General features: G+C 33.9%; 2 pseudogenes; both read left to right on the forward strand.

Moving 5' to 3' along the window:
- The first annotated feature begins 20,056 nt into the window (after positions 1-20,056).
- Positions 20,057-50,827, forward strand: LOC149546912 (UDP-galactose/UDP-glucose transporter 4-like; annotated as a pseudogene).
- Positions 50,828-55,173: 4,346 nt separating this feature from the next.
- Positions 55,174-56,002, forward strand: LOC149546913 (F-box protein At2g02240-like; annotated as a pseudogene).
- Positions 56,003-72,089: the final 16,087 nt, after the last annotated feature.

Raw genomic sequence — 72,089 nt, forward strand, 5'->3', positions numbered from 1 at the left:
TACTTGCTACTCATGTTTGTTTTACATTTGAGATGACGTGAGGGTCAGATGTTATACTTTGATTTCAGTATAATAGAATGTTAGACTAGTATGTTGTTCAGTTGATCATATTGCATGATGATGCCATTTTGAGATGACAATGTATTTTATGATGATATCTAGTTATCTGATATTTGGACATATATCTCATCTTGTTATGTGATGGATTTAATGCTATGGTTATTTACTTCATTCTTGCTTCATTATGCTATATGCGAACATGAGTAATGTAAAGAGATTATTTCTTTATAATTGAATAAATGGTTCAATTAGGTGATTTAATGCATTTACTACTTTGGCTATGTTATTATATTCAATTACACTTGATCACTTGTTTTAGTGTGCATGATTTATATCCTTGGCAGTGGCATATGGAGTTAGTGATTCAACTATTCATATTTTACCAATGTCGTCCCTATATGGTCAATGTATCCATATTTTAATTGCTAATTAATCTTTTTGGTGATTATTAAATTTGAACTCATTTGTATTATGTGATTAGAGCAGTGAGCGTGTCTGTGCATTTGGAGGTTTGCATTGTTGTGAAAGTTGTTAAGGAAATTTCTATGTTTTTGGGTTTTTAGGCATTATTTAATTGATTTTGAATTTCTAGCAGCTTTTCCATAGATGAATTCCTATTCCTAGGAATAGCCTTTTTTCGTTTGGATCAATTCAAGGTTTAACTAGGTTGGCTAGTTATTTGCCCTAATTGATTATTCACTAGAAAAGTGAATAAGTATTGAAAAAGAAATTTAATTCCTCACTTCTCACTTTTAAATTAGAAAGTTTGAGAGTAAAATCCAAAATACTCTTCATGAAGATTTATTATTTTGTTCATTGTGGGAGCTACAGGTGTGGGATCGTCATGAGGTTGATCTTGTTGGGTCTAGCTCGGGGAGACCTTGGATTGCTGTAGTTTTTGGCTACTTTTGTAGGATTTTTGTTTTATGGTTCAAATTCCTATTTTTCCCTTTTGGCTATGAGGGAGGGCACTTTTGTTTTATTTTTTTTGCTTTGTTTTAGCTCCTATTTTTGGTAGTCATTTGTTAGGAGGCCAAGAACTCCATTTTTGTTTACTAGTTTAGCCGAGTTGGCCGAGTATGAACACTTTCCCTATTTTTGGAATGAGGCTTTGGGGTTTCACACCCTTACATGGGCCATTTTTGTATACTATGCCTAAGCCCAAATTTTATTGGATTTTAAAGGCTTTTATGCCCAAAGACTAAATGGGTTTTGATTTCAAAGTTTTCCAATTTTTGAGATTTTTACCTCGTTTTGTGTGTTGCCCTATTTTCTTGGCATGAGTTTGGTCATGGACTTGGATCATCTATTTGGATGTTAAATTATTTTTGCACTTCTATGTTTGCATTGGGATGTGTGTCACATCCATACTCCTGACTTTGTGTTCAGTTGAGTGATTTTATACCTTGGTATATCATTTCTCTTGGACCCTTATTATTTTGTGGATAATAGAATTCATGTAGAATCCATACTCCTAGATTGAGGTTGGTTGAGTGAGTTCATGATGTTTGGTCTCTTTGCATCATTAGGATTTGTGTAGAATCCATACTCCTAGATTGAGGCCAGTTGAGTAAGTTCATGATGTATGGTTTATTATCTTTGGGATTCATCTAGAATCCATCCTCCTGAGTCTATTTTCAGTTGAGTGATTTTCTACATTATGTTCTCATGTAGTCCTTGTGTTATGATCTTTGTGATGGTGGTGCACCACACATGAGTATTTGCACATATATTTTTTGAGTGACTTGTGAGTCTTGATCTTCCATGGTACTTTTGGAAGTTATGATCATTGGGGTTGGGTTAGGAATATGCATGCCTATAGGTACTCATTATTAGATGAGCATGGGTAGGATATGATAGCATATAGAGGGGGCTTCTATCTCATAGCCTAGAAACCTTGTCCCATAGGGTTGGTGGAGGAAGTTTTAATTAAGTGATAACTAAAGAAAACATTGGGTGGTAATAAAACTTAAGATAATAAAATGTGTGTGCAAGGCCCTCTATTGAGGAGTTGAAACGCATGATCTAAGCTTGGGCTTGTCGATGCTAAGTGACTCTCCATGATGTTAGCCCCTATTTAGTAGCCCATTGAGTGTCTGACCAAGACCTATAGTTTATCCATTGTCTATGTTATTGGTTTCAATCATCATATTGTTTGGTGTGAGTGTTAGCTATGGACATTTTATTTATGTGTGTTTGTGGTTGTATCATTATCTCCATCATCATGATGGGTGTGGACCTAGGGGTTCTACGTGGTTGGGAGGTGTAGCTATCTTTACCACTGCTAGAGACTAGTGTACAAAGATGGTCTTTTTTCCTAGTGTGATCATTGTTGGATGTTTTCACTTGATACTTTGAATTTTGGTGTATACTTTCTTGTGATTTATGCTTTCATTGGAATGCTTGGATATCATATTTAGATGATGCTAGTTTATTTGATGCATTCCTATATTATGATGTTTAGCTTATGATTAGATGATGTGAATTGCTTTGTTGGTGTATCTATTGCTATTGGTTTAGCATGTTCAATTTCCTATTCATATGATGTTTAGCATATGATAAATGATGCGGTTGATTTATTGGATTATCTTATGCTTTACTTATAGCATGTTAGATTTCCTTATTCTTATGTTGTAGCACATTTTAGTAGTGACGTCCTCATAAGATAGCTCTAACAATCTTGTTGGTGATTTGGGATGTTACGTGTGGGGGATGGCTAGGACCCATGATGGTCTCATGATGCTATTAATAGTTGGGAGGAACCGTGTACTTAGTTTGGTTATTTAGTTCATTGTGATGCTATTTCAATACACTGTGATGTTTCTTTTAGTATGTTCTTTTACTGCTATAGTTTAGAAGGATAGATGTTCCTCTTTCTTGTTTCACGACATATTATTGTTTGTGCACTTGAGTGTTTGTTCCTCAATCTATGTGGATTCGGTACTCCCCGGTGTGGAGGAAATTTATCTCCTATCTTTTTACCTTTATGTTTTTTTTCTTACTAATTTGTAACCTCATGCAAAATTGTATTTTCTCACATGAGAATGAAAATGTTCACGTGTTGTGTTGGGTTTCCTTGCACAAGTTATGGAAAATCCTCGCACAACACCCCACACCAATTTGGGTATTTTGGTTGTTGGGCCAAGCATGTCCTTGCACATGATGGGGTTTCCACACATGGCTCAGTGTACTTTCTCATGTGAAGAGGTACTTACTCGTGCAAGAATATTAGTTCTTATTCTCTCACGTGAAAAATAGGGGGTCTCTCCGCTATTTTTTTGAAAATGCAATTTGGAATTTTGAGTATGATTTAGGAATGCTAGTGGTTCCATGATTTGACAGATCAAAGATTTTGTGTTCTGATGTCATCTTGGGTTTTCGTTCTTTAGTTTGGTCATGCCAATTAGATTGTAGCATTTGGAGATCTATTGGTTGTTGGGATTGTTAGAGAAGTCTTCCATTTCAATCTTGGTGATCCCTATATGATGTTGTCATGTGCATTCATACTTGAAAGAAAAATCTTGGCTTGTATTGAATCCTTGTTCCAAGGATCTCTAGGCAAGGCATTACACCAACTTAATCCCATTTGTAAGAGCCTCATACTCTACTATGTTGTTTGTGCAAGGAAAAAACAATTTGTTTGAAGACCTTATCAATCTTGCAATTGTGGCAATAACTGATAATGCAAGGGAGATGGGTATGAATTTATTGAATAATGCTCATAATAGCATGATTGATAACTTCAGATCAATCAAGTGGCTCTATCATGAGTTGGAGGAGTTTAGGGAGAAGATTGGACATATGGAGAAAAATAAGAAAGAGCTAGGTCAGGATTATCATAAGGACTAGGAGGATATAGATTCAACTTGGCTGAGTGGAGAATTCAAAACTTGAAAAAGTACAACCACAACCTAGCAAATCAAATGATTTCCATTCTCAACTCGCTCAATGAAAACATTCTATCCCTGACTAGTGTGTTACAAGCTAGAGGTATGCTAGATGTGGATGATGACAAGGATAAAGGAAGAGCTAGAACAGATGAGGATGTGGCAACTAATATTACTTTCACTAGTATGGATCTGATTGTGTAGAAGACCCATGAGCAAATGGCAGAGGAGACTCACGAAGCCTACGAAGCTACTCAGACTATGCAGGAGCTTGAGAGGAAGAAAAAAGAGTAATTTTCTTTTTTTGTCCTTTGTTGATTGATGATTGCTATTTTTTGTTAGTTTTTTCTTGTTCTGGCTTTCTAACTGAATGTTTTACTAGCCTTTTCGTTGGCCTTTGTTTTTGGCTGGGCTTTTTACCTATTATCAGCCGTGAGACCTATCTTTTTTGGTTGGGCTTTAATTGCTTATTATTAGCCATAGTTATGAATTTACTTTTGGGTTCCAAGGTCCCTGTAAAATCTGTTTATCTAATCAAAAACAATTTGTAGGACTTAGGAATAGTGTAGCCATGAGGTATAACAAATAAAATTCCAGCACCAATACCATTATAAATATAGGATCCATCAAAGAACATTTTCCAAGTCCTCTTAGTGATGTACATATTAGATGAATATGGGATATCTATTTGTAGAGGAGCATTATCTTGAAGTGGAAATTCAGAAAGTTGGTCAGCAATAGCCTGACCTCTTATAGATTTGCATTCAACATACTACATTTCAAATAAAGAGAGAATCATTATCCATTTAGCAAGCCAACTTGTGAGAGCATCTTTACTTAAGAGGTACTTGAGAGGATTAATCTTAGAAACCTATGGGTAGTGTGTGCAAGCATGTAATGTCAAAGTTTTTAAGATGCAAATATTATAGCAAGGAAAGCCTTCTAAATATTGTTATAATTAACCTTATAAAAAACCAGAGTTTTGTTGATGTAGTAAATAGCCAATTCTTTTCCATTTTCATCATGTTGTGCTAATAATGGCCCTAGAGAAGTAGTTGTAGCTAATATGTACAATATGAGAGGTTTTCTTAGGATAGGAGGCTTGACCAAATATTCTTTGATCTAACTAAAGATCTTTTCACATTATTTATTTCATACACTTGTAGACCCCTTATGTAAGTTCTTGTTGAAAGGTTGTGATCTATTACCTAGTTGAGAAATGAACCACCTTATAGATTGAATGTGTCCTTGAAGACTCCATAATTGACTAATGTTATAGGGAGGTGACATTTCCATAATTTCTTGTACAATTTTGGGATCAACCTCAATCCCCTTGGCATATATGATATAGCCTGACAACTTAGCAGAAGTAACACCAAAGGAACATTTCTTTGGATTTAACCTAAGTTGAAATCATTCCATACAATCCAAAATAAAGCTCAAGTCATTCAAGTGAGTATTTTTTTTCTTTGATTTAGTCACCTACATACTCCTCCATGTTTTTATGCCTCATGTCATAGAAAATAGTCATCATAGCTCTTTGATATGTAGCACCATCATTTTTTAGCCCAAATGGAATGACATTCTAGAAGAAAGTATCCCATACACAGGTGAAAAAATTCATTTCTTGATCTTTGGGAGCTATATTGATTTGGTTATAATCTGAGAATCCATCCATTAAAGACTATGTCTCATAACCTATAGTCATGCCCACAATCATATCAATGTTTGGGAGTGGAACATCATCCCTAGGACAAGATTTGTTCAAGTCTAAAAAATCAATGCATACTCAAATTGATTTATCATGTTTGGAGATAGGTACAATATTGGATATCCAATCTACATAATCTATAGCTATGATAAATTTAGCACTTAAGAGCTTATCTACTTTAGATTTCACCAAAAGGGCAAGGGGAGGATGCATCTTAGTTTTTTTGTTTGACATGATTGACACTAGGATCTATAGAGAGATGATGCAAAATAATTTTAGTGTCAAGGTCAGGCATGTCTACATAAGTCCAAGTGAAATTGATCTTTCTCTCATTGAAAAAATGAGAAAAATGCTTTTTCTCTTTAATTGAGATGGACTCAGCTAGGTGTATGATTTTTGGATCCTCATCTATGCCAAGATTAATAGACTGTGTAGGCTCAATCAACACTAATGATCTATCTTGAAAGTAGATAGGAAAGCTACCAAGTACCTCATCTTCAAGCACCTCAAGGATTTTTCACCCTTAGATATGTCTTTATTTTTATTATTTTTAGGCTCTAATACTGCCATAAAGTGGTTTTTGTCATCAAAGTACCTCTCTTTTTTTATGACTAAGGTACTTGATATCTATTTCTATCATGTTGATAACCATCTCACCAGGGAAGGGACTACCAGTCCAATAGTATTAAGGTAGTAAGTGATCTCATAGTCATCTTGAAAGGATAGTAGCTAAGGTTGTTTATTTTCCAAATACCAACCAGTGAGAATAGGGTACATGAAGGGAAATAAGGTTTGTGATTCCAAGTTATTGATGTGGAAGGAGTTGTCTTTGGTGACAAGAGAGTCATAATCTATAAGGAATTCTCCAAAGATAACTAAATTAGGTTGATCCCTAGCAAAGTCAACATGATCCACTATGGCAAGTTGTAAGATTGACTTGTCAAACCCTTCAAATAACTTGTTAACTATGTTAGTTTGGTTAGCATAGGCATGTGTAACATCAACCCCCAATTCATGAGATAAAACTAAGAGAGAATCCCATTTGTATTCATTTGAATCCATAATTTGATCATGTTTTATAAGGAGAGAAATATTCCTTCTAATTCTTTCTCTATTAGGATATTTTATACCATTCATCAAACTCTAGCTATCTACAAGTGGAGGTATCACCATTATGATCATTGTCTAGTCTAGTCTCTACCCAAAGAATAGAGATAGAAGGTACAAAGTCTTCATCTTCAAGAGTAGTAGCAAAAAATGGTCAAATTTTATCTTTGGAGCCACTACTAGTAGGGGGTTATTGATCATATCTAGGTAAATAGTCATCAATAACATAACCTAAGCTAGTGGCATCTTTGCTTCTGCATCTATTAGTATTGCTCATAAGTTCAACAATAGCATTTTTTCTATCCATAAAAGACCCATATCTTATGTATCCCATCTTTCTAAGGAACTCATAGCCCTTTCCATATCATTTAGGTGAAATAGGACTTGTGAGAATGACCTCATCATACATCTCTTCTTCCCTATAAATCCAATCCCTAATAGCTCAGTCTTCTTTCTGATCCTCTAGTAGAACCAAGGATTGGACAAAAATGCCATAAATAGTCATAATTGAGGATGAGGGTTTCAATTTCTTAGAAGGTTTTCCATAGGAGTGAGGGGAAACTAGAAGTATAGAAATAGTGTCAAGTGTGTATTCCCCCATCCCAATGATCATTATTTTTGGCCTCTTTCTACTATCATCTCTATTATTTAGAACCAAGGATTCCATAGTAGTAAGCATATTGATTGACATGGAATTGTTCATAAGAATAGAAATCTCTATGCTATTGAAAGGGAACTTGATACACTAATGATATGTTGATGGAACAACTTGCATGTCATGTATCCAAGGTTTTCTTAGGAAAATTTTGTACCTAAGCAATATGTCAATAACTTGGAACACAATATCTTTTTCAATAGGACCAAATCAAATGGGTAGAACATGTAGACCTTTGGAGGAGGGTTTAACTTTGTCATAAGCCTTGATAGTAATATTTCATTTAGGGTCAATAAAAAAATCAAAGAGTCCCAACTATTGGATAACATTAGAAGAAATAATATTCAACCTTGTGCCATTTTCTATCGGCACATGTTTGACTCAATATAGTATATTTGGACCTAAATATGAAGTGCAAGGTTACATGGATAGCTAAGTGCTTTTTCATCTTCTTTAGAAAATGTTAGCTAATGTGGAGTGAAGATATGATTAACTATAGCATAGAACTTATCTCTATTAATGTTAGTAGGGATACTAGCTATACACAATGCTTTCTCTAGGATCTCCTTGTGCAAAGGGGACAACTCTAGAAACTAAAAAATAGAAATATGTGTAGGGGTAGGCTGTAATTAATCCAAAAGGTCATAAGTGGGATTGGCAATGGTAAATGTTTTCTTGGACAAGGAAGAATCTATTTTCTTGGAAGAAACTTGTTTGGAAGGATTAACAACATTAAGGACAACCATGGGTTGAATTCTAGTAACAACATTTAGTCTTTCACCTTGAGAAGAGGATGTTGCAACCCTAAGCATGACCATAGATTTTTGTTCACTAGAGTTTTGCATTTGTGAGGAATCAAGAGCTCTTAAGATAACCTTAGGTCTTTCATCATCAGTTTCATAGTTAGGCTCCTCATCATACTTAGGTCTCATTATGTAAATTCTGTCATCTACTAGTTGATGCATGCTATTGACAATGTCCACATTTGTGTAAATATAGTAGATCTAAGAATCATTTTTTTTCTTGTTCACATTTGAATTTTTTCCTTACTCATCCTATGTGACTTGATCTCTGAAATCTTTGTGATAAGAATTCTTAACCAGCCCATTATGCTAACTTTTTGTTCTTCAATAAGATCTTGTATGTGTTAGCATGAATGTTGATGAAGATCTAAGGGAGAGATTGTCAACATTTTTGGATGACTATTTTTTATATGTTCATGAGCTAGTATGTTGCATTTATGATTGTGTTTGTCATTGATGAAAAAATAGTTATCTTTCCATGAAGACTGGTAGAGTGGAGGTGAAAGATTTCTTTCATGTATTTGGAGGATTGGAGATCAGCTTATGCACACTTAAGGATATATTCTAAAGTAAGCATACACATGGAAATATGACCTCTATATAGAGTTAATGAAGGATTTTCATTAGACTATTTCCAGATAATGTTTAATATAAGAACTTACTAGTAATTTGATTTTATCTCCTAATAGAAATTGAATATGGCTGAGTGAGCTTAGATGGAGGTTAAAGAAAGGTTAGAGATGCCTTGGTTAAGAGGGCATAATCAAAATATCATCAAGTGTAAAGTGATGAAAACTATGAGCCAAAATTTTGCATGTAATCTCTGACAAAGTGTAAAATTGTGAAGAAACGTGTATTCTAATATCTTAAAGTGGTCCTATATTATTATTGTAAATTAGGAAATCCCTTGGGCCTACTCAATAACTTTATTTAGCAAATAGTATAAAGGGAAGAAATTTTCCTTGGATAGAATGTAATGGTATGCATTCTTATCTTTGTAATATGTATTATGCATGCTTGATATGAGAATTTGTGAAGAGCAGTAAAAATTTTGGTGCAATTGAGGCACAATGAACTTAAAAGGAATTTCTATTTGGAAAGACAAATTTTTGGTTGGATAGTTGTTATCTCCTACTTGTATTATTCAACAAGAATAGTACCAAGGCTATTTGGATAGTGGGTTCATTGGTCATCTTGTTAACTCCTAACAGGGATTCAAAGTCTCATAATGGGGACTCACATGTATTCATTTTATTTCATTGACTTCTAACAGGGTCTATCCTTTCACAAGGAAATTTTATATTAGTACATCATCTTGTGGGCATCATTCCCACTAGGGTTTTCCCTCCAATCAAGGGTTTCCCTAGTTAAAATATCTCGTGTTATTGTGCATGGTTATCTTTCTATAGTTGTTGCATCTATTGTTTACATGTTTTAGAATTGATAAAGCTATTGAGAATTTTTTTAAGAGTATAACTAATTCACCTCCATCCCACGCCCCCTCCTAGTTATCTTGGAGGACTTTACTTTCTAAAATGATGATGTCCTTGAGTTTGAGTAAGTTGTTAGTATTGTGACCTTTGTTCATGTTGCATGGACCCACAAAAGTGGGTTACACATTTTTTCCTAAATAGACGCTGAACTATGATTATTATTATTTTAAATCACTTTTAGATGCAAATTTTCACTTAATGGTTAAGAATTTGAAGATGAGGTAAATTAAAATATTCTAGTATTTTGTGTAGATTATAAATATATTTTTTATTTTATTTTATTTTATTGATTTGGTTCAATTATTTTTGCTCCCATGAAAACTGATATGTTGTTCAAAACTTGGCTTTTAAATAGTGACTCTATTTTTGAGAAGCATAACATTTTTCTATAATAGATAACAATTTGACTCTTTATAATTTAGTTTTTTAATGAGACTCTTATGCTTTGGTAATTATATTATGATTAATGGCAACAATGGCAAGCAAAGCATATATCATTAATGTGAAAAATGCAAAATTTGCGATAAAAGACAAAAGATTATTCAATCAAGGCTAGAAAGTGGGGAAGTTAGGGTTTTTTGAGAAGAAACCAAAACCTTATGTTCATCTAATACCGCATTCATTGCTGGAATCTAGAAACCGTGGCAAGTAGAGGAATTTTTTTGGGAGAACTTGCACTAATGCACCCTTAGTCAATAACAATCTCCCTGCAAAGATCAATTACACTATAGAAACAACGAACCTATTTTCAGTCCTAGATGAGAAAAATGGATTGGAACATTTAGACGTGAAATGAATAAATTTAAAAAATTTAGGAGCCACTCTAGTAGAAATTCTGGAAAATAATGCAGAGAGGATAGGATTTAAAACTTTGATAACAACGGATGGAAATGTCAACATTCGATCCACTTTAGTCTCAAATCAAGTATCTTCATTCCATTCTAAACTAGAGAAGATTAGTAAACCTTTGATTAAACCCCAAATTCTTGTTTATAAATCTCGTAGACTTTTCAACTCCCTAGCATCGCACAGTATTCATCTGATCATTTTCTTTAGAACAAGCCTCAATAATTGAATCCAATTTTTTAATCTCACTAAATATGCAAAAAAAAATAAAAATGCTTTTTTTTATCAATAGATAGGTTTTCTATCTAATTCCTTCATCGATCCCCCGAACCTGTATAAGGATCACCCTAGTAAAACTAAGATCAAAAGCTTCAATTCTCCCTTTGCTACACCTAAGACATATATTCCTCCTCATCGTAGAAACTCTGAATCCAAATATTCCATTCATCTTGACGTTCAACCCCTCTTGGCTCCTAAAACCAATTTAATAAAATCTAAGGATAAATTTCTTATTATTAGTAATCAAGATCGTGAAGACCGTTGGCAGGAGTGTCAAAATGTTGGTTTACTTGCATTCTAGAATGGGCCAAAATTTGAAAGGATCAATCTCATCAATTGGCTATAGGAATTTTGCAACAACTAGGTAAGTATCTCTCACCATTTGATAGATTAGTATACATTCATCATAGTGATGAATATGTCAAAAAAGATTTTCTCTTTGTTTATGACTATTATTTTAAAGGATACACTATGAAATTCTTTAACTAGTTACTAGATTAAAAGGAAGAAATGTTAAACTTCTCAATCCCAACCTGGATCTCCATCCAACCACTCCCACTAGGATTATTGCATGTAGAAATTATCAGGAAAATAGGGCCCTCAATTGGTGATTTGATTAGAATGGATGCATCTTTCAAATATTCCAATAACATCAAACTTTTGATCAAATCTAAGGTAAACAATTCAAAATTCAAACCCATTAAAGTAATAACAAATAGAGAAATCTATAATTTAAATTATCATAGATGTAAAGGTGAAATCTCAGAGATAATTAGACTAGACAATGAGAGGAAAATCTTTTTCAAAAAGTTGCAATTAACTATGGATATTAAAAATACATTCCCTATGATGAACATAAGGAATCAAAGAGAGTATTAGAGGGATCCCATATATGAGAGAGGTCACTAGAAGATTTGTCAAGATTCAGTAGGGAAAGCAGAACCAATATTTGAGAATGGTGTAGTTAGATCAGATAAAAAAACAAAGTCAAGTCTATCAAAAAAGTTTAGAAGTAGCCCACTTCTAACTCCCAAGAAAGTTTAGAAGAAAGGAGTAGAGATAACAAAAGAGGCTAAAATGAAAGAATCTCAAAGCAAAGAAGAGGAAAAACTCACAATATTAGAAAACAACAAAGAAATTATTGAATTACCAAATTTTGAGGAATGCATAAGAATTAGTCCTATTCTAAAAATACAGATGACTTGTGTAAATCAAAACCCCAAACAACTCAATAGAGAAAAAGAGAAAGTTACTCAAGATATGGCTAAAGTAAGGTGACAAGGAATAGTCATTAGCAACAAAAATTCAAGAAAAGATCAAAGAAAGTTAAAAAGGATAAGAACATAAGAATAATAAATGGGGGGGAAAAATCATACAGAAAAAATTCAAAACCTCAAGATAAAAAGCCATTGGATAACTTGGTCAGTAGTATCAAAGAAAGAGAAAACTACCTCCTATTTATAGATGAAGCTCTGGAACAAGGAAATTTTAATTATATAGAAGAGGAAATGGAAACCCCTAGAAATACACAGAAGAACTTGCGAAGGAAACTAGAATCTCTAATAAAGAGACAATAAACCAATTCACCAAATTTTGGTACACTCCATCCACAAGAGCTGAATCCCCTAATCTTAACTCTAGTGTTCATAAGGAAAAAAAAAGTAACCAGAGCAAGAGAGAAAGAACCTAAACACAAGAATTTCAAAAAAAAAAAAAAAAATGACTTGGCAATAGTTGAAGACTTGGAAAGGACAACTCTAGATTAGACTAAGAAAGATAATTTGGAAGTGATAACTGAGGAACTAATTCAAGTATTTAACTTTGAGAATATAGATAAGAGCAGTGAGTCATAGAAAGATGATCTAATGCAACGAGTTTTAAAACTAGGTGGAGAAAACTACACTTTTGAAGACTTAAAAAGAGATTTTCTAATCATTGAGGGTGAAGAAAAAATTAGCAAAGCCTTATAGATATCCATAGATTCTCCAATGATAGCTCAAGGTAATGTCTCTGAGGAAAGTGGCTTTAGGAAGTTACTATTAATAGATGATAGACTTATAGAAGATCAAATAGTCCTTGCAGAAAAAATATCACAAGAACTGGAAAATGAAGATAAAGATGAAAAAGAAGGAAAACAATCCAAAATTAATTTAAAGCACATGAGAACATAGAATAGTAGGGTATTTAGATGAACCAAGAAGGGATAAACTCTCCCAAGTATGGAAAAATAAAAGCTGAAAGAGGTAGGAAATCTCTTAAGGAACTCAGAGAAGCTGATGGGCAAGAAAATGAGTAGCAAAAAATTAGTCAATTACTTAATCTAGTGAAGGGGAAGATCCTTCCTAAGGAAATATGAAGATCACTACTTAGAATGCTAGGGGTTTAAATGCCCCTAGTAAGAAACGATTATTAAAGCATAACCTAAAACAATTTCAATCTGAAATAATTATACTACAAGAAACAAAGTTGAATAAGGAAGAAGGAACCAAGCTAGAAAAGAAGTTAGGTAGTTGGAACATTAACCTACATGAATTTAGAGGAGCCTCAGGAGGTTTAGGCATGATTTGGAATCTCAAGAAAGTTACTCTAGAAATATTAAAATCAATTAACTCATGGATGAGCAGTACAATCAAAAGCATCAAATCTAACCTACAATTCATTTTAGTAAACATTTATGGCCCAGTCTATAACACAGATAAAAAAACTCTTATGGGATGAAATTAGCATATTTATCAATAATCATAGTAATGAAATTATCTTCATAGGTGGTGATTTTAACACTATCTTAGATATAGATGAAAAGTTTGGTGGTATTCAGCAAACCTCCCCAGCTTCAAAAGATTTTAAAAACTAGTTTGACCTTAACAACTTGATCGACATCCTACTTAATAATGGGAAGTTCACATGGAACAAAAAAAGGAAAGATTTCTCTTATATAGCTAAGAAACTGGATTTTTTTTTTTTCTTAAAGGAGAACTAAGTGAACTAAATCTCGATATCCAATCCTCAATTCTACCAATAGTAGGATCAAACCACTATCTTGTTAGAATTGAACTCTCTAAACCTTTTAAACCTATTAGAAATCCTTTCAAGTGTGAAAAAATGTGGTTTTTAGACAAATTTTTTTTGGAATGAATTAAAGAATGTTGGAATCAAGGTAATTTTAAAGGTTCTAAAATGTACATTTTTTTTTCCAAAATGAAAATGCTTAAAGAAACCATACTTAAATTGAACAAAGAACACTTTAATAATATATTTAAAGAAAAATTAGAGATTGAGGAAAGATTAAAAGAATTGAATTTAGAAGTAATTAAAAAGGGGATGAATAATGATGGCTTTTATCTAGAAAAATAATTACTTTCCAAACAAGAAAATGTATTGGCAAAAGAAGTCTTTTGGAGATAAAAGTCAAGAGAAAAATGGTTAGAAGAAGGAGATCAAAACACAAATTTTTTCCATAACTCCACCCTTCATAATAGAGCCAAAAGAAAAATATTAAAAATAAAAGATTCATTGGGTTCTACCATTGAAAACCCGGACAAAATAGCTAAGGTTTCTATGAGTCACTTGCAAAACGTATTAAATAACTATGATTTCTCAAATAGGGTAGCTCAAGAAAAAAATGCTTGAAGCTATACCTAGAAGGATCATGTTAGAGGAAAATAAAACATTAAACAAACCTATCTCCTAGGAAGAAGTCAGATTGTTGCTATTCAACATGAACCTTGACAAATCTCCAAGACTAGATGGATTCCAAAAATTCTTCTACTAAAAAAATTGGGACATTATTGGTGTTGATCTTTGGAAAGCCATTGAAGCATCAAGAAATGGTGGTTCATTACTGTCTAAAATAAATTACACCTTTCTCACCTTGATTCCTAAAATAGATAATTTTGAAAACCCAGGGGATTTTAGACCTATAGCTCTATGCAACACTATCTATAAAATCTTATCAAAAAATTTAGCAAACAGGCTTAAACTGATTCTTCCCAATATTATATCGAAAGAACAAATCAGCTTCATTCTAGGTAGATCAATCCTAGATGGAATACTCATTATACAAGAAATGTTACATTCAACCAATAAGAACAAAGTGATAAGAATGTTCATGAAATTGGACATCCAAAAAGCTTATGACATGGTTAGTTGGAGATTCCTATGTAAAACCTTAGAAGCTTTTGGATTCTCACTCCAATGGATTAACTTCATCTATTAGTATATTTCTACTTCTAAATTTTTTTTCGTTATTAATGGAACCCCTAAAGGTTTCTTTGACACTTCAAGAAGTATTAGTATGGGAGATCCTCTTTCTTCATTCCTATATATTATCATGGTGATACAGGTGCATCCTAGGCTTTCTTACAATCCTACATGTTTGGAAGGATTTTGGTTAAGTGTTGAGGAGCATCGAGCTTGGATTTTTATGGAGTTACATTTTCATGGTTAGGGATGTGTTGGAGACAAATTTGGGAACCTTTCCTCATGATTTCATAGAGATTGGATGGACTGAGTTGAAGTTTGAACTATTTGTACCTTGTTGTTGGAATTGTATTTTTTTGCTTTTTGAGAGCCTGTTGTAGAGCACATAACTAATTATCCTTAATGAATGAGAAGATTAAAACTTCAAATATTGAAGAGGGCCTAGATTAATTCCTTTTATCAAGTGCACAAGTTCTAACTCTTTATAGATTGGGAGATATGGAAATTGTCCTACAGTATCAATTTTTGGTAGATTGTGGGACAAGTTTCTATGGGTGACATTGGATGGATGCACACTCTTCCTTGGGAAATTAACCTTTTAAAATTTAAGGAGTTGTAGAGGACCTATATTTATACCTATAGTTCAAATCATGAGTTTTAATTCAATCACAGCTAGGAGATATCACAATTTTACTCGAATATTGATTTCTGGACATTGAATTGTTGTTACAGACTAACATGTGACATTTAATTTATGTATTTGTATTTAATTTGTGTTTTAGAAAGACTTGTGGATTAAATTAGTATAAGTATGGATCTTAGTGAGTATTTTATTCATTATGGAGTTGGAAGTTTGAAGAGTAGAGCTAGGGCTACGGTTGGAAAACAAGGAGATTGCTTGGTAGGCTTGTGAGGACAAGTTTAGATTTTCCTTGGTGGTTTTCTTCTACATTTTTGTTATGTCATAGATCTAGACTAGCTAAGATTAGTTGTAAGTTGGATCTTAAAGAAATGATTTTTTAATTTTCTAATTGTATTTGGCCATAACTAGGAAGGCCTTATAGCTAGGCATATTGCATGTAATCAGTTATCTATTTATAAATCAAGTATTGTAATTTTGTATCAGATCTTGTGTTGTTTCTTCTTGCTATTGTGTTTCCACTATGCAATTGTATAGTTTGGGATTAGGACATATCCTTTGGACATTCTCCTGCCTTGCACTACATCAAGTGTAATCAAAGTGAAGGTTGTTCCTAAGTGTGTAAATAGATTTCCCAAGCTGAGGCAATTTGCACAAGCACCTAGGTTGAAGAAGGTTGATCTTGTGGCTAACTGATCTTCTTGATTGGTGGATTTGTTGCTTAGGGTTTTCTTAAATTTTGTAAGATGCCTCCAAGAATATTGCAAACTAGGGAATTTGCTAATATTAGTGATACTGTAGAAGAACGGATCTCAGAGAAGATGAGAGCAGAGTTCAGATCTAAGATTACATTGATGAAGAGTGACATGATTGCTGAAATTGTAAGTGCTTTATGTGGTGTACCTAGACATGTGGGCACTGAAAATGGTTATGAGGAAGCCACTAAAGACTTTGAATTTATTGAATCATTTGGTAAGTACAAAAATATTCATGTGGAGGGACCTATTGGAACTAGGGTTGGTGATGCAGAGCATCATACAAAACCAAATGATCAGTAGGATCTATGGTTAAATAAATTCCATTGTTAGAGGCATCTCATGAAGAAAAATAAAACATGTTTTAATACAAAAATAATAGTTCTTCTCCATTCACATATCCTGATTTCTATATCTGATTCCATTGTTCATAACTTCAGTTCTAAACGTCTTCTTCTCTATCATAAACTAGAAGTAAAACATCTAACCTTGCCTAGAGAATCTAATATCTTTCTCAAAAAAAATCCAAATAACCCCAAACTAATTCCACATTATCCATTTTTTATTCTAGTTTCCAAATATCTAAGCCATTTATTTTTCCCATTCATAAATCATTGTATAAGATCAAATCTTTGTCTACAACATTGAGGATATTTAAAAACCAGTTTTCACTCAAATCTTCATAACATTCACAAATCTATATGAAAATGATTAAAACCAATTGTAAATGAAAGATAGTTCACATATATTTCTAATGAATATTATTAGAGGTCTTGATTCTCCAAAATGTGTCTGTACCACATCCTGCAACATGACTATTCAGAAAATCTCAAATCTGCAAATACCCACTTTCACCAAATACCTCATAACTTATTCATTTGTTTATAAATTGAACCAAACCAAAAGCATGAGAAGAATTATTCATCATTATATCTATCCATTACTATATTACATGGTTTACAAGTCATACATTTCCATACAAGGCCTAGAAACAATGCTAAAACTAAAAAACCAATGAAAATAACAACAATATAATGCACCAAAATTGTATCAAAGTATTTCCTCTTCTCCAAATTGATTTTTTTTGACCATAAAATGGTATTTATAACCATTTGATAGTTATAAACCTTCCTAACTATCCCCAAGACCAACCATATACCTTTTTGACATCATTTTTGTATTATTAGCAACTTTCTCAATGTTGCATTTTACAACTTTTTATGCAACTTTTACATTTTTTACAAAATGGCTTTATAGCCTTTACATCTTGACCTGAATAAAATATAAATTACTCAAATGGATTTAAATATATCAAATAAGGAATCTTAACTTTCTCATGTTCTTGTACTTAAGGTGCTCCTGCACCATACTCCCAACTTTGAAAAGTTTCCAAGTCTCTTGGTAACATGGAACCAATAACCTACAAGAAAAAAGATTAGATCAAAATCCTTATCTTTACCTTCATTTTCCTTTGCCTCTTCATGCCTTTATCACCATCATATTTTCCTTTAAGGACATAGGATTGCCCTCAAAATCACCTCAAATACTCTTATCAATGGAGCATTAATGGTTATCATATGAAGGTTGCATAAATCCACCATTCCTCTTGTTGTTACACAACTACCAACCTATTGCCATCTCACCCATCCAAGATCCTGGAAGATGCACTACCACCCTCTCTTAGTGGTTTCTCTCTTTACACTTTCTACCTAGCTTCATCTTGATGGAGACAATATTAAGACCCCTTCTTAGGTCTTCCACACACACACTTTCTTACTACATCTTTGTGTCTTTTTGTGTTTCCTAGTTAGTCTTTTTCCTTTTCTTTTTTTTCCTATTCTTTGCCTCATTTTATTTTTGTGTGTTGCCACCTTTTACCTTCTTTGCAAAACCAAAGATTTTGAGTTCCTTGCTTGGGTATGCTCAACCCAAGTCCCTACTCAAAGTTAGTTGTTGCCCCACTTCTCATCCTGTACCCATTTTGCAAAGTGGAAAATGATCTTGCCTCTTAGTTTAGTCTAGGTATGTCCAAGTCTAGTTCTTTCCTCCCAATTGAAAAGTTTCTCAATCTAGTTTTCATCTTTCCTCTTCCCCCACATTACATAACCAGGTGGGTTTTCCTTGTTGTCATGAGTTTTGTGGGTAGTCTAGGACCTTATTTGATAGAGATTCTTGGGTCATATAATGATTTTCACAAAGTCATTTTCGAGGATGAACTTGCTCATGGCTCATTATAGTTTACACATAAAGAAAATGAAGTTTGTGAAAAATCCAATATTGCCTTCTCCTTGGTAGGTTTTCGACCCATGAAGGTGATTTTTCATAGGGATCAATGAATGAGGTTTACAAGCTAAAGCAAGGAAGACGAACTATTTTATGGATCGATCATCCCTACATTGCAGTATTCTACCTTGGGAGTCACTCAAAATTCATCATAATGATCAAAATAGCATTTGGCAAAAAACTTTGAAGTAACTTCTCCATGGCGGGCTTTCAACCCATGAAGTCAGTTTTCTGACAAAAGCATTTGTGAGAGAAAAGAAAGTAAGTGGGTTCCTTTTTCAATTTCATAGCCCTTTTGAGTTTTTTAAAAGCTTAGAGCCACATTAACTTAAAGGGTAAAGTGAAAATAAAGGCAAAGGTAGAAAGATAGAAGTTACCTTCTCCTTAGTGGGTTTTCAACCCCAGAAAGCAATTTTCCATATGTATTGCAAAATCACTTTTGCAAGCATGTTGGGCTCATAGATCAATCACAAGATTTTTAAAAATGGTATTCGAAGCAAGTTAATCACATTTGGGAAGGTATCATATGCAAAATCTAGCTAAGCAGATTTTTCCTTATAGAGTACTCCATTCTTAATTTTCTGGAACTTGGTGAAAAATAGGAAAGTAAGTCTATAGTAAAAGAAAGTTATAGTTGGGCCAATGAAAATAGTGAAAAGACATGGAAAAATCCATTAGAAACCCTCGCATTTACTAACCTAATGGATTTATCCTTTAATTCACTCGTGTGGCACGGATGTTGAAGATCAATGGGTGAATAAGGATTTCTATATAGAGATGAACATAACAAATTTTCAAATTACTGCTCTCTTTATTGAACTATTATGTTGTTGAATTGAATAGTGATTTCAAAGCTCTCGTAGTTGCCAAGTTCTACTCTTTGCATTGCTTTCAATTTCAATATTTCAATTCATCTCTATCTCAGATTAGTTGGCAACTAGATTTGCTAGTTTTGATGGGCTCAATGGAATTAAGTTAACATTGCAGAGTGTTATAGACACCTCACTCCATTTCTTCAACATTCAAGATTTCTAAAGGGGGCTAAGGATAGAGCCAATTCACCCTATAACAGAGAAACTCTAAGGAAGCAAGCTAGTGGAAGCAGTTGGGTTTCCAGTGGCAGTTCAAGCTCCTGAGCTAATCATTGAATGTATAAACCACTATAATCCAGAAACTAAACAAATTTTTCTACCTGATCATACAGTTTTGATCTCAATTGATAGGCAAACTATAGTAAATTGCCTTTGGATTCCAAAGCGAGAAGAATTTTTTGAATTGACAATAGGAGGAGCCATGTTCGAGTTCTCTTTGAAGAAAATGGTGTGGAAAAAGGAATTATGAGGTCCTGGTACCAAAAGTTACAAGGAGCTAAAAGTAAGGTTCCTAAGACTCTTTTTAGCACCAATCTCAAGCCTGAGATCATGGACATTCTGGTTCTTTTGCAGCGATTAAAAGGTGAGGTAGAAGTACTCAATTTCAAAGAACAATATTTCTTTTTGGTACAAATTATTTGGTCAGATGCATATTATGTTGATTGGGCATATGAGGTAAGCGAGCATCTGTTCAAAGCCCTCAGTGCTACAAAGTTCTACAATACCTTCTATATGTCTTCTTTCTTGATTTATATGTTAGCCTCTCTGTAATTGTGGCCAGGCCTTCCCAGACTAGAGAATTTCCTCAATGATGTGAAAAGTTATGAATTTTATCCATGCTTGTAGTTATAGAATAGCTATGCAAAGTATGTCAGAGTTAATGATTCATTTACAATGAGGATTTGTAGGGAACTCCAAGGATGCCCAGAGAGGAGGTCTAGCCCAAAAGTGATGGCATCCATCAGTTAGTTTGGTAGTTACTTTATTCAATTCTCATCCTTCTTGTATTTGCATCTTGTAGCTTTTGACGGATTTCCTTTGAAGCTACCCAGATACCCAAGCAACATGATCATGCTAATAGAGATTGTGAGACAAGCTATCCAAGTGAATGTGTCGAGCACTAGTTTAAGGAAGAAGGATTATGAATTCCCCATAAAGGTTAGGGCTTATAGTTGCGAGTCTTGATCTAATGCAAAAAACATGCTCAGGGCATTCAAGAATAAGGACAAATTGGTAGAATATGAGGTTGTGAGACCCATGTTCAATCCAAATGGATATGTGAGAGAGGTGCTATAAATTGGGAGTGTGATTAAGCATGTCACCACTATAGAGGATTATTGGGCAGATTGAAAGGATAAGTTAGAGAGCTGAGATTGTGCTTTTTCCAGGTTCATGGTGGAACAAATAAAGACATATGACATTGATCACAATGTTGAAGGATTGGAAGATGATGGTCAAAATATGTATAGAAATATATATTTGACCAAATTTAGGGGGATTCCTATTAGTTTTGGCCCATATGTAGATGTAGAAGAGAATTTTAATATCATGGTGGCTAGGATCATCAAAATAACTAGGAAACAGGTTGAGTAGACAACTAGGAAGAGTCGAAGCAAGGGTGTAGCCACTCAAGCTTCTCCAGTAGCTATATTGCCTACTTCATCTCAAAGTGCCACAGTGGGTGTGACCATAGCTTCTAGCCAAGGGCTAGCTCAACCTTCAGGAGGCAAAAATCAACCTCCAAACAAGAATATTCTTATCACCCAAACCTGTCATGATGGTTCTCTCCCAGTTATAGGAACCCAAGCTGGTACTAAGGAGAAGAAAATGGAGGAACCAAAGGATATTGTCTCCACTCTAGTCCCATCCCTTCAGGCTACTCCAATTCCATCTCCTCACACTACCCTTATTCCTTCTCCACATACCACCCCAATTCCATCTCCTCATCATAGCCTTGTGCCATCAATAAATGCTTCACTTTTCAAGCTAGGTAGTTCCCCTATATAGATAGTAGACCTACGGGATTGAAAGAGTAACAAAAACAAGTCTACTAAGTTAGATGAGGAGATGAAGAAGGCTTCAAAAATGGAGAAGGGCTAGACTTCTTCCAAACTCATCTCTAAGGATTCAAAAAATCCTTCCTCTTCAACTATTGTAACAATGACTCTAGTGAAGAAGAAAATGTTTAGTATCGAATCACTCGATACAGCTTCCAAAGTGATAGGAACAGATTCCTAGTTAGAAGATACTTTGGAAAGGAAAAGAAAGAGAAAAGATGAAAGTGCTTCTAGAAAAGACACTGTATCTCTTAGAGTTCATTTCGAGACTATGTTGACAAAGGTCAAGAAGCAAAAGACTTTGTCAATACTTGGGCAAGATCTAGAAATAGGGCACTTGACAATGGAAATAGCCAAGACTAACAAAGGAGGGAAAATTGAGGATATGACATCTAATGATTTTACTTTGCATTCAATCGATCTTGGAGAAGTCAGACACGATACAAAATTTGGCTTGTGGAGATCAAGTAATGAAGTGATAGAAGGACAATTGGAAAGTCTCAAATTGTCAAAGATCAAGATGAAAGCCAAGATAGAAGAATTGAACAAATTTATCAGGCAACTAGTCACTCCACTAGTAACTATTTTTGGTATGTCTGTGACCTAGACTCCTAGTGTAGCTAAAGTGAAAGCCCTCATTTCCCAGCTCCAAGAAGATAGGGATTATGGCTAGATTATTAGAGAATGGATTGAGAGACTTAAATCAAAAGGAGATTCTCTCATAGATCAAATTGGAAATGTTATCCTTAGACTGGAGACAGAAAAGGACAACATCTTGTCTAATAATAATATTCTGGCTAGAGAAAGGATCATATGTGATGACTTCATCTCCCTTTTAAAGATAATCATCTAGATGGAAGCAAAATAAGTAGTTGAAGAAAATATTCTGAAGAAAGGAAATGAACCTCTGTTTGAGTGGCTCCAAAGTATACTATTCAGGCTAGAAATGATTCAGGTAGCTAAGAAGGGACTCAAGGAAATAGAGAGTATAGTAAAGAAGACTCAAGACAAAGGATTTGAACTTATGAGAGGGCTACACACTAATTCAAAAACTAGTGGTCAAGGAAAGGTTCTCATTGGAGTGAATGTGATGAAAAGTAACTTCTCTATATTTTTGGATAATCTATCTGGAGTGGCTTCTAGTAGTCAAAATAGAATTGTAGAACTCTAGAAGCTCAATGGTTGTATACATGTGGCCATGGAGAAGTTTCCAGATTAGTTGAATGTTGTAAAGGAGCTAGCAAGGGAACATTCAAAATGGCTCTTGAGATTCACTAATATACATGTGCCCAACCACAAAGAGCTAATCCTAATAATGGTTGTTGCTAAGGCATATAGGGAAAAAATTGAAAAGGGGAAGAAGTCTAAATGATTCATATTACACCCCCTTTTTGTTTTCTTTTTTAATTTTGTAATATGACAAATTGGCACCTTTCCATTTTTCATTCTTAGAAGATGAACTGATTAAGCTTCCACTGTAATGGTCATCTCAAAAACTCTATATGTATGAAATTGAAAGATTAATGAAAGGTTGGAATTTTTTTGGTGCGAAGAACTTTTTTTGTAGAGAAAATTGAATGGCATTTTATATCAATCATTTTCTATTCTAGTTAATGTGATAGTTAGTTTACATTCTCTCTTTTGTTTGAATTGAGATGAGGGAGAAATAGAGTTTTACCTCCCCTATTTTGAGGCAATGAATTAGAATAATAGGTGTTGTTATTGTTCATTGAAAGAGAAATCCTTTCAATGTTTTCAATTTACTAATCAAAATTCAAATTCAAATTCACTTAGTTAAGTATTCATTATTGTTCAAACAAGTTTTATGAATTCATAAAATGTGTGAGTGCATAAAATTGTTTTGGTGTTGAGAAACTTCTATTTGCCTGAGTTAGATTCTATTTAGGTCTAGCTTGGTTATACCTCTACTATTCTCAGGTTAAGAACATACCCCAAAGTAATTTAGGAAGAAACTAGAATTCATTGCAAATCTATTTTAGGGAGCTATACCTACCAATTCAGAGGAAACCCAAATCATCCATAAGTAGCTTTCCAACTGTTTGTGATCAAATATTGTTTTGAATTGGGCATTTAATGTTAGGAATAAGGTGTCTCAACCTTGGATAATTCCTATTCTTATTATTTTTTTTGTAAAATGTATTTCTTGCAAATAATGTTGATGTGTCGGCATCTTGAATTGTGTATAGGGAGATCATAGCTAAAATGGTTATGATGGATTCCTATGAAATGTAAGAGCTATGTTAAGAAGATTCAATGATAGGTGAAGACATGTGGCAACTGATAAATTTGAGTACTATACACTCTACCTCAATAGTGGGGTTCTGGAGAATGGTAAAACCCTAATATGGTTACCTTTGGGAGTAGCCCTAAAACTGAAGCGCATGATATATGCATTTTTAGGGTTGCGAAGAGGTGTATTCGAAAAAGGTGTATTGTTGGTACTATGAGTTGCTACTAGAGTCTTCTATTGTCACTGTTAAACTTTCATTGCAAGTGTATTGTAACCTTGTGTTGAAGATAATACATTGTACAGGTTCTGGAGGGGTGGGGTTGTTTTACTGAAAAGTTTTTCCCCACCGAAAAATCTTTGTGTTATGTGTTTCTTTCTCTGTCTATTTTCTTTATGATTGCTTGGCCAAAATATTTTTGTTTACATGATATTGAATATGTAAGTGAAAATATTTTAATAGGATTTGCACCATACTTATCTTAAGAGATTAGTGTAGGAAGCTGTTTCCACACCTGAGTTTCCTTACATTTAAGAGTAATAATCTAAAAGAACAAATCTATTTACCAATAAGCATCATACAATACCAAATGATTAGTGCGGTCTATGCTGATCCCTTCAATATCCATTAAATAAATTCCATTGTTAGAGGCATCTCATGAAGCAAAATGCAACATGTTTTAATACAAAAACAACAGTTCTTCTCCATTCACATATCCTGATTTCTATATCTGATTCCATTTTGCATAACTTTAGTTCTAAATGTCTTCTTTAAAACCCCTTTGGTTTAATTGTTCAAAATTGGACCTATTAAAACCTATCTAAGTCTTAATAAATTATAATATACCAATTGAAAATTATACTATCTGCACCAAGACCCATTTTCTCTGTCATAAACCAGAAGTAAAACATCTAAACCTGCCTAGGGCATCAAATATCTTTCTCAAAAAAAATCCAAATAACCCCAAAATAATTCCACATTATCCATTTTTTAGTCTAGTTTCAAAATCTATAAGCCATTTATTTTTTCCATTCATAAATCATTGTATAAGGTCAAATCTTTGTTTGCAACACCATTGAAGGTATTTAAAAACCATTTTTCTCTCAAATCTTCATTACTTTCACAAATATACATGAAAATGATTCAAATAAAATGGAAATTAAAAATAGTTCACATATCTTTCCAATTAATATTATTCGAGTCTTGATTTTCCAAAATGTGTCTGTACCACACACTACAACATGACTATATTCAGAAAATCTCAAATCTGCAAATACCCACTTTCACCAAAATGCTCATAACTTATTTATTTCTTTGTAAAATTGAAGCAAACCAAAATCATGAGAATTAAGATTCATCATTATATCTATCCATTACTATGTTATATGGTTTATAGTTCGTACATGGCAATAAAAGGCCTAGAAACAACACTAAAACTAATAAACCAATCAAAATAACAACAATAAAATGGACCAAAATTGTATCAAAGTATTTCTTCTTCTCTAAATTGATTTGGTTCGACCATACAATGGTATTTATAACCATTTTATAGTTATAAAACTTCCTAATTACCCCCAAGACCAACCATATACCTTTTTACATCATTTTTGTATTATTAGCAACTTTCTCAATGTTGCATTTTACAACTTTTTATGCAACTTTTACATTTTTGACAAAATGATTTCATAGCCTTTACATCTTGACCCAAATAATCTAAGGAAACTCAGGTGTAGAAATAGCTTCCTGCACTAATCTCTTAAAAGAAGTATGGTGCAAATCCTATTAAAAATATTTTACACTTACAGATTCAATATCATGTAAACAACAATATTTCAACCAAGAAAGCATAAAGAAAATAGACAGAGAAAGAAACACATAACACAAAGATTTGTTGGTGGGGAAAAACCTTTCGGTAAAACAACCCCACCCCTCCAAAACCTGCACAATGTATTATCTTCAACACAAGGTTACAATACACTTGCAATGCAAGTTCAATAACAATAATAGAAGACACCAGTAGCAACTCACAATACCAACAATACACTTTTTCACATCCATCCTCTTTGTAACCCTAAAAATTCTTATAACATGCGCTTCACTTTAGGGTTTACTCCCAAAGGTAAACTGTATTAGGGTTTTACGATTCTCCAAGAAAATAGGAACCCTAAAAATTTATTGGGCCAATGCCTCGAACCCCACTATTGGGGTAGAGTGTACAATACTCAAATTTATCAGTTACCGCATGTCTTCACCTATCATTGAATCTTCCTGACATAGCTCTTATGTGTCATAGGAATCCATCATAACCATTTTAGCTATGATCTCCTTATACACAATTCAAGATGCCAACACATCAACATTATTTGCAAGAAATACATTTTACAAAACAAATAATAAGAATAGGAATTATCCATGGTTGAGACACCTTATTCCTAACATTCTCCCAATTGTTGAACACCTTGTAAGAGAAACAACAACATAACAGGAACTAACCACTATAGGCCAAAAGGCCCATAGACTCTGAACACCATCTGAACTTCTCAGTACTCACTGGTTTCATTAATGCATCTACAACATTCTTCACAATATCTACCTTCTCCAAATTTACCTTTCCATCTTCCACCATATCTCTAACAAAGTGAAACTTCACATCAATGTGCTTCATTTTGGCATGGAAAGTTGGATTCTTCGCAAGGCAAATAGCACTCTAACTATCACACCAAATAGTAATCTATTCTGCATCAACACCAACATCAAAACACAATCTCTTAAGCCAAATGGCTTCTTTACAAGCATGAGTAGTAGCCATATACTCAACTTCTGTAGTGGACAAAGCAACCACAAGTTATTGCTTACTCATCCAACTGATGGCACCACCAAACATAATGAGCACATAAGCACTAGTGGATCTCCTACGGTCAATATCACCTACCCAGTTTGAATCCACAAACCCATGAATGCAAATTGAATGCAGAGATCTAGAAGAGTTACCATGATAACATATGGAGTAATCTGATGTACCCCTCAAATATCTGAATACTCGCTTAACTGTATCCCAATGTACCCATCCAGGATTAGCCATAAATCGACTCAGGACTCCCACTGCTTGGGTAATGTCTAGTCTAGTACAGACCATAGCATACATAAGACTGCCAACTGCACTAGCATAAGGTACTCTACTCATGTCCTCCATCTCACTAGGAGATTTTGGACAATCATCTATAGATAACTTTGTTCCCACAGGAATAGGAACACATAGTGGTCTACAATTTGCCATGTTGAACCTGTCTAACACAAACTTTACATACTTACTCTGACTCAACCAAAGTTTTCTGTTAGACCTATTTGTACTAATTTCCATACCCAAGATGTACCTAGCTGCCCCAAGATCTTTCATCTAAAAATATGCTGACAACTGAGATTTAAAATTAGAAATTATACCCTTACCCTTCCCAAACAACAACATATCATCAACATATAATGCAACAATAAGAAGGCGATCATTTTCAACTCTGAAATAAACACAATAATCTGATTTCGATCTTATAAATCCAATTGATAACACAAAGGCATCAAACTTAAGGTACCACATCCTGGGAGATTGCTTCAAACCATATAGATATTTCTTTAATATGCAAACTAAGGATTCTTTACCTTTAACAGTGTAGTGCTCAGGCTGTGACATATAAATCTCTTCCTCCAAATCACCATGAAGGAAAGATGTCTTCACATCCATCTGTTCTATCTCTAAATCATATGATGCAACAAAAGATAACAGAAATCTAATGGATTTCAACTTTGCAACAAGAGAGAATATTTCACCATAATCTATTCCCTCTACCTTTGAATACCCCTTTGCAACCAATCTAGGTTTATACCTTTCAACACTGCCATCTGCACAAAATTTCTTCTTGAACACCCATTTACATCCAATAGATTTTCTCCCTTTAGGCAAAGGTACAAGGTCCCAAGTTTTGTTTTTCTCTAATGAAGCCATCTCATCATCCATAGCCTCAATCTAGGAACCGACATCTTCCATCCCCAAAGCCTCTTTCATAGATCTAGGCTCATCAGTGTTAGTAATCAAAGAAAAATAACAACTAGAATCTAACATAGAATAACCAAACCTTTCTTGTTGCTTTCTTTCTCTCATGGATCTCCTCAAGCACTGAGGTTGAGGTTGTTCTTCCTCTTCTTCTGAACTATCAGAGCTGCTAGTGCTCTCCTCATCATTAGATCCAACATGATCTCTCTGTTCAGTCTTCTCAGTGGTAGGAGGCAACTGAACAACATCTTTTTCCTTTTCTTTTTCATTTGATTGTAGCACAATAGGAGAAGATGTTAGATCTCTAAAAATAACATTTCTACTATACAACACCTTACTAGTCACAAGATCCCAAAGCTTGTATCCTTTCACACCAGCACTATATCTGATGAAAATACATTTAACAGCTTTGTTTTCTAACTTAGATCTTTTCTCCTTTGGAACATGTGTACAAGATTCACAACCAAAAACACAAAGATTTCTAATTCAAGGCTTCTTACCAGACCACACCTCCATGGGTGTCTTACCAACAAGGGCTGATGTAGGAGATCTGTTAACTAGATAGCAAGCAGTGGCCATAGCTTCAACCCAAAACCTTTGTTCTAAACCAGCTCCACTAAGCATACTTCTAGCCTTCTCCATCAGTGTCCTATTCATTCTCTTTGTAACTCCATTTTGCTTTGGGGTATAAGGAGTTATCTTATGCCTCTTGATACCTTGTTCTTTATAGAATTGTTCAAACTCTTCTGAGCAAAACTCACCACCATTGTCAGTTCTCACACACTTAATCTTCTTACTAGTCTTATTCTCTACAAGGGCTTTAAATTCCTTGAATCGAATAAAGACTTGTGTCTTAATTTTAAGGAAATAAATCCATGTCCTTCTATTGTAATCATCTATGAAAGATACAAAAAATACAGACTTGGAGATTGAAGGAACTTTTATAGGACCAAATACATCAGAATGAATAATATCCAAAACATTAGAAGATTGGTGAGAACTAGAGTAAAACTAAACATGATTTTGTTTACCGTAGACATAGTGTTCACAAAATTCAAACTCGAGATTGCAATCATTTAACCCCTCAACAAGATTTTTATTTTTCAGGGTTCTGAGACACTTTTCACCAATGTGACCAAATCTCATATGCCACAACATTGTCTTTCTTGCAAGAAGCTTACCTTCCAAAGTGTTTGCATTACCATCAAAACCAATAACTACATAACTGCTCATTCAGATGGTGAGGATGAAGAACTATTACATAGAGGAATACATGCCTCTAGCTGAAATAAGGTACCTCTCCTAGTACCCCTTGCAAGCACTATCGATCCTCTCATCATCTTGCATCCTTCTTTTGAAAAAACAACTTGCACACCTACATCATTCAACAAACTTACAGATAATAGGTTTCATGCCAAACCTGGAATGTGCATAACTCCATTGATTCCCTTCACTCATCCATCAGGAAATTTGATAGTGACCCTTCCACGTCCAACTATCTTTAGGTCAGAATCATTACCCAAGTACACCTTTCCAACATCGAACTCTTCATATTTTGAGAACTAGTTTTGGTGAGAGGTCATGTGAAAAGATGCACCTGAGTCAACCAACCACACATCATTAGATGCATGGGTTGTCAAAGCGACGATGAATGCATCACCATCTTCTTGAGATCTTTCTAAAGCTGAATCTGAACCTTTCTTCTTCTTCTTCGGCTCTTTGCAATCTTTACAGAAGTGCCTAGGTTTATCACAGTTCCAAAATTTTAACTTGAACTTATTGGAAGTCCTTGACTTCCCATGGGATTTGGATCTACCCTTATTGTTAGACTTATTATCATTCTTCTTCCCTCTTTTCATGGATCTCCCACGAATAGCAAGGGCTTCTTTTTTCAAAATGGAAGCCTTTCTCCACATCTCCTTTGATAGCAACGAAGACACCACATCATCCATTTTGAAAGTGACTAACATGCTTCTGAGAGCCATCACAAGATGGTCCCATGAATCTGGTAAAGAACACAAAAGTGTGTAGCAACAATCCTCCTACTCTAACTTGACACCAGCTGGTGTCAACTGTGCAACTAGTAGATTAAATGAATTTAAATGATTTATTAAGGATCCACCTTCCTCCATTTGCAAAGAGTAAAACTTCTTCCTCAAGAACAACTTATTCACCAAAGATTTTTCCTGATACATGGCCCCAAGTCTTTCCCACAAACTATATGCAATTTTCTCATCTAGAACATTCAGAAGAACTTCATTAGTTAAACAAAGTCTTATGAGACCCTTAGCTTTACGGTCTTTGATATCCCAATCTGCTTGAGCTATAGTTGCTGGTCTTGTAGCATTTGAAGTCGCTTCCCAAAGGTCATGATCTTCCAACATGTCTTCCATCTTGGGTTTCCACAACTCGAAATTAGTGCCATTAAATTTCTCCACCTCGATTCTTCCATATGATGAACTCACCATCTAAATCTGCAAATAAGATTTAGGATGCTCTGCACAAAACTCCCACTCAACTTGAGATTAGCTCAAAAAAACCTACCCAACAACTAGGATCAAAAGTTGATCAGGCTCTGATACCACTTATAAGGAAACTCAGGTGCGGAAATAGCTTCCTACGCTAATCTCTTAAGAGCAGTATGGTGCAAATCTTATTAAAAATCTTTTACACTTATAGATTCAATATCATGTAAACAACAATATTTCAATCAAGCAAGCATAAAGAAAATAGATAGAGAAAGAAACACATAACACAAAGATTTTTCGGTGGGGAAAAACCTTTTTAGTAAAACAACCCCACCCCTCTAAAACCTACACAATATATTATCTTCAACACAAGGTTACAATACAATTGCCATGCAAGTTCAACAGTGACAACAGAAGACACCAGTAGCAACTCGCAGTACCAACAATACACTTTTTCACATCCATCCTCTTCGTAACCCTAGAAATGCTTATAACATGCGCTTCACTTTAGGGCTACTCCCAAAGGTAAAACATATTAGGGTTTTACCATTCTTCGAGAAAATAGGAACCCTAAAAAAAAATTTTGGCTGATGCCCCGAAGCCCACTATTGGGGTAGAGTGTATAGTACTCAAATTTATCAGTTGCCACATGTCTTCACCTGTCATTTAATCTTCCTAACATAGCTCTTATGTGTCATAGGAACCCGTCATAACCATTTTAGCTATGATCTCCTTATACACAATTCAAGATGCCGACAGATCAACATTATTTGCAAGAAATACATTTTACAAAGCAAATAATAAGAATAGGAATTATCCAAGGTTGAGACACCTTATTCCTAACAAATACAATATAAATGACTCAAATGGATTTAAATATATGAAATAAAGAATCTCAACTTTCTCATGTTCATGTACTTTAGGTGCTCCTACACCAGTTGATCAGTTTTCTAGGCCTTGATCTTAATTGAAGCTAAAGCATAATATGGAGGTTTCTAATTTTTCAGAAACTTTGAATCCTGAAGACCTAATCGATTGGATCATTGAATTGGAAGACTAGTTTGAGCTTGAGGATATTGCGGATCCACTTAGAGTAAGGTTGGCACAAACTAAGTTGAAGGGACATGCTTCTCTTTGGTGGTTAGAACTACAAAGATATAGATAAGAGGAAGGTGAAATGAAGATCACTAGATGGAAATTGATGGTGACTAAATTGAAGGTTAAGTTTATTCCTGCTGATTGTGAACTTGATTTGTTCAATATGTTGCAAAATATGAAGCAAAAGGATATGACTATGAAAAATTATACAGAGGAGTTCTATAAGTTGATTATTCAGTCTAGGCATAGATAATTGTCAAAAAAGAAGGTAGCTTGATATATTAATGGTTTGAGATTCAATATTCAGGATGAGGTTGGTATGCTGAATATTTTTTAGTTGAGGATGCTTATTAGTATGCTTTGAGAGAAAAAGAGAAGCTAAAGAGGAAGAATCAAGGTAGTTCCCTAGGGAAGGAGAAGTACGATAGTTCAACACAAGCCAAACCAAAAGAAGAACCAAAACCTGTTGATCAAAAAAAGAGGATAGGTAGAGGTAGGTTTAGAGGTAATTGTTTCAAGTGTGGTCAAGAAGGGGATAGATATTTTGAATGTCCAATAGGTAGGACAACTGCTGTTGTAAATGAGGTTGAAGTCTAGGGTAGTCAGCCTGAGGAAGGAGAGAGTTTGTTGACTTGGTGAGTACTAGTTTTTTTAGGACTTGTTATAAGTGTGGTGGTAAATTTTGCAAAGTGATTATGGATGGTGGTAGTACTAATAACCTTGTTGCTGAAGAGATGGTTCAAAAACTTGGTTTGAAGAGAATGAGACATCCTTATCCTTATAGGATTGAATAGTTGCAAGGTGAGAATACTTTTGAAGTGAGGGAGAAATGACTTGTTGATTTGTAGATTGGGCAATATAAGGATCAAGTGTTGTGTGATATTGTGGATATGAATAGTTGTCATGTGTTGCTAAGTAGACCTTCGTAGTATGATTGTAGGGCTATGCATGATTGTGTTAGAAATGTGTTTACTATTGAGAAAGGTGGTAGGAATTTTTCCTTGATTCCTTTGCAAAATAAAGAGCCTGGTAGGAGGAACCTGAGTATTAGTAGTCAAGTTCAGTTGGTAGATTCTGAGAAGGTTGGAGATCAGCACGGAAAGAAGACTTATGGAACACCTATGGTGGATATGAAGAAGAAGAAGAAGAAAAACAAGGGAAAGAGTGTGCAAGTTGAAGACTTGGAGGAAATGCATGTGAAGCACCAATTTGGAATTTATGTGTTGAATCCTAGAAGATGTTCTTCCAATTACTAGAACATCTTTTTGAACCTAGGGTGTCTAATGTAGGAGCATCCTAGGCTTTCCTATAATCCTGCATGTTTGAAGGGATTTTGGTTAAGTGTTGAGGAGAATTGAGCTTGGATTTTGATGGAGTTATTTTCTCATGGTTAGGGATGTATTGGAGACACATTTGGGAACCTTTCCTCATGATTTCATAGAGATTGGATGGATTGAGTTGAATTTTGAATTATTTTTACCTTGCTGCTAGAACTGCATTTTTTTGGTTTCTTGGTGCCTATTGTGGAGCATGTAACTAATTATCCTTCATTAATGAGAAGATTCACACTTTATATATTTAAGAGGGCCTATATTAATTTCTTGTGTTTAGTGCACAAGTTCTAACTCTTCATATATTGGGAGATATGGAAATTCTCCTATAGTATTGATTTTTGGGAAACTGCGCGACAGGTTTCTATAGGTGACTTTCAAGATGGATGTGCTTTTTTCCATGGGGAACCATCCTCTGCACACTTAAGTGGTTGTATAGGACCTATATTTCTACCTAATGTTTGAAGCATGAGTTCTAATTCAATTGGAGCAAGTAGATATCACAATTTTACTTGGATATCAATTTCTAGACATTTAATTGTTGTTACAAGCTGACTTGTGGCATTTAATTTATGTATTTGTATTTAATTTGTGGTCTAGGATGACTTGTGGCTTATATTAGTATAAGTATGGTTCTTGGGGAGTCTCTTAGTCATTATTGAGTTTGGGATTTGGAAGGATAGATGCAAATTTGAAGAGAAAAGCGAGGGCTGGGGCCAAAAAACAAGCAGATTACTTGGTAGGCTTGTAAGCACAAGTTTAGATTTTCCTTGGTGGTTTTCTTCTAGATAACTATTATGTTATAGATCTAGACTAGATGAGATTGGTTTTAAGTTGGATCATGTTGGATCTTGTATAACTAATTTTGTAATTTGCTAATTGTATTTGGTCCTAACCAAGAAGGCCTTACAGTCAGGCATATTGCATGGAATCAATTATCTATTTATAAATCAAGTATTGTAATTTGATATCAAATCTTGCATTGTTGCTTTTTGTTATTGTGTTTCCACTATGTGGTTGTATAACTAGGGGCTAGGACATCTCCTTTGGGGATTCTCTTGCCTTGCACTGTGTCACATGGAAGAAACCTTTGGGAGAGAAATTGCCAAGGCTCACAATGAGGGGAAAATAAATGGAATTATGGTAACTGAAAAAATTCCCAAGATTACCCATCAATAATATGCAGATGATACCATTATGTTGAGTGAAAGTACAACTAAGGATGCCCTAAACATTAGGTCTATCATTCAATAGTACATGGAAGCATCAAGTCAAAAAGTGAATGGAACAAAATCTAAAATCTTTTTCATTAACACTAAACCTGAAATGGAAATGCATATTTGTGGCATCATGGGGTATAAAAAGGGTACATTCTCATGTAAATACTTAGGAATTGAGTTAGAAAAAGGTATTAAATCCAATAAGGCATTGCAAAGTATCTTGGATAGATTGGATGCTAGGATAGGAGGATGAAAAGATAAATGGCTTACAAAAGCCAATCAAGTTACCAAGATTAGATTAGTGTTGTCCGCTATTCCAATGTATCTGCTCTCCTACCTCCCTTTGTCTAAACATATCAATAAGAAGTTTGAGGAAAAAATTAGAAGCTTCCTTTGGAATGATTGTGTTGACACAAAAAAATTGGCACTCATTAGATGGGATAACATATGTAAGCCAAAGGAGCTTGGAGGTTTAGGAATAAAAAATTTAAATTGACAAAATGAAGGATTAGGGGCTAAAATTACCTTGTGTCTTTTTGTAGAAAGGGATCATAAATGGGCTAAAATTATGTATAAAAAATACCTTAATGCAGCTGACCCCCATTCCATATTCAAGTTGAGAACCCTCCCTAAAGGATCTAAAAGCTGGAACTTTATAGCTAAAAGCCAAGCCCTTATTAGCAAATATCTAACTTGGAATGTTGGAAAGGGTGATAAAGCCTTATTCTAGAAAGATTAGTGGGATAGGTATCCTTCAGTAGATAGCTTGAGGATTCTAGTAAGCATCAAAGAAACATTAGTCAAATATTGGGGGTGCAAGTTTAGTGATTATAAAACCAAAAAAATTATAAATGGAATTACCAATTGGGAATGGAAATCTATGAATAGTATAGACATGGAACAAGCAGCAAAAAAGGTATATGAAAAAATAATCTAGAGCATGAAAATTAAGTAATTAGAAAGGAATGAAAATCTTATTTGGGTACCATCAAAAGATGCCAAGTACAGTGTTAAAAATGGTTATAGAGCTATCATTCACACACAAAGATGGGAGGAAGTGGAAATCCCACTTAAACTCTATTGGGATTCATCCTGTTTGTCAAAGGGAGGTTTCTTTTTATGGCTGACTTTTTAAAATAGGATCCTAATGGCTGACAGAGTCTACAAGTTGGGTATTGAGGGCCCTTCAAGATGTGTGCTATGTAAAAAAGATAATGAAGACACTGATCACAACTTATATAGATGCTCATACATACAACATTGTTGGGAGTGGCTTAGAAAAATGCTGGACTAGATTGCTCCCATGTTCTATCCCTAGTTGATTTTCTTAAGGGTTGGCCAACAGATACTAGTAAAGGTATCTACAATAGAATATGGAACATTTTCCCATCTATCCTCATGCGGGAGGTGTGGAAAGAAAGGAATAGAAGAATATTTTGTGACTAGGATATGCAGCTAGATGAGATTATCAAAAAAAATTGAGGCATGAGTTGAGACTTTAAACTCTCACCTTAGGAATACCCAAAAAGAAGGATCATTCTCAAGTTGGTCTGAGTCAATAAAAAAGAAATGGATAAACCTTATTAATCCTCCACTTGCTTATAAAAAGAAGAATAAAGAGGTAAGGAAGAATTGAAGATGAATCCCTCCACCTATTGGGTGGACCAAATTAAACTTTGACGAAGCTTCAAGAGGCAATCCTGGTTCTGCAGGAAGCAGATGTATCATTAATAATGAGTCAGGCAAGTAGATTGCCAAAAGGGCTAAATGCATTGTTCCAACAACTAACAATATGGTTGAACTAGAAGCCTTGCAAGAAGGTCTCCAAATTTGCCTAAATTTAGGTTTTTCCAAGATTATCATTAAAGGAGATTGTTAGATTGTACTAAATACAATTAGGAAAAGATCAATGCCTAATTGGGTCTAAAACTCAAAATTAGAAGAAGTGCTTACTATCCTAGACATTTTTGCAGAAACTTAAATTTGTCATATTTTTTGAGAAGGTAATAAATAGGAAAATTAGTTGACAAATAAGGGTGTTGATGGCAAAAATATTTTAGTCTTCATTTATTGCTAGTCTTAATAGGAGCTCCTAGATCATATTCTATTCATTAATATTTAAGGGTAAGTATTTTAATTGATAACATAGAAAAACTCTATCTATTCCCAGATAATTGATCTATATTAGCCTTGTAGAACTATTTAGGTATTCAGGTTACAAGTTAAATAGCATCCCCATCTGTTAAACCACATTTCCTAATACAAATAGAATTCATACCTCTCAATTATGCGCTTATATTCATATAGAATAATATTACCTCACTTTTATAGAAAATATAGGGGAAGGAGGAGATTATTTAAGGTCCTATCTTATAGGTAGTAAATTTATAAAGTATTGCTAATTTAGAAAACTTTTTCATTAGGAGTGAAGCCTTGTAAAAAAATTTGAGAATGCCTATATAATATTAGTCAATTATATATCATTTAATCTAAATTATCCTAATACTTGTTGTTTTTATCCCCTTGCTATCATCCTAAGGCACCTATTTCTTCCCTATCCTTACCATCATGATGCACCACTTAGCCCCATCATGTTTCATTTTTTTTTTTGGCATCACAAAAGGTGGCATCAGTTGATGTCAGCATTAATCCAAGCGCTTCTAGATCCTTCATCTGAAGATTTTAACTTTTTATACCCATTTTTTCCCATCCCTTTCAGCCTAAGCTAGTTTTAACTTCATTATGGATACTAACATTAGTGTATTCCATATATCAGAAGTGCAGAGTGCAAAACATGGCTTTTTGTGGTAATGTGAAACCTAAGAGATGGAGCTGAGTGTTAAAATTGTTGGATAACATGACAAGGATTGCAGTGAGCTGTGCCTAGGAGAATGCATTTTCAACTATGATTTCACATGGAGAAAAAATAGTGACATTATAGGGTCATTCATAGGTTGTCTGGCCAGAGCCAAAGCAGATAAATAGGCAATGATCAAAATTTTCCATAATATTTTTTATCTAGTCTCATCTTTGGGATTGGAAGAAGCTATCATGAGTTTAGACAAGAAAATTATGATTCCTCTTCCATAAATGTACATGGTGCATCCACCTAAGAGTTTTGATCTGGCTATTGTACCCAGACACCCTTCTCTGGTGATTCATGAGTTTTCTACCTATAATCAAGCATGGTGAAAAATGGACACTAGCATCCAATTTATCCTCAGATGGAGAGGGATTGTAGAGGATGGAGGCATGGCTTGGCTCAAAAACTACCTTAGCATTTTTAAATCTTATATCCACCTAGGTGTGGAGTTGGAAAATTTGGAAGTCCTAGAATTTTTAATACCTAACATGGAGAAGTCAAGCATGAAAAAGACCGCCTTCAAATTTTCACCTTAGTTCCACTTTGAAAATCCCAAGGACATTGTAGAAATTAATATAGTTTTCTGGAAAAATTAGTTTGATACAAATACAAATTATGTGTGGATGACAAGTTTTTGTATTCTAGTAGTCGGGTTAAGGGATCCCTTATTTTGGTTCCTCTGTTTCATCTTTGGCCCCTCGTGTATTGTTTCTGGCTTGGTTAGGATCTTTCATCTCTTCCTTTCAGCCTTGAAGGCATTGTTTCTTAGAGACTTCTAGGTGGCATGCCATGAGCAATCAATATATGTATCTTAAGTTTTTTATTCTCAGAATAGTTTAATAGACAGTATGCTCTGTTTATAATCTCTATATTGTATTAAGGATTATGTTAGCTCTAAAATAGGGTGTAGTGTGATTCGCCATATTTTGGCATCCTTATTAGAAGACAATTAGCTAGCTTGTCTATCTATTTAGTAGCTCGAGTTAACCCTAATCCAAACCTCTATAAATTCATGATGATATTAATATATATATTGGTTTCTCTATTTTAGTGGTGAGTTTAATTTTGCCCTTTTGCTTTCTCTAAATGATGCAGTGTATCTTGACTAAATCTAATTTGAACATATTCTTTTTTGCTTAATAATATTGGGTTTGATGTTTAGCCATGACAGAAGTAATATTTGGTGAATGTAAGAGAACACCATTCTAATGATGATAATAAATTAGAGTAGATTTGAATGACCTAAATAATCCTAGAAGGGTAATCGGGATGTCATTCAAAGCAATCTATAGATACAATTCTAAAAAGAACAAACTCCCAATATGGTGTTTAAAAAGGGCATTATTTATATAAGGGTAGGAATCTTATCAAATACATTAAAGAATTAATTAATAAATATTCAATGATTTCCAAATTAATATGTTAGAGCCTATTTTAGTAGGACTCCTAGTAATTAAAAATGTTCCTTTTTTTAATAGATATTGTTAGGATCAATTTTTATTATGTTAAATTTAAGAGAAATTAGCCACTAATTGGGTTTGATCCTAGTATTCTTGTTCCACATGGACAATAAAAGTATTTTAGCAATATCCTACCATGAATTCAAGTTATCTATTGTTTTAAACTAATAGTACTAATGCTGCATTAAGCTGTATAACTAAGTAGTAGGAGAGTAAGGTGCAAGCATCTTAGGAAAAATAGCTAAGAAGAGCTACCTACTAAGAGTACAAAGCTCTGTTGAGCCAGTCATCTTAGACACAAGATTATGATTGATTGGTTAACGAATCTTCAAAGATTTCAAAATTCAAAAAAGGATTCTTGTCCTTCTCCTTATAATGATAATAAAACTTTGGAAAATGTCAACTGGGGTACATGCCTCTTTTAATAATGGAAAAATAAAGGACTATGGTCCTTGGCAAGACTGGAGGTTTTCTTCTCCGTTCTTTCCTACCTGTGCCCATTTGAATGGAGATACTCTATTGTTCTACTATTATTTTTAATATAACCAAGGCCTCAGCTGTTTACTAATTAAAAAAATAAAATAATAATAATAATTTAGTTTTTTGACACCCATAACAAGATTATGAAGGTGGATTGATGTTTTTATCCTTAGTATTGCATATTTTATTGATGTTTAAAGTTGACCTAACTCTAATTTTGACATATGTTGTTTTTGATGCATATAACTTATGTTTTGTTTGTCAGATTTAAAATTTTATGTTTTCTAATCCAAAGAGAACTCATATATGAAGCTTTTGGTTATTATTTTAAGATTCTTATTATCTTGTTTACTATCTTTTGATGAGCATCCAATACAAAGGTTTTTTTGGGGCATTAAACCTATCTTTGATTCACCTCAACAAATATGCACAAAATGAAATCAAAATATATAAAATCTATAATCATTAGAAATATTGTTCCATAGAAATTCACATGTCTTAATTTTTCCATTTGTGCCCTCTAATTGAGTCCCGAAGCTAAGATTTCTTCAGAAATTACTTAGCCTTGGCAAAAAATGCTTTGGACTTTCTATAGAAAGTAGTTTCAATTGAAACTATTTTAAAAGTTTACATGATTTCAAGAAAGTACTTTTGATGAAAAGTGCTTTGACTGCAATCAACAGTACCTAAAAGGGGTACTTTTGATAGAATGTAAAGGACTTTCTATCAAAAGTTTGTGAGAAAAAAATTGGTATTTCATTTTTTGGAGGAATTTCTTCCTCTAAAAAAATGTATCCCACTATTATGAGTTTACCCTCACTATGATAGTTACATTACCAATCTTCTCTCCACCAAGGAGGCTTAACAATGGGATCATAAGGTCTTGAATTGTCTGGAAATGTGCTGATCTTATTAGCAAGGAATGTTTTGAGAAGCACATCATAAGAGTTAGCCAAATGAGTGAAATGATATTTAGGTTTTGATGCTCGTGTGGACTTAGGCTTGTTGGAGTTATCTTTTTTTGTAGCATCTTGTTTCTTGGTATCTAGAATAGTGTTAGCTAAGTTGAAGATAGTCTCTTTTATCTTAGGCTCTTCCACTACCCCATCATTAAAAAAATACTTTTTTTTGTTCCAATGTTTATCTTTGTCTTTGCCATTTTCATTTCTATTTGTCTTATCTTTGTTCAAATCTATCTACCTCTTCTTAAAAACAATATCCTTTATGCAATATGCACTCTCAATCATGTCATTGAAAGTGAGGAACACTTATTTTCTAAGATCATAATGTAGTTTGGGTATGAGATTACTAAAAAAGATGTAAATCTTCTTATTTTCAGGGATTTTTTGAGGGTATCTAGAATGTATTTTTCTCCATATTTTCAAGTATATAAAAAAGGGTTCGTATTGATTTTGTTCAATGTTGGATAAGTCGAGCATAGTGACAGGATGTTGTATGTTTTAGGATTCATGTTGTATGAACCTTTGTATAGGTTCATCAAAAGACTTAAGAGGAGGTGTGTTCTTGGTCAACCACTCCATAGCTTGCCCATGAAAGCTTCTTGGAAAAAAGTCTCATGATATATGTGTCTATTGGAAATATAGAAGGAGTAACTGAGAGGAGGAAGGGGGGGGTGAATTAGTTACCACTAAAATAAATCTCTCAGATCCCTTAGATGTCAACAATAAAATTTAGATTGAGAAAAATGATTGTTGTTGTTACTTGGTAAACACACTGAGAATGTTGTAACTTGGTAAATCCAGAGTGTGAATTACATTAATAGTAATTAAGCATAAGAGAAATAACATGAACACATGAGACACTAGGATTTAATGTGGAAAGCCAATATGGAAAAAACCACTACTGTAACTAGTTATTATTTTTCACTCTTCTAAAGTACGCCCTATTAGGAGCCAACCCTGTAAAAGGTTACAAAACACAATATTAGGTGCGATCTTGTTAGAGGATCTAATCACCCTATTAGGAGTGGCCTTGCAAGAGGTCTTAAAACAATTCAATGGAGCTATCACCTTATTAGAAGATTTATAACTAGTTATTAAACCAACTCTATTAAGAGATTTTAGATCACTGCTACAAAAGTTAGTGAGTAACAATGAAATGACCTAATGGAGATGCAACTGAATTGCTGATTACAGATCTCTATTATGCTTCATACTTGATCCTTCTTGATCAAATAATACTTTTTTGCTCCACAAGGATACTTTCTTATCCTTCAAGTTCACTCTCACTCTTTTCTTCTTAATTCAATCAACACACTTGCACACACACTAGAAATCTCAACATGACCTTTCATTTATAGCATCCGGATTGTCAAGTTCACCCAAATTCAAATTACAATAACCAATAATCATCACCATAGTCAGCTAGAAAAACTGCTTAAAATAATTAAGCTTCTCATGCCAAAACAACAAAATCCTTTATTGGCTGACCCTGCTTGGTAAACATTGGTTTTGAGATTATTTCCTATGTTAACCAAAAAAAAGCTCTGTTAACCCTACAAACTTGAAAAAGTCCTTCGGTAACTGAGTGAACTCGGTTAGCACTAACTCTGACCAACTTTCCTTCATTAACCATGTGAACTTGGTTAACACTACTTTCTTTCATAATTTCCTTCGACGCCCGAGTTAGCTCGGTAGACACTATCTTCATAGAGTAAATTTTAGGAATGCTCGGTACACAAGGAAAACTATCTTGCTAACCAAGTGAGCTCAGTAAGAACTAACTGACAACTAATATGGCATTTATGTGACATCAAAGACAACACATAATTAATCAATTGTATCCAACAATCTCCCTCTTTGGCATTGATGGCAACACAATGTCATAGCATAATGAAATTTGAGAACAAGACTTTTTCTAATAGAAATTTTCTCCCTCATAGATTTTTCACAAGAACTTCTTCTTTTATATAATAATCTCCCTCTATGAAGGAATTACATAACTTCTATGACAATATACTTCTTCCTCAGAAAGATATGACACTAATCTTCTCCCACTTTGACAACACATGCCAAAGACAACACATACCAAATTAGTATCAATGTACCTTGAGTACTAATTCATATGCAATATTCTCTTGACTATGCTACATGATTTGATTGATTTTCAACTTGGTTCCTATTGGTGCATCACTAAAACTTCATTTAGTGAGCTTTAGATAGGGGAATGACCCCTAACTTACCTCTTAGATATAGGAATGCATCCTTAGGTAATGGTTTGGTGAATATGTCTGCAATCTATTCTTTTGTATGAACATATTCCAACCTAATTTATTTGTTTTATACCAATTCTCTAACAAAATGATACTTTATAGAAATGTGCTTTGTTTTGGAATGCATCACTAGGTTGTTTGATATGTTAATTGTGCTAGTGTTATCAAAATACATGACAACTGGTTCTTTGATCTCAACCTTCATGCCTTCCAACAATTGTTTAAACCAAACAATGTTAGAACAATTAACTATTGCTGCAACATACTCTGCTTCTACTATAGATTGGGATGTGCAATTTTGCTTCTTGCTTGTCCAATATACCAACCTTTTACCAAGAAAGAATGCTCCACCACTTGTACTTTTTTTGTCATCAAGATTTCCTGCCCAATCAACATCAGTGAATACCTTTAGGTCTAACTTTCCTACAAGTTTGTACCATAAACCATAGTCTTTAGTACCTTTCAAATATCTCAAAATTCTTTTAATTGCCATCATATGATTTTCTCTAGGTTTAGCTGAGAATCTTGCCACTATCCCGACTGCTAAAGCAATATCAAGCCTTGTATGAACTACATATTGTAATTTTGCAATCATTGATCTATATAAGGTATGATCTACTTCTTTAGAATCCTCATCTTTGGTAACCTTAAGTCTAGTACACATAGGGCTACCAACTGGCTTAGAATCTTCCATTCCAAAGTTCTTGAGTATCTCCTTGATGTACTTAGATTGAGTAATGTAGATACCATTATTGTTCTACTATATCTGCAATCCAAAAAATAATTTTATCTCACCAAACATGGACATTTAAAACTCTTTATTTATTTTTTCTTTGCATAGATAATCATTCCCTGTAAATAGAGTGTCATCCACAAATATCTCTGCCAATACGATCATCTTATCTAGTCCTTCCTTGATATACAAACTACTATTATCATTTGTTCTCTAAAAACCAATTTGTATAAGGTAGTTGTGCAACCTTTCATACCATGCTCTAGGAGCTTATTTAAGACCATACAGTGCTTTATGTAATTTATAGACCATGTCCCTTTTGTCTGGATCAACAAAACCTTCTAGTTGTTCAATGTAGACTTCTTCATCAAGAATACCCTTGAGAAATGCAGATTTAACATCCATTTGATATACTTTGAATCCTTTGTGAGCAACATATGCAAGTAGGGTCCTAACCCCTTCTATTCTTGCAATAAGAGCAAAGGTCTCACCATAATCAATTCCTTCTTCTTGAGAATAGCCTTTACATACCAGTCTTCCTTTGTTTCTTGATACTTGTCCATCTTCATTCATCTTATTTTTGAATACCCATTTTGTTCCAATCACATTTTTATCTTTAGGTCTAGGAACAAGGGTCCAAGTTTTGTTCTATTTCTTCATTCATAGCCTCAATCCAAATTTCATTTTCCAATGCATCTTTAACACTTCTAGGTTTAAAATCAGCAAGTAAACATGTACCTTTTAGCTTACTTCTTGTCATAGTACCTTCTAATTTATCTCCAATAATCTAATCAGGTGCATGATGCCTTCTAACATACTTGGCCAATACAAGTTCTTTGCCTTTTGAATGAATTGTACCATATTTATTTTGGAATTTCAACTTTTGGCTTGGGTCATTCAAACTTGGTAGGCATAGAAAACTATTTTGCTGACCAAGTGAGCTCAATAAGCACTAACTGACAACTGATATGACATTTGTGTGACACCAAAGACAACACACAATTAATCAATTGTATCCAATAGTGTCATCATGTAGGAATTCCATACTAAGAGTGTATAATTTTCTAACATGATCACATGGATCCCCATTTCTATCATAATTATCATATTTAGGGATTTCAACACCTTGTGTGAAATCCATCATGTAGAGAATTTAACTAAAAGGGAGCTCACATATATATTCAATAGAGAATGAGGACTCAAAATTTTTGTTTTCCTTTTTCATACATGCAAATTCATTTTGTAACCTTGGACTTGTTTCCTCAAGATCTCATTTTCAGTAGGTTCTCTCTTTTGAATAATTCTTTGAACATCAAAGTGATGGGGTAATTTCCATTGTCTAAAGGTCAAGTACATGAAGTATTGATCCCCATTTTTCTCTATAACTTTAAGTATAATATTTTTAAAGTAATTATCTTGTTTGAATTTAATGAGATCTTCGCTAGTAACATCATTTCCTACATCATCTCCATGTTGAGATGCATGTGAAGGTTAGCCATAATGGTAATGTCTAGGTGGAGGCACATAATCCTCAAGATAGGACCTCGGAGTTGTAGTAGGGGTGTTTTTGCCATTGCTCCCAAAGTTTTCAAAAGGATTACTAAAGTTAGCATTCACATATTTGTCTTCAAATATATTAGTGCAATGATTTGCAAAGAAATGAGTATTAGTGTGATGAGGATTGTCTACCCCAAATGCATGAGCATTCATCCTGGGAGCCACTTGTCTATCTTGGTCAAATCTTTCTTATTTGATTATGCTTGTTAATCTTGTTAATCTTTCATTTCTCTTTTTATTTGTTCCTATATATCAACAAAAAAGTTTTCTAAGCATCAACTTCTCTCTTCCGTATTCATGGTGAGAGAAAAACCACTTTTATCTATAAGGATATCAAGAGAAGTATTCTTGAGAAACTACCAAAATGACTAAGAGGGTCATGCTAAGTGGAACATTTTTCATCTAAGCTATTTTAGCAAAGTTTGGTTTAGCCTCAAAATATTGCTTACATAGATGCCTAGATGGAGAAGGTAATTTGTCAAAGCTAATGGAAGGGTTAATTCCTATCTATTTGGAACCTAGTTGTAACTAGCACATAAGAGATAGTTTTCAACTTAATAGGATAACACAAATCACTTGGAGTAAAAACTTAGAAAATAAAGGTGTTCACTTATCAAAGCATTATAGCAATGAGAAAGAGACTTGTCAAGCAAAGTGTTCGAGAAATTTACGACACCAACAACTTGAGCTAGGCAAGAAGATAAATAACTAAGTAAATAGAGCAAGCAGAAGGACAAGTGAATAATCCTTCAAATGAAGTATGTAACCAAAGAGCCAAGGTGATAATTTTTAGCCTAAAATAGACTCAAGCATGTAGATTTCATACTAGAGAAGAAAGTTGAGCAAGTATAGACTTCCCTAAATCAGCTAAGAACTCAATCAAGGGAAAACTAAGCAAGTGCAAAGACCAACCAACAAATTTCAAAAAGAAATATGATAAAAGGAGAACAAGGAGTTTTGTATGATAGTTTCCAAGAAGTAATATGACAATTTTGGGCAACACAATGGTTTTTGAGTGGCAATACAATAGAGTCATAAACAACAATACAAAATAATTTGAAAGCTAGTATAATAATATAAAGAAACAAGAAGTATCGTATGGTACTTCTAATAGAAGCAGTACAAAAATTGAACATTAGAGATCATTTTTGTGACTTTTGTGCCTAAAAGGCCTATGTTTGACTGAGTTTTTTTACCAAATTATACAATGTAACTATGATAGAAGAGTTCATTTTAGTTTTTGGTGGTAAAACATCAATTTTTGTAGTGCAAGGAGGGTATGAAAAATAAGGGCCAAAGACACACCTAACTGTTCAAACACCTTGCTGAGTAAACACAACGAAAGCAAACACACAAAGAACAAAAACAAGGAGAGAGGGACCACAACACTTTATTGATTCATCAAGTTATCAGCATACATGCCCAGTTGTAAGGCCTTCTAGGTTATGACTAGATACAAAATATTACTTCAAGATCTACAATCTAGCTACAACTTCACAATTCTAGAAAAACATATACTTTGACTCTCTAAGTATCTCTTTTAAAATAAACTAAATACGTCTACTTATACTTGTCAAAATGGCTTATAGAATATTTTGGATCATTACATAATAGAAATTATGACCTTAAAGTGGTCTATGCTCATCCTAAGACATGATCCCATCATTAAATTTATGATCCAAATTAAATATGAAAGTTGGCTCACACTAAGAGATAATCACGAAAAACTTGATCAAAGAGGGAACCACCCATCATCAAATATCAAGTTCACTCAACACATGAAGGAACACTCAGTCAACACTAGAGAACTCAACCAATACTGTATGTACTCAACTAACATTGCATACTTGGCTAACATTGCATGTACTTGACTAAGATTGTGTGTACTTGACTAACACTATATGTACTTGGCTAATACTATGGGTACTTAGCTAACACTACAAACTTTTTGAAAACACTTCCAGAATGAACAAAAGAGAAAGATTACAAGGCAACCCATGATGCTTCTGCATCAGACATCCAAGGTTGAAAGAAATTATTTTCCTAAATCACACAAGTATCACAATCTAATTTGAATCTAACTTAGATTGAGAAATCTGTTTAGCATCTTCAACTAGTCTATTCTTCCACTTCACAAAATACTCATAGTAATAGTTTCCTCTTGTGCTCCTACTAACTCTCTGATCCAATGCCTATTCAACCTCTTCAATCTATTTCTTAGGATAATCATCCAATATAAAAACTTCATCATCTAACTCATGATACTTATACAAATCAGAAACATTGAATATAGGAGATATATCCATGTCATTTGGTAGCTCAACCTCATAAGCATTACCACTATCAAACTTCCTCAAGATCTTACAAGGTCTAAAATTCTTCATCTTTAGCTTATTGTATGTTCCAATAGGAAATATACCTTTCTTCAAATAAACCATCACCTCATTACCAACTTCAAAAACATGATGCCTTCTAGACTTATCATCATTCTTGTTATACTTTTGATTACTTTGTTCCAACTTCAACTTCACTTCCTCATGCAAAGACTTCATAAAACTAGCAAATTCTTCCCCTTCAACAATTCTCTTTCCTTCACCAACAACATCCCTCAAATATGATATTCCTCTAGGTTGGATTCCAAAAATAATATCAAAAGGTTTTTTTTTCCTATACTCCTATTTGCAGAATTATTATAGGCAAGCTCAGTTTGTCCTGATACCAATTCCTAGTTACTTGGCTTATCTCCAACTAAGAATCTCAACAAATTACTCAAGCTTATGTTCACAACCTCTATCTATCCATCTATTTGTGGATGGAATGTAGAACTAAACTTCAACCTGGTATCCATCTTCTTCCACAAAGTCCTCAAAAAATAACCAACAAACTTACTGTCTCTATCAGAAATTATAATTTTTGATAATCTATGCAATCTAACAATCTCTTTGAAAAGAATCTCAACAACATGCACAACATCTACTGTCTTCTTACATAGTATGAAATGATCCATTTAGAAAATCTATCCACAACAAAAAATATGGAATCATATCCTCTTATCGTCTTAGGTTATCCAAGAACAAAATTCATACTAATGTCACTCCAAGGTTTCTCAGAAACATAAATAGGTGTATACAATCCACTATTCTAACTTACTCCTTTTGAAACTTGACAAACTGCACAACTCCTTACAAACTTCTAAACATCCTTATACATTTGTGGCCAATAATACTTGTCCTTTAGAAAACTTAATGTCTTATTATTTCAAAAATGTCCATCCAATCCACCATAATGCTTTTCCTTAATCAAATTAACTCTCATAAAACTTCTTGGTATACATAACTAAATTCCTTTAAAGAACATACCTTCTTGAATGAAATACTTATCATACTTACTCATGTAATCTAATAGATTTGGTGCTCTACACTCTCTCCACACCTTAGAAAAATCAAGATCAATATCATACAGCTCTTTCATTTCATCTCAACCAAGAACTTCAACCTTCATCTCAGTCAACAAAGAACATCTTCTACTCAATGCATCAGTAACTCATTTAGTGACTCCACTTTTATGCTTGATCACAAATGTGAAACTTTGCAAGTATTCAACCAAATTCATATGTCTCTAATTCAATTTATGTTGGTTGTCCAAATACTATAAATCTTTATGATAACTATACAACAAAAACTCCTTAGGATTCTACTAGTGTCTCTACTTCTTCAAGGCATGAAAAATAGTATAAAACTCTTGATCATGCAGCTAATACTTCCTTTTATCATCATTCAACTTATCACTAAAGAAAGAAATAGGTTTACCTTCTTGACTCAACACAACTCATATTGCATTGCCACTTGCATCACTTTCAACTTGAAATACCTTATTGAAATTAAGAAAATCCAATACATGTAACACAAAAACCTTTTTTCTCAATGTCTCAAAACTCCTGTCATCTCCATATGTCCACCTAAAATCATTTTTATCTCCTCTCATTGTCTTAGTCATAGCATTACAAATAGAACTTAAATTCTTTATAAACTTCATATAGAAACTAGTCAAACCATGAAATGATCTTACCTCACCCACATTCTTCAGTGTAGGCTATTGCAAAATTTCTTTAACCTTCTCAGGGTCCATTCTACAACCATAAGCTAAAATCATAAATCCCAAAGACACAATCTCCTCTTGCATAAAAGAATACTTTTTCAAGTTAATCATCAACTTCTCCTCTTTCAATCTTTGCAATACTTGTCTAACATGCTCAATATGGTATTCCTTAGTCTTGTTGAATGTAAGAATATCATCCAAATTAATAATCACAAAATTACCCAAAAAATCTTTTGAGAACTTCATTCATCAACCTCATGAAAGTACTAGGTGCATTAGTCAAATCAAAAGACATTACCCACCATTCATAGAAACCATCTTTTGTCTTGAAAGCAATCTTCCATTCACCACCTTCTCTAATTATGATCCAATGATAACCACTCTTCAAATTAATCTTGGTAAAATACTTTGCTCCACTCAAATAATCCATTATGTCATCCTTCATCATCATAGGAAACCTATACTTCACTATGATTTTGTTAATATCTTTGGAATTGGTATACATTCTCCATTCTCCATTCTAATTAGGTGCCAATACAATAGGTATAATACATGGGCTCAAACTTCCTCTGATCAAACCTTTCTGCAACAATGCATGCACTTTTTTGTTGAGTTCCTCATTCTTTGTAGGAGTTGGTCTATATGGTGCTTTTTTCAAAAAACAAGAACAAGGAACTAGATCCATACAATAGATTATACTTCTTATTAGTGGTAAACCATCATGTATATCCTATACAATAATCTCTTTACACTCATTCAAAAAAATTTCAATTTCTATTGGCACTCGGTCAATACACTAGTACATTTGAGGGTCATTTTCGACCAAAGGCCATATTGGCCTATCATTTCATGTTTTTTTAGTTTTTATCCCCATGTTGGTCAAAATTTTGACCAACTCGGGTTCATAACCAAAAAAAATAAAAAAGGACCAAATTTCCATAGCTTTTAGAGGTAAAATGTTTGAACACTAAATTTTTGTAGTGCCTGAGCGGGAACAAAGATAATGCTTTAGAGACGCTCGGTGTGCTTTTGTCTACATTCACCTGCCAAATCTTGGCCTCTACACATTCACTCGCCCTCTATGACTATTTGCTCTTGTTGATTGGGGAATAGATTTATAGTAGGCTGCAATTTAGGTGTTTGTCATTTTGGAGCGAGAATATCTTTAGCGAGTTCCATTTTGCATTTCTAGATCGATCTCCTTGCTCTTTGTTTTATGTATTTTCCTCATATCTTGTGTCATTGTGCATATTTTATGAGATAACCTAAGCAAACTGTAAGTAGATTGTGTGCTATTGTGTTGCAACTATGGATGGTACTTCACGTTTGTGCAAAACTTCGTCTACTTAGATCTCATTTTATTGCAGGGATTCAGAATCAAATAAGTTGTAAATCCATGGAAAACATATGTGAAGATTTCAAGCATTCTTATGGGATCCCATGGACTAACCAAGGGTTCCCTCACTTTTCTCAACTATCCTACTCAGTTCATGTTCAAATCAACCAAGGTACTTTGCATTTATAGTTCTTCCTCTTCCTAACAGGCTACATGGGCAGTCTGGATCTTATATTTACGATCACATGTATGGTAGTAAATTTTTTGGGTAAATAATTGAAAAACATTATATAAATTCAAGCAGTGGCTCCTTACCCTATTTTTTTGGAGTGTTAGAATGTCTTCTTTTCTAATTATTTAATTAAATTAAACTCCCGATCAGTCCTTTCTCTAGCTATACAATGAAAGCATGATTGTCGAGCAGTAATTTTATTGTTATTAGTGGAAAGTTAGTAGAATTACTTATTGGGGCCCTAGAATAGGGCGGTTTCTTTGATTTTGTTTGAATAATGATCTCACATCTCTCTTAAAAATATGCGAGAACATTATTCTAGTGATGGTGATGGGAGATTTTATACCTGGCTTGAGGAGGAAATATCCCGTCCATGAATACATATCTACGCTACTACTTGTTGCAGGCTTAATCATGTTCACCCTTGCAGATGCTCATACTTCACCAAATTTCAGCATTGTGGGAGTGATAATGATCTGTGGAGCTCTAATAATGGATTCCTTGTAGGCAATATTTACTGTCAATCCATCCACTTCACAGGTGCTCTATAACCTTTTGCACATATTCAACAAGTGAAGACCCTCTTTTAGGGTGCTATACATTTTCATCCAGTCACAATTCAGGGAGGAACAATTATGTATGATTCTTTTGATTTAATTTTCCCTAATGGTTTGAAATGAATAGATGGAAATGCTCTTCTATTCAACAATGATTGGGCTCCCTATGCTGGCCATCCCCATCTAGTTGTTAGGAAAATATCAATTAATTCTGCATTAGCTTGTATATTTTTCCTCTAGGCTATTTAGATGTTGTGCATTATTGCTCAACCACCTGTCTATTTGTTGGGGTTATTTAACCTCATCCAATGACCCTTGTTAAATTGGTGTCAGTGATTCTTGTCTTATTATTTTTGGTAATTAACCTTTTTGCAATGTTGCAAATCTTTGGGGAGTTCCATATTTGGATGGAACATTTTCCAATCGTGACCTTGGTCACATTTATATGGGGCCCTATACTGCCAAGGACTTGATTTTGGAAGAAGGTAGTTGTAAGGGCCCATTGTTCTTCCTCAAAACCATGTTCTAGTTGGTTGTGTCCGAGTACAAAGGAAGATTCGGTATATTTTCATGGCATACAAAGGACCTAGTAGTTGTAATGTAGGACTTTGAAGCTATGTTACCAAGTACAGAGGACCTATTATGAATGATAGTAAATATTGTTTAATGTTGTTTTTTCCCTTAAATGACTTGGGCATAATTGAAGCCTATATTGAGGCATTCCTTTATTGTGTGTAGTTGTGTTTTTGGCAAGGCTCTATAAGAATTGCTAGTGCAGAGTATTTCTCACAGTTTCTGGTGTTTAGTCTATTTGGAAGATTTCCTAGAAGACTTACTATTTACTTGGGCAATGTGTATTTGCATGCCCAATCATCACTCTGAAAATAGTACAATTAAATTATGTTTCCTTTGAATGTATTGTGCATAGTTCATCTGAGATATTTTCTGAAAGAGCTCTGCCACTCGACATCTTGCTACCAAGGAAAGTTTTCCTACATAAAAAATCAAATAGATGGCTATATACAAAAATTTAACATAGTGAAAAATAGGGCAAACTAAGAAAGAATAGGGCTTTTCCATAAAGGAGACGATTATATCAAATGCTGACTTAGAATTCCCTATCTGTATCCATGCTCATTGTACTGAATTTGTATTTTGCATTATCGTGATTGCTTGTGCTTGCTTCAAATAATTTTTTAAAAAAATTGATGTAATAATTTGTTCTTTTTATGAACCGTTTTTCCTCCCTGGATTAATTCTATTTATTCCTCACTATTTGAACGAGTCAGATAACATTATTTATTTTTTATCTATATAAATTATTCAGTTGAAATCTCATGCCCAAACTTGACTTCCTATACCTCTCTCAACCTTTAATGCATGGATAGAATCATTGAAAATGATTAGATCACTAGCAAATATGAGAATGATCCACCACCAAAATAAGGGCTTATTTTAGTGGCAAATGGACATGTGATTCATTGCCACAAAAGTGGGTTTTCTTCTCTCACCTATACCCCAAACTTCAAGATTTCTTGCTTTCTAAGCTTGTTATTTATGCTTAGGACATGCCTTGGCTTAAAATGACAGCCCCAAAATTAATTCTTATCCCTACTTCAATCTCAGGATATAGCTAGATGGATTTAATGAAAAGCTTTGTTAACCTGAAGTCATAGTTTTTGCCGCTGACCTCTCTATGTCTGTTGAGAAGATTGATTTCATTCATTTTTGAAAATTCAACTTTGCAGTACTATTTTAGACTTAAGATTGCTCACCAAACCGTGAACTTGTTCTGTAAAAGTTTTGTTTTAGGCTAAATCACATGTATCCTTTGTTAAGATACAAACATTTTTCCCCTTCAAGTTTGGTGCAAAACCTATGAGATTCTTAAACCTACAGGACCTAAATGGTCATCTTTTTTTATGTCTTCCATATGTATGTTATACCAGTCTTTTATTTTAGAGATCTACAATTTTTGATCTCTTCGTGCTCTGTCTCCTTTCTTTATTTCTCATGATTTATTATTTCCAGAGAGAACTGAACTTGTAAGAGTTTTCCAGTTCCTTAGTATATTTACTGAATGGTGTAACATTCTAACATTTGTTAATTTATTTACTGTGTTTAGTAAATATGATGATCATCCTTGCTGTGGAATCAATTTTTTTAATGTTTTTTGGTTTTTTTGTTTCCTTGAGTATGTATGTTTGTTGATTGTTCATTCTAATATTTGCTGGTTGTTATTTTATGATTAGTAAACATGGTGAATAGTCTTGCTATGACACTTGAGTTTTCTAATTTTATTACTTTTGCCAATTTGTTTAGATTCGTGAGTATGTGTTGGTTGTTTTGCACCCCCGAAGGTCTTCATGTAACATGCAAATGTTTATGTAAAAACATGGTGATAATAACTAGTATCATGTTTCTATTCTTATTATAACGAAAGTATAATGAACACTTTTCTCACTTATGGAATTTTCAGAACATTAACTATCTGAACTATACATGTATAAAATTTGAGACAAAGAAGAGGGTGAATTTCAGAGTGGTTTGTTACTGTTCTATGTTCTGGGTCAGGTCCAATAAATGGAAGCTAAAAGTTATAATGGGGCTTCAAATCCTTATTTCTATAGTCACTGGGAAAACAAAAATTTGTGAAATTGAGGCACATAAAGGAACTATCTCTTTATGCACAACAATGCCTCAACTTTTATATATATCTGAAAGATTGTCAGTTAATGTTTGAACAGGCTCCAAGTAACTCAATCAGTAAAAAGAATACATAAAGCTAGAAAAAAAGCAGCCACCATTGCTTTAGGTCTTGTACAAACAACTATGTCAGTAGTTGTTATCTATATATCCTCCATCACATTTATAGCATTAAGAATCAAGAGAAATATTTAGTAGATCTAGTCCTGGGTTTGAGTATATTTCACTTTAATTTCTCCAATCCATCTACTACCCCATCTGCGAAATTCACATGTTTTGTGGGTAGCAAGAAATATATTAATTTTACCTAAAAAAAAAGAGCTATATTAATTTTAAGTTAATATTCTCTCCCCTACAATTGTTTATTTTGCTATACATTGTTTGAATTTCTAGTTTCTATTCACTTTCTCAGTCAAATCCAACATTGTAGGCTGTAAGATGCAAGCTTGAAGTTGAGCATGAAGTATGATGCCTTGAGTTGACAAAAGATGATGTAACTGTGACGAGGAAGAGCCAAAGTTTATACTGGTGCATAGTGTCATTCAATTATTTAATATAAATTTCATGCTTGCCCTATTTTCATTATTTTGGATTATACTTTACCATGAGATTAGAATGCCAAGAAAATATTTAAAATGGTTCCAGTAATAATTTCAAAATAGTATATGAATTTGTAGTAACATTTTAATTGTATCAAAGAGACTTTTCATTACTGTATGCCTAAAATTCGATATTGATTCGCCATTTCCTACAATTAATTTTTTGATTGCTTTAGTTAAATAAAACTTAAGTAGTGGAATAAGAGGCAAGATTTCTAATTTGAATTCCCTTCTCTCTCGTTCGACCATAGAATCAATTCTTATACAATAGAACCGATTCTTACATTTTATCATATAACTCTAATAAAAATATCTATATGCCACCTGGCATGCTTCATACACCTTTCACTGTCCATATTTCACACTCTTAGTATAATTCAGCTATGTAGAATTGTAAGATGCAAGCTTGAAGTTGAGTAAAAAATGATGCCACGAGTTGAGAAAAAATAATGTAACTATGCTACGAAAGAGTCGAAGCTCAGATCGGTGCATAGCTTCATTTTAATATTTAATATAACTTTCATGTTTCTTTTCTATTTCTTCTTCCCTTGATTCCATCATTTTTGTTTAAACTTTACTATGGAATTAAACGTTAGAAAATATTTCAATTTTATAATAATGTCAGAATTTTTTATTTCTTTTTCTTGAACACATTTAAGAGAACACCAGACTTCATCTACCTATATCCAATTTTAAGTTGCCTATATCTAATACCAATCTACCATATATAGTTTAAGCCTTCTACAAGCCTTAACATAGATCGCTTAATGTCATCTAGTTATAAAATTTCCATTTTGTGAGATTAATGTTATGATTTCTTCTATTGAGTGAAACTTTAGTGGAATTAAGAGGCAAGCTCTCATAATGTTACTTGTCTTTATAAATTCATAGCTCTTTCAAACCACCATATAATTTATTATTATATTTCATCATAATTAAGTCTAATTACAATATCTATACACCTTGCATGCTTCTCAGTGATGTTAAATAGATAACATAAAATAATTCTAGAATTAGTCTTTCAAGTTTAGCCACCAAATCAGTTTGTATTGAAAACTTAACACAAATACTAACTCAGTTGCCTAGTTTCCTTTAGTGACATACTACATGACCCCAAACACTGTTAAAATATTATTTAGGGAGCCTTGACTCTAGTCCTCTAGGGTTCTCGCTTACCTTTATTTCAGTAGGCTAGCTAATTCAGAGATTCTCACACAGAACATCTTATTTTATAATGCTAGAATAAATGTTTCAGTTTGCAATGGTCTCATGGCTTAATGAAGTTAGAAGCTGTAGCTAAAAGTTAGTAGATTATTGTTTAGAACATCTTTTATTTGCAGAGATTCTTATTTAGAACATCTTTCTTTTAAATCTCAAATGAATTTATTTTGAATCTTTGATCAATTCAGAAGTTTTGGCTACACAAACCCACGGGGAAACTATGCTTTATATTGTTTGCAAGAGAGTTGGGTATAGTTTGGGGAAGTGATGATCGATACTGGAAGTGGAATTCTGAAGATAACATTAGGTAAGCTACTACATAGTTGTTGAATTATTTAAATGTTTTATATTTAGGTGAACATGAAAAAAATGGTCAAGCAAAGCTAATGAAAAATTTTCATTCATTTTACAACATTTTTTTTTAGGAAGTAGCTAAACTAATTGATGTATGCTGGTTTGAAGTGGAAGGCAATTTTTGATAGCACACTTTTGTGTCCTGGTATAGACTATACTTTCTCATTAGACTAAAGTTCAAGGAATTAGATGATGGCCCATATGGTTGGTATTTTGAACCAGTCGAATTTCTATTTACAAATCCTTGGGAACAACAACAGCGATCTGCTTAGTTTTTGCAAAACACTGAGAATCCTGTTCATAGTGAAGGATATGATATGACTTCTTTTAGACATGCCGGGGACAGTTGGATGGAGTTTGAAGCAGGTGTGTTTTCTGTGCAAGAAGATGAGGATGGTCCAAAGAAAGTGACATTTAAGATGAAAGAAATGGTTGGTGGAGATTGGAAAGATGGACTTCTTATAGAAGGGGTTATAATTCAACCTAGCTTTCTAGTTCCAGGAAATGTTCAGTAAGAAAAGATAGGATGTGACCTCAGTTTTATAGTATGTGTTTGCATAAGTAATGATATATACAAAGATGCTTTGGACCTTTCTATGTATGTTTTTAAGTTTATTTTGGCTCTATGTATGTCTTTTTTTTTAAAGTAGGACTACCAAACTGTCTAAAGCTTGGTTTGTAAGAAATTATGTTATGGATAAGTATACAGAGTAAAAGATTACACTTTTCTCATTTATTGTTGTTGAAATTATTTAGTTTGTTTAGTTTCATTTTATGTTTGTTCAAAATCTTTAACAGTTTGTTTTACTAGCGGTGAAACCTTTGCCAAAATAGATCATAAATTTTGGTGGGTAAACTATCTGTGTACATACGCTTGTTTGCTTTGCATGTGTAACATTATTTTGGTTACAAGTAAAATATATGTGAATACATCAGGTTTGCATCATTTGAACTATTCATAATGGTTTTCCTTTCTACAATTGTTTATTAGTGGCTCTTTCTTCTGAAATTTTACAATCTTTTTAATTTAATTGCTATTATTTTCTTTTTTTTGGCCCTTTCTGGCTGAATTTTCCATTTCACATAGATTATTTGCTTTTTTTGCCCCTTCTGGCTGATTTTTCCTAGAGGTGAGAAGGATGTAACTTCTTCCTTCAAGAAGATTGTTATGTGCTCCCTGATTCTGGAAAACTGATTGGTGTTGAACAAGATGATATGAACTAAAAAAATTGTCCTATGTCATCATTATGTTCTTGTAATTTCCTTGCCTGAAATAGATGCTGTGAACTGAGATAGTTCTCTAGTATGACTTGCATGACATTCCTCCATGATATTTTCTTCTAATCCTTGTTGCCTTAAAGACTTTTATGAAAACTTTCATATCCAAACACTGAAAATATTTGTGGTATATCTAAGATAGTATGACATCAACACTGAATAGTAGTGTAAGTATCCAAGGTATTATGACATCACTCTAGATCTAGATTGGCTGCAAGGAAAATGTAATGCAATGTCGAAATGACAATGTAACAAAACATGAATATAGAGGAGGATTTCATAAAAAAATTTAGTAGGTATTGCTGAGATGTTTTAAGTTATTTTAAAGCTGGTGGTGCTATAAATTTTGTATTGTAGTTCAAGCTTGTAAGAGTTGAAATGGGTGATAAAAAGCCTTAGCTGGTGGTGCAATTTACAACCCCCACCTTTACCACCCTCTCAAATCTCCAGTCCTAAAAAGCAGGCACTATTATTCTTAAAGAAAATGTCAATTAACCCATAAAATTTTTCTTTTTTCACTTTTTAAAGCACCCAGCTAGTGAAGGGAATCAGTACTTGAACATGAAAAACAACCAATAATGTGATGCCACATCAAAAATGCAAGTATGGGTACTCTTATTTCTAGTCCAACACAGTCCTAAGCTATTGACCATAAGATGCCTTCATTCTAGTCCTCTTTAACATTTTACTACAGTCACAAATATGCTACGGCTATGCTGATAGATCAAGTATCTACCTAGCATGTGTATGGGCCGAGAGTTGATCCCTTCTAAACATATTTCTTGCACTCTGCCCTATGCTACCTTCCCCATTTTATATTTTATTTTCATCCATCTACCATGCAGTTTCATAATTTGATTGATAGTTTCATATTTGAAAGATGAGATATCACACCACCCAACACTAGAACACTATAAGTGGATAGGCATGACACCTTGGAGAAAGTTGCTTCAAGTTTGGATGCTAACTCACACCTTTACTCATTTTATGAATGAGAGTTTGGCTTTGACTCTTCACTTTAAATGAAACAATCTCCAACCAAGTCCTCTACTAGATGAAATCATTTCAAAGATTATTGATATTCATAAGATAACTGGCCAGTGTACATATATTGCTGGTGTATGGCATTGAGCTTGCACTTTAGTAGCATCTTGCAAGAAATATTTACATCCTAATATATAGTGATCAAGGAATCATACATCTTTGTTGTCTTCATCTCTAAAATGTGTAGTATCAAATGATTATTCACCAAATTTGAGGTGATTCTCTTCAGCTTTGGTTGACTTTGTTATTGTCTAGCCAATTAAAGAAGGTTAGTATGAGACTTGAGTTTCCACCTTGTCTCCATGAAAATCAAAAATCAACCTCCAGCCCTCCCCCAATAGCATCTGAAAATTACATTTCCAAGGAGTAAAGTTGGAAGCACCCTCTACACAAGCATGCTCTCCAAGTCTGAGAGTAGTCACACCTATAATTCTTAGAATATGCTAGAACCAAATAGATTGGTTAGTTATAACAAAAATTAGCAACCTATCACAAGTGCAGAAACACTTCAATACTAAAGTACTTTGGGCATCCTGCCCTATAACTTCTCACTCGTATGGAACTCTTCAAATATTGAAGAATCTTAAGCATAAAATGCCCTGAAAAGAATCAGCCACCTATATAGGTAAAAATTAATGCTCTAATAACTAGTTCTTAAGCATCATGCTCAATAACATATCATGGGACCTAATGCCTCTTACATGCACATATTGGCTTCAATAACTAAATCTTGGGCATCACAACTACTAAAACCACTAAAAACTTTGCCTCAACAAACAACATCCCTTTACATACTTTGATACCATGTTATATTTCCCAACCATGGTAAGTAGATTTTACACTAAAAATGTTAAAACTTAGAACACCAGGAATGTTGAACATGATAACTCCTAAAAAATGAAAAATTCTGATTCTAAATACAAGAATCTGAAAGTACATCTCATTGAAAAGCAAACAGCAAATACCTAGTATTCAACTCTCAAACCTTTAACTTTCTTCTCATTAAATTTGAAAAATAATGTTGCACTAGCTCAACATTAAGCAAAGAAATTAGCAGAGGAGACATGGGGCAAAAGCAAAGATGTGAGTCAATCTTGTTTTGAAATTCTCTCTTGTAGATGTTTAAGCTGACTATAGAGCCAATCATTCTTATTTTCTGATGATTTTGTTCCTTTTCTTTTTAGGCTGAAAAGGAAACATTTGAAGAGACTGAGAAGAAGAAAGAGGAAGAGGTGATGTATCTTATAGTTCTGTCTGCTCATGATGCACATTGCTTATCTTCTAGTAAATTGTTGGGCTTCTTGTTTGGCTAAGATTACAGACACATTATTTAGGACCATGCAAATAAGATCTTGAAAAGTATTTAGTTTGTTGATGTTAAATCTTAGTCTAAAATTCTTGCAGGAGAAAGATAGGTCTAGTGATGCAAACCCTTACAACAATAGTAGAATAGTGATGTAAACCCTTAAAAAAAAACTATATGTAAACCCTTAAAATTCAACTCAGACACCAAGACTAAAATGTAGAAAAATTCTTCTTAGTCACCATCTAGATACCATACCTATTGACAAATATGTGGGAACACTAGCAGCACCCACTTTATGAGATGGTTGTCAAATCCTGCAATTGTAAAATTGAAATTTCCAAAATACATCATGAAATTGGTCAAACATTATATGTATAGAAAGCTATGTCCAAATGAAACGTTGAGCAAGACCTATAAAATCTCATGCTATCAGTATCCAAGATTCAAATGTGATTATTATTATAAATTAAAAACCTCTCCCAAAGTTTGAACTATAATAGGGAAGAAGATGTCAAACATTGTAATATTCAATTTATGAACTACACTGAATCATGATGATGCTCAAGGGCAATGATCATAAATACATTTTCAGGTGTCAACTTACAATAATATTAAGATCCTACAGGAGGATGCAATTTCCTACTTAATTTGTAATCAAATCAATTAAATTAAATAGAAACACTCGTTGGATAAGCGATTTTTTAAAATATTGAGCTCTTGCCAAGCTGAGTATTCCAACTATGGTACAACACAACCATGCCACACACTACTGGAGTTAAGGGTTGGCTTATTGTAGTAGTAGGATATTATACTGGGATACATTCCCATCTGTCCTCCAATGGTAGCATTGCAACCCTTTGGACCATTGCAGTAAAGTTGTGAACCCTTGTTGCAGTTAGTTGAAGTAGATTAAAAGAAAGAAAATAACAGTATTAAAGGAGTGTCAAACTACTAGTAAGATGCCTATTGCCAAGATGTGAAAAGTTTTTGTAAAGCAAACTAAGCCCACGTTAGCATTTCCAACTCCTCTGTTGGTTCAATTTTAGTTTCAGAAAAACTCATGTTTGTTATTGCTAATATATTTTACTTTTTATAAGTGCATCTATCACAGAGACTCGATAAAGTTAGAACATTGATTTATTTGGAAGATATCAATCTATTGACCATGAAACAGTCACATTTCATTTTTATTCTACTTGATGTTTGATTATCTAACACTATAGAGAATTCTTTATATGCATTTATTTTCTATATTATTCTGTATTGTAGTCTCAGCTTGTCAAAGCTCTAACTTTTATAGAAAATATTCATGTCCATGTCAATTTACCAAACCCAGAGAGAAGAGCATTGCATACACTTTGGATTGGCTTGTGCCCAGGGTATTAATATTGGATTATTATTTTCTTCTTCCACCAAATATTATGGCATATGACATAGAACAAATACCATTATCATTTCTCAAACATGACTAACTTTATTACTTTCTAAACTCATTGGTCTTTGCAAGATCACACCAACAAAGAGGAATAACATTTCATCAAAATCTATAGAAGTCAAGGAAAATAGCAATGTGCAGGTGATTTTTCTACCCTACAAAATCTATGATATTGCAGTTGTTAGGAGAAGCACACCTTTATTTCCGTTAAAGTCCTAATTTTAAAATGCAATTGAAAACAAAAACTTTTGGTGCTATCTAGTGAACTTAAGTATAAAAGAGAGAGTGTGATTACTAGTGTTTTAAGATCATTAGAAAATTATCTTGGCACAAACATCACTTACCTAGTTTGAATTTATGAAGCCATGCACCAATACTGGCACAACCATGAATTGACTTTTTTTTTAACTGCAAGGAAAATATTAGGGTGGGTTACTCAAAATACACAAGGGAACTTATTAATTGCTTGCTTAATTAAGGTTTATACGTCATTTAGGAAAAATTCTTTGCATTGTAATAATGTTTTTGGTATTTGCAAGTGTAAGGTCAATGAGAAAATTTACTTCTAATTCAAGTTTTGAAGGTCAATGTCAAAATTTACTTCTATTTCAAGTTCTGCATGGCCAAGCTTTTCCTTTTGCATGAAAATTGATGGTTCAATGATGAATAAGTACCATCTTACTTTAAAACAGAAAAGCTAGGAACTCCCTTGCCCCTCCTCATGCTTGCATGTCCCTGTATCTGTATTAGATACAAATACAATATGGCATGGATAGACATTGGATTCCCTACCCACGCGTGGTAAAAAACACTTAATTTTCCAATTGTGCCAAATAATATGTGATTTGATCTTTAAAACTCTGACATAAATCATCCTTAATTAAGAAAATCTTCAATTATGCAACTTTGTTTTGTTGTTGGCATAAACAAAAACCTACACCAAATGAGGAAGATGATAATTATTTTCCTGTTTCAGCTATCCATTTTTTTGAATTATCTTCTAGAGCACAACTCTATCAATTTTAGAATATTGTAATAGTTAAATCAACTTATAATTATGTAGATAGAAATTGCATGTCTATGTTGCTTTTGAAATAATGAAAATGTCTTGTAAGAAGTTAGAAACTCGTGTCAAATATATGTGTATATGTTCTATTGTGAATGTTGTATTCAACCATATCCATATTGAGGGTCTTAAAAAATGGCCTTATCAGTATCTGCTATCATACCTATATTGTATACGTATCTATATCCATTCAACTTTGGTTAATGTATTGATATATGAATGATTTGAATGGCTTATTCTATTTTGCAGAGCCAAATTATTCAATTAGCTGTACAGTCTGCCACCCAGTTGGTAGGCATAATTGCATGCACATTTGAGAAAAATGAGGTTGCAAGTTTTGACAGTTCTGAAAGCCAAGCCCCAGATGATCTACTTATGTTAACTACATTTGCTGAATATATCACTCCTAAAAAGAAAGATAGGCCAATAAGTATTGATGCAGTTGATTCTGCATCAGCAACCCTTAAAGGAATTAAGGCATTGACATAATTATGCTCAGAGAATCAAAGTTACCAGAAAAGAATAATTAAATCTCTTAGACTTTTTTTGTTGCAGCATTTTATGCTTAGTGATGATTATGAGCAACTAGCTGCAACTAAAGTATATGATGCATCTAGTCTGCGCGCGGGACAAGATCAAGTTTCTACTTCTGTAGATAAAGGTGCCATTCCAAAAGAAAATAGCTCATCTAGTTTGAGGGTGCCACCTACTACACACATTAGAAAGCATGCATCTAGGCTCCTAACCATTCTTTCACTACATTCTAAAGCATCAAAAATAATTTCAAAAGATGAAGCTTGGTGCAGATGGCTTGAAGACTGTGCAAATGGAAAAATCTTCGGGTGCAATGATCCAAAAATTTGTAGTTATGCTCAAGAAACTCTATTAAACATATGAAATACAAATTACAATGGGAAAAACCACACAATTGGCAGCAGGCAAGAAGGAAACATGGATATTCAAAGAAATATGTGCTCTTGGTAGAAGGATATGGTTTTTATCATAAATCTTGAGGCATCTTACTATAAATGTCAAACTTTCCAGGCCCACAACATTCCTCAAAATAGTGCAATAGATATGACTGACGTGGAGTATTCAGCAAACAATCTTGATGAGAGAATTGGTAGATTTGAAGAAGATTCAAAGCCTGGCATTCATTTGAGGATTCCTCAAGACACATCTCAAGAGATGCATGAAGAAGCAGATCCATATGCTAATTATAGAACTAATTTTACAAAAGGGAACCAAATTTGATATATCACATCTCAAAGATGAGTTTCCAATAGGTCACTTCGATGTCAAAGTGTCATGTCCTGCCAAAGAGGCAGCTAGATCACAACTTTGATAGAAATAATATTCTAGAAATTACAAGAAAACACAGTCTATATTGAATCATGGTTGCAAATGGTTACAAGGATAAAAACTAATCAATTTATTTAAATTGAAAACATAAAAATTCTAGCTTTGTAAAGTCAAACACAAAATTGAGATAAGTTGTGGAAATGGAGAAACAGATTAACAATGTAAAATCATAAACAACATATTGGAAGGAAGCTTATTTTAACATGGAAACCTCTATTACATAAGTTGTAGAAAACTCAACTGCTTTTCCAAAGTTTTGAATTCTTCTCCTCATGTTTGCTGTGTTCTTTGGTTATTTTAATTATATAGTGTCTTTGTATTGGTTATAAGTTATTATTATTATTATAAAGACAATGAGACTTCTATTTCCCACTGAATATTGGGATGAGGGGATGAAGGGCCTAGATTTGTGTATAGAAGTGGTAGTGGAAATAGAGTCCCCACTGATATTTGTTTGATTTTTCTTTGTGGGCAGGTTGTTGAATTGCATGTGAAATTTCTTGACGAGTTCACTTGGGGAGCCAGCTTGGCAATCTAACATGGTGAGTGGGCTTAAAGTGGCGACTTGGTGGGGCAAGTTGGCAAGCTGACTTAGTGAGGCCACTTAGAGACACGACATGGCGAGCTGACTTGGTGAGCAAGCTTGATGAGAAAACCTAAAGACTGACCTTGATGAGGTGCTTTGGTGGGGTGACTTGGCGAGCTAACCTAGAGAGTTGACCTAGGGGATGGGCTTGGTGAGAAAACTTAAAGAGTCAACTTGGTGAGCGCGCTTCAATTGTTGGCTTGGTGAGTGGACTTGGGGACTTGGTGGGACATGTGGGCAAGTTGACCTAGTGAGGCAACTTGGCGAGCTGACTTGGTGAGTGGATTTAAGGACTAACCTCGATGATGCACTTTGGTGGGGTGACTTGATGAATGAACTCAGAGTCAACTTGGCGAGCGCACTTGAACAGTTGACTTGGTGGGGTGACTTGGCCAACCCACCTGGCGAGCATACTTGAATAGTCAACTTGGTGAGCTGACGAAGTGAGATGACATGATGGGTGGGCTTAGAGAAGAAACTTAGTGGGGCAACTTAGCAAGCACACATAGCAAGCCAACTTGCTGAGGCAAGGTGGTAAAACCACTAGGTGAGTCGACATGGTGAGCTAACTTAAAGAGTCAACTCGTTGAGGTGACTCGGTGGGGGTGACTTGGTGGGCTAACCTAGAGAGTTGACCTAGGGGGAGGACTTGGTTAGTGAACTTAAAGAGTTAGCTTGGTGAGTATACTTGAATTGTTGGCTTGGTGAGCTGACTATGGGAGTCAGCCTGGCGAGTTGATATGGTGAGTCGACTTAAAGTGGCAACTTGGTGGTGCAAGTTGGTGAGATAACTTATTGAGGCCACTTGGTGAGGTGACTTCATGAAGCAATTTGCTGAGCTGACTTGCTGAGTGTACTTAAAGATTGACCTTGATGAGGCACTTTGGTTGGGTGACTTGATGAGAAAACTTAAAGAGTCAACTTGATGAGCATACTTGAATAGACGACTTGGTGAATCTGGTTTGTGGAAATGGGTCTTTAGGAATGTACCAAAACTCCCATAGGAATCTGGCACTTGAGGGGAATCATTGGTGGAGAAAAGAGAAGAGTGAGCATTATCTTAGAAATTCTAATGAGGCCAAGGTTGTTGTTTCTGGATAAACCAACAAGTGGCTTAGACAAGTATGAATCTTTCTAAATTGGTGGTAGATACTAAATCCATCATGAAGGTTTTTTTTTGTTAGAAGTTTTGTGGATGTTCCTTAGATGATACCATTGGTTTAAATTCATCTAACAAGGAACCTTTCAACCCAATAGCAGTTGGTTGAATTGGTTATATTGTGAAGTCTTATATATGTAAGAGGGAGTTGCTATTATAGATATATAAGAGGGAGTCAGGTGTACTTGAAGAGAATGTTTCGAGACTTGTTCATGCAAGAAAGTAATAATAATTTATACTGTAGTCAGCTTCAGTTTTATCTTTCCATTGAAGCTTTTAGTCCAAGGCAAAACTAACAACATATAACAACTAGATGCTTAATTGAGAGTATACCATTTAAGCAAAACATTTTCAGATTTTGTTCAACAGTTACACACTTTTTCTGGCTTGATAAACCTTAGATGTGAGGATGAAGATGGTCATGTTTGGTCTTGCAAGTTGTAATGGAATATTCCTAAGGTTTTCCAAGCTCCTAAATAGCTATGTTTTAGTGATTTTTCATTCTCAACACCTGAATCTACTTTGAAAATCTTGGGTGCAGCCTTCATTAAGGTGGATTCTCCTAAATGATTTCCTTTTAGTGTATAACTTGTTGTGCATAGTTGCCAAGTTTTCTTATTGTATCAAGCATATGAATGAAGAAGCATATTAGTTACTGTTGGTGTTTACGATAGTTTGATTAGTTATTGTCGATATTTTTCAGGCATTCTATAAAATAGTTCACATGCCTTCCGTATGATATGACATTTTGCATGCATCCTACACTCTCTAATCTGGTTGATGATGGATTACGGAGAGTGATATGAAACGATGATGCTAAAAAACACACAATCAAATCCAAAATGAACTTGCATTACAAATGGATTGTGGAAATATGATATTGTTGATTTTGCATGCATGCCTACCAGGACAATGACAACTTAAACATATAAATATGTTTAAGTTGTCATTGTCCTGGTAGGCATGCATGCAAAATCAACAATATCATATTTCCACAATCCATTTGTAATGCAAGTTCATTTTGGATTTGATTGTGTGTTTTTTAGCATCATCGTTTCATATCACTCTCCGTAATCCATCATCAACCAGATTAGAGAGTGTAGGATGCATGTAAAATGTCATATCATATGCAAAGCATGTGAACTATTTTATAGAATGCCTGAAATTTTTTTTTTTTGACCTTTATTGGTTGAAATTTTTACCTTCATTGGTCAAAATTTTTGACCTTTATTGGTCAAAATTTCTACCTTCATTGGTCAAAATTTTTTACCTTTATTGGTCAAAATTTCTACCTTCATTGGTCAAAATTTTGACCAATTCTAGGAAAAACTTGCACTATGGCTATGAGAGTTTTTCGACCAAAGTATTGGTCAAAATTTTGACCAACTAGAAGGTTGGTTGAAATTTCGATCGAAAAAATTCCAACCAATGAGTTGGTTGAAGTTGGTCAAAGTTTGGTCAAAAAATGGGTCAAAATTTTGACCAATAATGGTCAAAAAATGACCTCAGATGTAGTAGTGATACTACCAACTTCTCCTATAACTCGATCATCACTATTGTTTGCCACTTGTTTATGACTAGCATAACTTGGTCTCCTAGGAATTATGGCAAAAGAGATTTGATTCTTCTTGATTTTCTTGTCAAATTACTTTCCATTGACCACACAAACTCAAATAGTAGTACAATTAACCTCAAGTGGACTTTCAATCAAAGAAAACAATACTTGATTTCTCCCATTCACCCAAAGAGTATATTGATTAAATATTCCATCATGTATAGCATATCTATCATATTTCCAAGGTCTACCCAATAGAATATGACAAAAATGTATAGGCATGATATCACACATAAATTCATCAAAGTAATTTCCAATCTTGAACTTTACAACACATTGTTCACTTACCAATATCTTATGCTCATCCTTAATCCATGAAACATGATAGGGTTTAGGATGCTTTAGCCTCTGTAACTGCAACTTTATAACTAGCTCCTCTGATGCCAAATATTTTGAACTTCCACTATCAATGATCACCTTACATCATTTTCCAGCCATCTTACATCTAGTCTAGAAAAGACTTCTCCTTAGGACAAGTTCCTCATCAATTCCCTTATTACACAATGTTCTTCTCACCATCATATTTTCTCCAACCTTTGGTCCACTTGGTGACCTCTCAAGGTCTCCTTAAATCATAGAATTTATGTTACCTTGCTCATTCTCACCATAAGATCTATATTCAAAGCATCTATTCCCTTCTTTGCCACATTTGAAAAAATTACCATGAAAGCCACCTCTAGATTAAGAATTACCTCTTCCTCGATAATAACTAGTACCTCCTCAGTAACAATTACTACCTCTTCATTTAGTCTTACCTTTGTTATCATTTTTCCATTCAGATGTCCCCTTATCTTTTATTGAATTGTCAGATTTTCCACCCTCTTCATACAATTTACCTTTTGCTCTCTGGAATCTACCACCTCTACCTCTTTGTCTTTATTCATGCTTCTTTGTCAAGATCTCCTAAGATTTCAAGGCATATTGATATCCTTCTTCCACCCTTTCTAGTTTTAAAAAACTTATTTCATTTTGAATTCTAGATCTCAATCCATTCAGATACCTTGCAACTTTCTCAACAACATCATCCACATGTCCATATCTAATGTCCAATCTATAGAATTCCTTAGTATACTCCTTCACATTCATGTCCCTTTGTCTAAAATTTTGCATCTTTCTCAGCAAGATAACTTGGTAATCAGAAGGAATGAACTTCTTCACTTTTTTCATCATTTGTCACCAAGTCCTAATCTTCTCCTTTCCTCTCTTTTGTCTATCAATTTTTAAATGCTCCCACCAAAGTGAGGCATGACCTTTCAACCTAGTGACTGAAATTTTCACCTTCCTATTATCAGGAGTGTTTTCAAACTCAAATAACTTCTCCATATCAGAGATAGAATCCAACATAGCACTGGTAACAACTTGTATAATAGGCTTGGAATGTGCCCTAGAAAATACTCTTGATAATATTTCCTCATCTTGATCTTCTTCAAGTTCTAGATTAAGGTTTGGTGCTATTTCTTCATCATCACTCACATCATCAAGATGTGCTGCTCTCCTCTAGGATATCTCTACAAAATCCAATCTAGTTGTGATTTATTTCAATGTATCCAATATGGCATTGTCAAAATTTCCTCTACTTCAAACCATCTTTATAATCAAGTCCCTGCAGGATCATAACCCTCTATAAGTTAAAGTTCAAATCCATAGATCTATAGCCCTATAACCAAATTCAACCTAGGGTTCTACATGACCCAATCTCTACAAGGATGAACCTCAAGCTCTAATACAACCTAGCATAATGAGGGTATGAATAACTAGGGCCAAAGGCATACCTAACTGTTCAAACACCTTATTGAGTAAACACAACAAAGGAAAACCCATAGAGAGAAACATCAAGGAGAGAGGGAATGCAAGACTTTATTGATTTATCAAGTTGTCAACATACACACCTAGCTATAAGACCTTCTAGGTTATGACTAGATACAAAATACAACTTCAAGATCTACAATCTAGCTTTAGCTTCACAGTTCCAAAAAACATCTTCTTTAACTCTCTAAGTCCTTCCTCTAAACTAAACCAAATACCTCTACTTATACTTGTCAAAATGGCTTACAAAATATTCTAGATCATTACATAATAGAAAGGCTAACTTTAAAATGGTCTACACTCAACTGAAGACACAACCCCATCAGTAAATTCGTAATCCAAATTAAATACAAAAGTTGGCTCACACTAAGAACCAATCAAAAAAAACTTGGTCAAAGAAGGAACCAAGCATCAGCAAATATCAGGTTCACTTGACACATGAAGGAACACTTAGTCAATACTGGACAACTCAGCCAACACTGCATGTACTTTGCTAACATTGCATACTCAACTAACACTACTTGTACTTGGCTAACACTACAGGTACTTGGATAACACTATGATCTTAGTGAAAACACTTCTAGAATGAACCAAAAGAGAAATATTACAAGATAATTAAAGATTCTCTTGCATCATTTTCAAATTAATTGTGATACAAACACACATCTTCTTAAAATTGAATAAGGGACAAAGCAACCTTTCCAATACAAACACTTGGGAACTTTGAATGAAAAATCCCTATGAAAGCTACCAATTTGTGTATGTTCAAATAATATTTATGGGTCTAGCACATTCAAAGAAACATTAAAGAAATATCTCCCTAAAGGACATGGCTTATTACTTAATATTATTGGTGTGAATAAGTATGTACTATTTACACTTTACTTAAGTTTACTTAGGATAATGCATATTCATATTCGTTGTCATGTAGATAGCTAGGAGTTTGCATATTCATATGAGTTGTTGTGTAGACAACACAATAGTTTGCACTCCAATTGTGCACATGTTGTCTATGAAAACTCTTTATGAGATACACCTTTGCATTCTTATCCTCTCATTGTTACATGTACATTCATGCAAAATGGAGGATAATCCACTCTTGGTGGACATGTGCTTAGTTGTTATTCTTATTTTTTTGTTGACTCCTAGTCATACTAGTTGCCTTTATATGCAAGGACTTCTATAATGTATTCATCCAATCATCTAATATCCAATTATCTAATATCCAATCATCTATTATCCATTCTCATTTGATCATCATTTGTCTCTCTTGTGCTATCTACTAAGCTTCTTGATCTTGGTGTTGAATTACTACCTTAGGAAAATTCTTACATGGTATCAGAGCCATAGGAGTTTCTTTGCATAGCCATTGGACTTTTTTTTTCTTTTTTAGGTCAAGATTGGAGCTTGCTGATGCAAATTAGACAACGGTATCACTTTTAGAAGGTCAAAAAATCCCCCAAATTGACTTTTTTAAAATCAAAATTTGACATCTTGCCTTCCACTATCTTCATCAACTTAGTTCAAAAAATATGGTCAAAGGTCTACCTACAATCAACTTTTCTAAGGGTGAATTTTCAACTTGTTCAATGGATATGCATCTAGAAGAGAAGTTTGATAAAGGGAAGTCTTAGAGTGGATCAATTATTCTTGAGTTGGTTGACATAGTTCTAGCAAGCCCATTTTTAGTGACATCAATTAGAAAGGGTCACTATGTCCTCACTCTCATTGATGACTTTTCATGCTACACATGGGTCTACTTTCTTGATCACAAAAATGAAGTGTTTAATAAGTTTCTAGCCTTCAAGAGTCATGTTGAGAAGCAATCAATTAATGCCATCAAGGTTCTTTGTATGGACAAAAAAAGTAGATATGTGAACTCAAGACTAAGAGACTTTTGTGAACTTGAGGGTATTGATCTTCAAAATCCAATAGCATTATTCCACAAAAGACAAGTGTTGTAGCAATGAGGATTATAACTCTTAAGTCAATGGAAAGTTGTATCATTCAAGCTAAGTCTCTTGATCCATCACTTGAGGTAGAAGCTATTAGTACTATTAATCACATCCTTAATAGGTCTCCTCATAATGTCTTAGATGGAATGACTCCTTTTGAGGCATGGTGCAGAAGAAAACCAATTGTGAAATACTTCAGAGTTTTTGGTTGTCCAACATGAGCACACATATCTTCAATGGAATGCAAGGACTTGTACATTCATTAGATATGAAGAAAATCTTAAGGCATATAGACTTATGGATATTGAGACTCATGAGATATTCATAGAGAGGAATGTTCACTTTGAGGAAAGTTCACCAAGCTTATTCTCTAATCCTCTCCATACTTCATACATTGTAGAAACTGATAATGACAATAGTGATAACAATTCAACAGGTTCATATGTGTGGGATTCTTTTGACATACATAGGACAAGGTCACAACATGAGAAAATTCCACATGCATACATTGCTACAATGATAGGTCCATGTAATATAGCTTAGTTGGGTACACCTTGTCTTCTAGTTCCAACATCAGGGGATGACTACTTGACAAGTATTCTAGGTTTGTTTGTGGAGTCCTACATAGTATATTTGGGAGACATTATTGATGATATACATCTTCTCTTTGATGTAAAAGATCCTTCTTCAGTTGGTGTGAGGGAACACTCTGATCCTCTCGTAGATTCTCTACATGATCAATCTTTCAAGTTTGACATGACTGTGGATCCTTATGTACAATAGTTGTAGGAGGTCTCTTTATCATTCAAGGAGATAGTTGGTTCTTTGGGATATGTTCTAGATCCATCCTTGCTAGATCCAAACATTTTCTTTTCAATAGTGTTGGAAGGGGCAACCATCAGTATCAACATAGGGATAGTTGAGTAGTTTTTAGAGACACCATTTATTTGAGGATTCTTTTTATGCATTAGGAAGCATCTCATATGCACCTATGGTATTGTTTCTTCCTAAGGGGAGGAACATTATTCAGCAATCATGGATCAACTTCTACATTCATTTTGGAGCAACTATCAATACTGGGCATTCTACATTGAAGGGGGACTACCTTGTCTCCTTTCTTCTTCTTCTACTACTTCTCTCTTATGGTGGGAGGGGACCTTTTCCTCTTCTGGGATTGTGTTCTTCTCATACTTCTCTATTGTATATACATGATGTATGTTGTAATGGGGAGATCTTAATTACTCCATCCATCCATGCATCTTATTTTTTTATCTCTCTTTTTGGAGGGCAGTTTTTTCCACGTGGTTTTCCCCCTTTCTCTTCTTTATGAGAGATTGCATTGCATATCATTTACACTTTTATATTATACACGGATACCTAACATGGCCTAGTAGTTGGGATCCATCTTGCATTATTATCTAGCTTTTATGAGCTTAAGTACATTTCCCTAAGTTGCACTTAAGGGGGGTGTTGGTGTAAATAGTTATGTACTATTTACACTTTACTTAAGTTTACTTAGGATAATGCATATTCATATTTGTGTTCATATTCAAATTGGAGCTAAACAAGAATGTCCACTCCCATAGTGAGTGCCAAAAATTGATGTAAAAAATGTGACATACTTATCTTAGAAATTCTATCAAATAGATCTAATAGATTATTAATCTTAAATGGAAACTTAGAGGTACTTATCTATAACATGCAGGAGCTATGAGGTTGTGGCTTTCAAATGAACCTATCTATGTAAACCTTCCAAGGTTCACCATAGAATAGAAGATTCAAAGAAAAAATAAATAGTGCTAGTATCCAAGAATCAAAGATGAGATGCAATGCAATGAAAACTAAACTATAATGATATGCAAGATGAAAGTTTAAGGTAACAAGTATGAAGAGTTACAAAACTACCTGGTTAAGCTACATGATCTAAGCTAGAGCATAAAAGGAAATTAAGCTAAATGAAAATGAGAAAATGTAAGTGGAAAGTGAGTGC

This window comes from Cupressus sempervirens, chromosome 7 (genome assembly GCF_028749045.1).
Source record: "Cupressus sempervirens isolate cs-2001-9-10 chromosome 7, ASM2874904v1, whole genome shotgun sequence".
Taxonomy (NCBI): Eukaryota; Viridiplantae; Streptophyta; class Pinopsida; order Cupressales; family Cupressaceae; genus Cupressus; species Cupressus sempervirens.